The sequence below is a fragment of the Melopsittacus undulatus genome, chromosome 7 (genome assembly GCF_012275295.1).
Source record: "Melopsittacus undulatus isolate bMelUnd1 chromosome 7, bMelUnd1.mat.Z, whole genome shotgun sequence".
In the NCBI taxonomy this organism is placed as follows: Eukaryota; Metazoa; Chordata; class Aves; order Psittaciformes; family Psittaculidae; genus Melopsittacus; species Melopsittacus undulatus.
The window spans coordinates 561,407-613,028 of record NC_047533.1 but is presented as its reverse complement, the minus strand read 5'-3'; the positions used below and the strand labels follow the sequence as shown (position 1 = coordinate 613,028).

Here is a 51,622-nt window from a genome sequence, read left to right as displayed (position 1 = left end):
CGCCGCTCCGGACCGGCCTTCAGGGGGGACACCGAGGCCCTCAGGGGAGGACGGAGGGCGCATGCGCACTGACAGCCCCCGGTACTGACGGGTGTGGGCACAGGGCAGTAAGCTGGCTTCAGGGGTGGTGTGTGCGCATGCGCACTGACACCCCCCGGTATGGGCACAGGGCAGTAAGCTGGCTTCAGGGGTGGTGTGTGCGCATGCGCACTGACACCCCTCGGTACGGATGGGTGTGGGCACAGAGCCGTAGGCTGGCTTCAGGGGTGGTGAGTGAGCATGCGCACTGACACCCCCGGTACTAACCGGTGTGGGCACAGGGCAGTAAACTGGCTTCAGGGGTTGTGTGTGCGCATGCGCACTGACACCCCCCCACCCCCCCCACCCCCTCCGGTACGGACGGGTGTGGGCACGGGGCAGTAAGCTGGCTTCAGGGGTGGTGTTTGCGCATGCGCACTGACACCCCCACGGGTACGGGCACAGGGCAGTAAGCTGGCTTCAGGGGTGGTGAGTGCGCATGCGCACTGACACCCCCCGGTACGGACGGGTGTGGGCACAGGGCAGTAAACTGGCTTCAAGGGTGGTGTGTGCGCATGCGTACTAACACCCCCCGGTACGGACGGGTGTAGGTACAGGGCAGTAAACTGGCTTCAGGGGTGGTGTGTGCGCATGCGCACTGACAACCCCACCGGTACTGACGGGTGTGGGCACAGGGCAGTAAGCTGGCTTCAGGGGTGGTGGGTGCGCATGCGCACTGACACCCCTCGGTACGGACGGGTGTGGGCACAGGGCAGTAAGCTGGCTTCAGGGGTGGTGGGTGCGCATGCGTACTAACACCCCCCGGTACGGACGAGTGTGGGCACATGGCAGTAAACTGGCTTCGGGGGTGGTGTGTGCGCATGCGCACTGACACCCCCGTTGCGGACGGGTGTGGGCACAGGGCAATAAGCTGGCTTCAGGCGCGTTGTGCGCATGCGCAAAGGGGCTGCCCCAAGGCACGGTGTGAGGGCGCAGCCATGATGGCGGCTGGCTGAGGTAGGGGTGGAGGTGGTTTCCGTTGGGGTGCTGTATTACCTCCGTTGTACCCTCTGTTTCTCTTATCACTGCGTTATCCTGCTTATTGTTGTCTCATTATTGCCTGGGGTCTGTCACGGGCTTGTGCTGTGTGTTACAGAGCCACGGGATGGCTTGGGTTGAAGGGAGCTTAAAACACCTCCATTCCCAACCACTGCCATGGGACCCCTTCCACTGGAGCAGCTGCTCCAACCCCTGTGTCCAACCTGGCCTTGAGCACTGCCAGGGATGGGGCAGCCACAACTGCTCTGGGCACCCTCAGCACCGTTCACCTCAGAGCAGTGCCAATGGCTCCACTTCATGTGTGTTCACCCTTCACCCCCAGCTAAAGGTATGGCTCTCTCTGCTCAGCTCCTTCCTGGGATATCCTGGCTTGGGCCGGGAGCCTGGGGCAGCTCCCGGTTTATCCACTGGAAACCAGCATGGGATGGGAGTGCTGTGAGGCTCTGACACTGGGAGGGTGCTTAAGAGCAGCAGGGTTAATACTGGTACCTGAGACAGGCTGAGGGCCCTTCAAGCTCATCCAGTCCAACCATTAACCCACCCCTGCCCCATGGCACTGAGAGCAGCATCCTCAGCTCTGTCCAACCCCTGCAGGGCCGGTGCCTGCAGCCCTGCCCTGGGCAGCCTGTTCCAATGCCTGAGCACCCTGTGGGGCAGGAATTGTTCCTCAGCTCCATCTAAACCTGCCCTGGTGCAGCTTGAGGCTGGTTCCTCTTGTCCCATCCCTTGTTCCTTGGGAGCAGAGCCCAGCCCCTCCTGGCTCCATCCTCCTGCAGGCACTTGGAGGAGCCATCAGGTCCCCCCTGAGCCTTCTCCATCTGAACCCGCAGCTCCCTCAGCCCTTCCCCATCTCTTGTGCTCCAGGCCCTGCTCCAGCTCCATTCCCTTCTATGGCCCCATCCAGCCCCTCAAGGTCTCTCTTGCAGTGAGGGGCCCAGAGCTGAGCACAGGATCCAGGTGCAGCCTCCCCAGTGCCCAGCACAGGGGCACAATCCTGCCCTGTCCCTGCTGCCGCACTGGTGCTGGTACAGACCAGGATACTGGAGGCTTCCTGCCTGCCTGGCCACAAGCTGCTCACATTCAGCTCCATCAATCCAGGTCTTCCTCCATGAAGAGGACCATGTTGCACCTCATCCCATGGATCCATCCTGCCCAGAGCCTCCAGCAGACCTTCACTGTGCCCAGCTCTTTGCCTGGCTGCTGGAACAGACCCAGTGGTGCTGGAAGCTCACAATGTGGCAGCCAACAGGAGCCCACTCAGCTGCCTGTTTCCCTCAGTGGGAGTGGGATGAGCAGCTCCCATCCACATGGATCTCTCCAGTTTGGAATGCACTGGATTGGTTTTGGGTCTGGAGATCCCCCATACACCCAACAGGTGACTCAGTGGTGCTGGGGCTCGGGGCTGACACAGGAACAAGTCACTGGTCCCTGTCTCCCAACCTGTTCTGGTTCCTCTGCAGCACATCACAGGGAGCTGGATGTTCCAGACCTGCTCAGCACCATCCAGCCCTTCAGACCACAGCATCCCATCACTCCCACCACGCACAGCAAGGGGAAGGAAGGAGATGGGATCATCCTGGAAGCTGGAGTTCCTAAGCCAATTCACAGCTCAATGACATGACCTGGGGCTGTTTTACCACTCTCAGCCTGAAGCTCTGCACTCACAAGGCACTTTGGAAAGGAAGGTGTGTTGGAAACTAAAGGATGGGATCAGCTTTTAGCATGGAATTCTGACAGCCTTAAATGTGGGTTTGGGAGCATCCCAAGCATGAGCTCTGCCTGGTGACTCTGGAAAGAAGCATTTGGATCAAAGCATTATAAAAGCAAGGAATTTGGGAGGTGCACAGGGATTGGAATAAGACTCTTGTTGTTCACAGGAGCTCGAGGCCCTTGGGATGCTGCACAGGCTCCGTAATCCAGCTCTTTATAGGGGTTTGCTGGTTCCTTGCCAGGCTCCCCATGTTCCTGACTCCTTTCCAAGCTGATGGAGGGTGCCCAGAGCTGAGCAATGGGACCTGCCCTTTGCAGGTCTCCAGTGCAGTGGCCCCAAGGCACGTTGCCAGGCTCATGGCAAGGCCTTGGATCCAGTTAATGGTAACACGAGCTGGATGACAAGGATGTAAAACTCCCTCCCGAATATGTGAACATGGATAAGGGATCTCAGAGTGGGAAAACAACAACGGATCCGGCTTTTCCTGAGGGTGCTGAGTAATCCCAAACTGTCGTTACCCCTTCAGCTCTGACATGTGCTGCTCCTGCTCTCAAAGTAAGCTCACAGAATGGTTTGGATTGGGACCTTAAAGCTCCTCCAGCTCCAACCCCTGCCATGGGCAGGGACCCCTTCCACTGGAGCAGCTGCTCCAAGCCCCTGTGTCCAACCTGGCCTTGAGCACTGCCAGGGATGGGGCAGCCACAGCTTCAACCCATTCCCATGTCCCACCACCCTCATAGGGAAGAACTTCCCTGTATCCCATCCAGCTCTTCCCTCTCGCAGCTGGAAGCCCAAGCTCCTCATCCCATCCCTGCATCCCTTGTCCCAAGCTCCTCATCCCATCCCTGCATCCCTTGTCCCAAGCTCCTCATCCCATCCCTACATCCCTTGTCCCAAGCCCCTCTCCAGGTTTCCTGCAGCCCCTTTAGGCACTGGAGCTGCTCTCAGGTCTCCCCTTCTCTTGTCCAGGCTGCCCCAGCCCAGCTCTCTCAGCCTGGCTCCAGAGCAGAGCTGCTCCAGCCCCTGCACCATCCCCATGACCTCCCTCCACCAGCCCCACATCCCAGGTGAGGGATGGGCAGCTCCGGAGCTGGGACACTGGGATCCAGGAGCACAGGACCCTGGTGCTGGCAGTGCCCCACACACTGACACCAGCCTTACAACCCACCGCAATTGATAGAACTGAGCTCCAGGGCCACATCCTGCCCAGGCCCCTGTCCCTGCCTCCCAGTGCCAGCCCTGAGTGGGGGGGGACGACACACAAATAGCACCACAGGCACATCAGTGTCCCCTTCAGGCCACCTGTACCCACAGTGCATGGGGTGAGAGGTGGTGCTGGGGGTCCCTTGGTGCAGGAGAGCTGTTTGGGACAAGAACAGATGGGTTTGGGTCTGGAGTGGGGTTTTCAGGGTTTGGAGTAGGAGGAAGACCAGGAAATCTCCAGGGTCTTCCTCTCACCATCAGGTTCTCCCCTCCCAGACCAAAGGGGTCCCAGGTTCCTAAAGGGACCCAGATGGGGCTTTCTGGGTGCTGCTTTGGGCACCAATACCCTAAAGAGCACAAATCCACCCAAACCAGCAGCGAGCTGATGGGCAGGAGGGAGGAAGGGATAAGGAGGAGCGTGTGGGGCAGGGCTGGCTAATGGGGCCGGATGGGATGGGACAGCCCATCCTGCTCCATACAGGACACCGTGTGTGACCTTCCCTGCTGGCAGCGGGGCAGGCGCTATGTGACAGCACTGGTGACATTCCTGCTTCCCTGACCTTGTGGGGCTGCCCTTGTCCAGTCCCATTACCCCCCTGTCCCAGAGCCCAGGATGGAGCTTGTCCCATCACCCAGGTCCTGTCAGACCCCAAAGTGACCCAGGAGTCCCTCAACAGCTCAGGTCCTCATCCTGCCCATGCATGGGAGCTCCAGGTCCATGGGGGGTCCCTGCACCCCCAAATCCAACACAGATGAGCAGGTCCAGGGGGGTCCAACACCCAATCCATGGGGCTGCTTGTGCTGGGATGGAGCCATGGGGACATCCCTGTGTCCTGGTGATCCCCAGACCCCTCCCCAGCATCTCCCACCCCCCACAGCTCACATGGGCACGACCCATGCCCTTGTTGCAAGGGGGGGGGATGCTCAGCACCCCCCTGGATCAGACCCTTTGGCCACGGGCTATTTATATCCTGGCTGGTGGCAGAGCCGGTCCCCAGCCATACAAGGAGCCATCTGCCACCCGGGGGGGGTCACTTGTCCCCATGGTGCCACATTACAGTGCATGGGAGCAGGGGGCCTGTCACCAGCACTCCCCTTACATCCCAAACAGGGCACTGGGGACATTCTGGGATGTCTGTCCCTTGATCCCTATGGATGAGGTTGGGAATTGGTGGTGGCTCCAGGCAGCAATGGGACCATGGGGGTGGTGGAACCAGGGCTGGGGTCCTAGAGCCCCCCCCTTTGCCCCCCCAGCACAGCAGGTTGTTCTTCACCCCATGGCATGTCCCCATCCCACAGGACACACCAGTGACGTGCCCAAGGCCATACAGGACACCGCTGGCCCCATCCCCAGACCCCAAAGTGGGGGTCTGAGCACCTAAACACCCCCCTCCCCACACTTATTGGGGGGCAAGCCAGAAGGTTGGGGGTCCTTGGCCCACGCAGCATCCCTTGGTGCACCCCAAACCTGCATCCCATAGGATGGAGCCTGCTTCCAGTGGCTTCTTACCCCCCCCCCCCCCCCCCACGGCATGGGGACCCCCCCAATGTACCATCACCCCCCATTGGAGGCTGTACTTGGGGTCACCCCCTTTCTGCCATGGGGGTCCCCCCCCGTTGACCCCCATTGGGCACTCACCGTCCGAGCGGGTCCAGGGGCAGGGAGCCGGGGGTGGGGCCCCGGGGGGGGCCCCGGCTGCGGGGCACGGAGCCCCCTCCTCTGCCTCCTGCCGGCATCGCCGCTGCGTGCCCCGGGGAGCGGGGAGGGGCCACGGGTAACGGGGGGGGGGGGGGGACGACGGGACCGGGGGGGACCCGGTTGGGGTTCTCCAACAGTGGGGGCGGGGCTGCCCCCGGTGCCCCCCCCGTACCCCGGTGTCCTCCGGTGCCAACCCCCAACCTCAAATGACCCCCCCGTTGCCCCCCCCATCCCCGGTGACCCCCCTCTCGGTGCCCCCCCGCCGCCTTTGACTCCTCCCCCCCCTCCCTCCCGGTTCCCCCCCCCCGCCTTTGACTCCCCCCTCCCTCCCGGTGCCCCCCCCCGCCTTTAACTCCCCACCCCTTCCCGGTGCCCCCCCCCCTCCCCCCCTTTAATTCCCCCCCCCCCTCCCCTCCCGGTTCCCCCCCCCCACCTTTGACTCCTCCCCCCCCCTCCCGGTCCCCCCCCCCGTACTTCACCCGCCCCGGAGCCACGCGCCCGCCACGTGACCGCGGGCGTCCCGGGATTCCCCGCCCACTCCGATGTGTTTACATCCACCCGCCCAATCAGCGCCTCTGTAGCAGCGCTCCCCACGCGGCGGGGCGGGGGTTTTGTGACGGCTCTTCCTATTGGCTGACGCTCCTGTCAATCACTGTGCGACAGAAGGGGGCGGGGCTATGTGGTTATTTACATGGCCTGCTGGCTCCGCCCACCCCGCTGAGGCCCCGCCTCTCTGACCCCACGTGGGCCACGCGTGAGTCCTACCAACCCCGCCCCTCGCTATGAACCAATCAGGATGCTCGGTGGCGGAGGCGGGTCTCCAATGAGAGGGCTGCATGAGTGGGCGGGGCTAAGCGCTTGATTGACAGCGTGCTGACGGAATCACCACGAGCTGTCTCCTCCTTTAGACCAATCACCTTTAGAAGAGCTCAGAGGGAGGCGGGGACTCGGGAAGCGTTTAACCAATGGGGTCGCCGGACCTTGGTAGGGCGGGGCGGGTGGGCGGGGCTTCACCACACTGGGCGGGCGCAGCGGTGGGAGCGGAGGGTGCGCGGCCCGGAGCGGCATCGGCCGGGCCCGGCCGCAGGTACCGGGGGGGGGGGGGGTGCAGGCCTCAAGTCGGGCCGGACCCCGGCAGCACCGGGCATGGGCCTCTTAGCACCGGGCATGGGCCGGGGGGTGCTCCGGGGGGTGCAGGCCTCAGGCCGGGCCGGGCTCCGGCAGCACCGGCCATGGGCTCCAGCAGCACCGGGCATGGGCCGGGGGGTGCTCCGGGGGGTGCAGGCCTCGGCTCACCGGGCCCCGCTGCCCCCCGGCCGGGTCTGTGGGGCCGGATACCCCCCGTGTGGGGAGGGATGCGGGCAGCGCAGCCATGGGGCGGGGGGAGATGGATCATCCCTAATCCCCTTGGACCCGCTCCCATAGGACACACAGCGGACAGGGTCGGTGTTCCCGGCCGGTGCCGTTGCTCCAGAGGGATTCCAGCGCCGGGGTCAGGCATCCCAACGTGCGGTGGTTGGAAGCCGGCTCATCCCATTTATCCCGGCCCCGTGGGTGCTGCGGAGGGTCGGGATGCGGCACACGGGTAGGATCCCCCTCCGGAGGGGTCGTTGTCCTGCCCTGGCCCCTTCCTGCCGCATTCCCAGGGGATGGATACGGCATTCCCATGGGATGGATGCGGCCGCAGCAGGTTCCCCATGGAGCAGCCGGCTCCTGGCTCCTGCCCTGGGGGTGTTCAGTTACGGGCTGGTTCCTCAGGTTTCAGCCCTGCGTGCAGGGACACGTCTGGGGCTGCCGCAGGAGCCTCCTGCACAGGTAGGGAAGGGCCCGATGGGGCGACAGCTCCATGGGACACGCGGTGGGGTCTGCTCCTTGTGTCCCCTTAGCTGGAGACACCGCAGGAAGGGGTGTCTTGTGTAGAGCTTTGCTTGTGTGAGTTGGGATCCCCGTGCACTGGGGTGGAAATACATGGGAAATACCCTTGGAAGTGGCTGTGCTTCCTTTGGAATCATCCCAGTATGGAATGGGTTGGATGGGATCTTAAAGATGATCCAGTTCCAACCCCTTCCACTGGAGCAGCTGCTCCAAGCCCCTGTGTCCATGGGGTGAAGCCTGGGATGTGTCCATAGGGAATGTGGGGCCTCAGTGCAGACAGAGGTGAAGCTGCTGCTCCTGGTCACTGCCCCTGCCTTGCCCTGGTGCTGAGCTGTGCTGTGACCCACACGCTGCAGGGAAGGGATGGGATCCAGACGGACCTGGACACGCTGTGGAGGTGGGAGCCCCATAGAGCTCAAGGGCAAGGTCCTGCCCCTGGGCTGGACAGGCTGGGGGAGCCCTGAGAGCAGCTCCAGTGCATCTCCAGCTGGAGAGGGGCTTGGGACAAGGGATGCAGGGATGGGATGAGGAGCTTGGGACAAGGGATGCAGGGATGGGATGAGGAGCTTGGGACAAGGGATGCAGGGATGGGATGAGGAGCTTGGGACAAGGGATGCAGGGATGGGATGAGGAGCTTGGGCTTCCAGCTGGGAGAGGGAAGAGCTGGATGGGATACAAGGAAGTTCCTCCCTATGAGGGTGATGGGACATGGGAATGGGTTGAAGCTGTGGCTGCCCCATCCCTGGCAGTGCTCAAGGCCAGGTTGGACACAGGGGCTTGGAGCAGCTGCTCCAGTGGAAGGGGTTGGGAATGGAGGAGCTTGTCCTGCTTCCAACTGGGATGGATCCGTAGGGAGATCCATATGGAGAGCTCCCCATCTGCTGCAGGCCAGGGAGCAGGAGGAGGGATGCCAAGAGCCAGCCTATGGTGACATAGGCCTGGAAGAGCTGCCCTCCTCCATGTGGAGGGCTGGAATTGGTGGGAGCACTGGGAGACTCCCAAAAGCTGCATCAGGGCTCCAGCTCCAGTGATAGGGATAATGGGAAGGAGAAGCTCTGGAGCAGGGGAGCTGGAGCGTGAGTGGCAGCCTGGTAGAAGGTTCCCCAGTGTGATCCAACTGGGAATGCTGGCAGGGAAAAGGAGCAGCTGGGATCGGGATTGCAGGGAGCTTATCTGCAAAGGGAGATGAGGGCATGGGAATGGCTGCAGGTGGGCAGAGGAGGAGGAGGTGGAAGTGGGGCTGAACCGGCCCAACCTGTGCAACACAGGAGGAGGATGTGTGAGAGCTGACACGGGAATCCCGGCATTCCCTTGGGAAATGAGGTCCCTTCTCCCATTGCTGCCTGCAGGAGCAGAGGGGTGGCCTCTTGTCCCCCTGATCCATCCCTCCCAGGCTCCGGCCTGGGGACCAGTTTGTGCTCCAGTTTCTCTGCTATGGGGAGTTTCTGCACTGGGAATGGTGGGGAAGGAACTGGGTTTCTCCTTAGGGATTCCCTAATGTGGGGGATGCTGAAGCCAAAGTGCTGTGGGGGGGAGGTTGAGTTCAACCCCATCCCTGATCCTGCTGGGAGCTGGGGGCAGGCAGGGAGGAGGAGAGCTGGGAAACGGCACGGAGAGGATCCCAAAGTGGTTTGGGATGAAGGGACCTTAAATCCCATCCATTCCCAACCCCTTCCACTGGAGCAGCTGCTCCAAGCCCCTGTGTCCAACCTGGCCTTGAGCACTGCCAGGGATGGGGCAGCCACAGCTTCTCCATCTCAGATCCTGCTGGATCCTCTGAATCCATGGATCCATCCCAGAACCTCTGCTGGGGTTTTGGCTCCGGGAGGATGCAGAGGTCCCGATGGGATAAGGGCAGGAATGCGGCTCCTGCCACACTTGGCATAGGGAAGGGATGCTCAGAGGGGTGAAGCCAGCCCAAAATGGGACCCATGGAATGTTTTCCCTTCAGGAATTCCTCAGCTGTATGAGGTTGGTCCATGAGGCTTCTGCCCTTGGTGCATCTCAAGGGTAAGGTCCTGCCCTTGGGATGGAGCAGCTCCAGTGCCTAAAGGGGCTGCAGGAAAGCTGGAGAGGGGCTTGGGATGAGGGATGGAGGGATGGGATAAGGGGAATGGCTTGAACCTACCCGAGGGGAGACTGAGATGGGATACAAGGAAGTTCATGGTGAAGGGGGAGGGTATTGGAAGGGAGTGTGGGAGCATGGGATAAGCAGGAGATGTTTGTGCAGAGCCTCCAGCTCCATGCAGCTCCTTGGGATTTCCATGCTCCAGAAGGGGATGAGCAGCTCCTTGGAGGCGCTTCCAGTGCTCTGGATGAGGAGTCGGAGCTCCCACTCCCCATCCCGAAGCTCCTTTGCCTTTGTTTTCATCATCTGCTCCATTTTCCAAGGGAAAAGAGGAGGAAATCCAAGAAGGCTTCGTTATAAGGCAGCAGATTCCTCAGTGCCTGTGAGCTGGAATGCTCTGAGCTCAACAGAATTCCCCTGGCTCCATGCATATTCCATGGAGCTGACTCAGAAATCCCGCCCAGGCCCAAGCATCCATGGAGCCAGGCTGGAAAACACACATGGGGAAGGAGCTGGGAGCTGTTTGGAAACCTCTGGCTCCAGCAGGAAGGTTGGGAATGGCTTAAGTTAACAGAGGAGGTTGGGATGCAAGGATAGGGAAAACCCAGTGAGCATCCCAGGGAAATGATGGGAATTAAGCCTCTCCCAGGAGTTACAGGAGCAGTTCCTGAGGGTCCAGCCATGGCTTTAGGAATACCGGGATACATCATGGACCTCTGAGAGTCTCCATGAGCTCCTAAAGGCTGGGATGGGAGCAGCATCCCACTGGAGCCTGAGTTTGTCTCTGCTGTATTAACTCCAGCCCAAAGGATGCTGGTGAACATCCCCATAGGGATGCAGGGGGCACTGCCCCAATGCTGGGATCAGGTTTGGTCCCTGCTGCACAGAGATGCTCCAGAGGAGGTCCATAGGGAGGATCCATAGGGAGGATCCATAGGGAAGCGGTTGGAGCTCAGCACCTCTTCCTCCCCATCAAAGGGGCTTCTCCTCAGGCCCCACAGCCATGGGGAGCTGTGGGAGCAGGGAAGGGTTGGGAAGCAGGAGCAGGATGCTCCTCATGGCTCCTCCTGCAGGACAGGTTCTTTGGGTGGAACAAAGCAGATCCCGATCCAGGGCTCAGATCCCAATCCAGGGCTCAGATCCCGATCCAGGGCTCAGTTCCCGATCCAGGGCTCAGATCCCGATCCAGGGCTCAGATCCCGATCCAGGGCTCAGCTCCCTGCTGATCCCAAAGGGAACACGGGAATGGTTTGGCTGGGAGAGGACCCTCACCCCATGCTCAGCTGTGCCCGTGTTCAGGTCCAGGTTGGACACAACCCATTCCATGATTCCTCTGAGCAAACCAGAGCACTTTTCCCCCTGGGAATTCCTGTTTTCCAGCCCCTCTCCTGCGGGATGCTCTCCAGTTCATCCCAGTGCTGGGTGCTGCTCAGCTCCAGGTAATCCTGCACCAGAGAGCTGTGGTCCATGCTGTGTCCAACCTGTCATCCAGGTTGTGTTGGCTTAGTCAGTGTTTGGCTATTCCATAGGTTATTCCTATGGAATATTATGGCTATTCCATAGGTTTTCCTATGGAATTCTCTCTCATTTCTCAGTCTATCCATCCTTCCCACTGTCTGCTCCTGGGAACCCTCCAGGAGCTGAGGTTTGGGATCCCATAGGGACTCTCTTGCTTCAAGCCGTGGTACTGTGGCTCTAAAGATCTCCTTTAGGAAAAGGCTACTTCCAGGCCACAAACCAAAGGGATTTTAGGGGAATTCCCTCTAAAACCCAAGGAATTATGGCAGAAATAAAGGGACATGAGCGATGTGCTGCCAGAACTGGAGTATTTTGGGGTAGGGAGCACTGTGGTGCTATAGGGTTGGCTGTGGCCTTTGGGTGTGCTTTGTGGTGGGATGCTGGGATGGGTTTGGGATGCTGGAGCCTTCCCAAGCTGTGCTCACAATTATCCCGGATGGATGAAACCCATGGAGAAGAAGGGAATAGCCTTGAAAACAGGAGCCTGGAAGCTGCTGGCTCTTGGGCTGCCCCCACCAGCATGGCCATGGGATGGGGACAGGGGCAAGCTCCTCACCCCCATGTTCTCCTCCCCACAGTCCATAATGATGAATGGGTCCGAGCTCAGCAGCCCGACGGGATCCAGCCCCAAATCCCAAGAGGAGCAAGCAGTGAACGGCCACGATGAGAAGGAGAACAACCCCTTTGCAGAGTACATGTGGATGGAGAACGAAGAAGACTTCAACAGACAGGTAAGAGCAGGAGGGTGATGCCAGCATTGCCAAGGCCACCACTGACCCATGGCACTGAGAGCCCCATCTATACAGTGTTGGATCAGCCCCTAAGGACATGGGATGGATGGAGCTGGAATAAACCCCTCCCTGTGCTTTTCCTCAGAGGGATGGGGATGGCTCCATCACCTGATGGGCTTTGCTATGCTCATCCAGAGCATCCTTTGGGATGTGCTCAGCTGGAGGGAGAGGAGCAGCCTCAACAGCAGCGCTTGGAGTGGGTCAGCACTGAGCTCCTGCAGTGGGTGCCCCTTGATCTGGGTGGAAGACTGGAATGGGGCAATCCAAGCTCAAACATCATAGAACCATGGAATCCCAGCCTGGTTGGGGTGGAAGGAGCTTAAATCCCATCCAGCTCCAAGGGACCCCTTCCACTGGAGCAGCTGCTCCAAGCCCCTGTGTCCAACCTGGCCTTGAGCACTGCCAGGGATGGGGCAGCCACAGCTTCTCTGGGCACCCTGTGCCAGCGCCTCAGCACCCTCCCAGGGAACAGCTTCTGCCTAAGAGCTTATCCCAGTCTCCTATGGGGCAGGTTCAAGCCATTCCCATTGCCCCCAGCCCCTTCCCATGGTGTGACTGGTGCCTCTCTCGGGCAGGTGGAGGAGGAGCTGCAGGAGCAGGAGTTCCTGGATCGCTGCTTCCAGGAGATGCTGGAGGAGGAGGACCAGGACTGGTTCATCCCATCCCGGGACCTGCCCCAGGGCATGGGGCAGCTGCAGCAGCAGCTGAACGGGCTCTCGGTCTGCGATGGGCACCACGGGTCAGAGGACATCCTGGTAAGGAGCATGAGGGATGTGCTGGGGGGTCAGTGATGGGCACAGGACCTGGGGGGGTCCCGAGGGGCAGTGGGGGGAGAGGGGCTTGGGGCAAGGGATGTAGGGACAGGCCAAGGGGAATGGCTTGAACCTGCCCCAGGGGAGGGTTGGATGGGATACAGGGAAGTGGGGGGACATTGGAAGGGGTTGAATGGAGGAGCTGTGGCTGCCCCATCCCTGGCAGTGCTCAAGGCCAGGTTGGACACAGGGGCTTGGAGCAGCTGCTCCAGTGGAAGGGGTCCCTGCCCATGGCAGGGGTTGGAACTGGATGGGATTTAAGGTCCCTTCAACCCAAACCAGGCTGGGATTCCATGGTAACAGACTGGTCCTGGAGCAAGCCCATCCCTGTGCCAAAGCAGGGAGAGACACACACCACATCCTCCTGTGTTTTCCCCATCAAATCCCACTCTGGGAGTAGATCCCTTGGAGCTGGCACTTGCTCAGCACCATCCCCAGGTGTGTGAGGACACAAGGGCCGAGTCACATCCATGGCACCATCCTCACCTCACCAGTTCCTATGGGATGATGCTGATGTGGGGGAGAGCAGCGTTTGAACCCTCAATGATCCCTCTCCATCTTCTCTTCCAGAGCAAAAGCAACTTGAATCCAGATGCCAAGGAGTTCGTGCCTGGTGTGAAGTACTGAGCAGCCTGGCAGGCTCTGGAAGGACTGTATCCCTGCTTTGGGAATGTGATGGGGATGGAGGGAGCGGAGCAGCCCCCGCTGGACTCTGCACCATGCGGAGCCGCTGCCACGTGGTGAATCTTCCTCTATGCTTCAAGTACCTTCTTCTTCCCCCCCAGGTTTCTTTTTGAACCCCTCCTTTTTATCATGTATCACCTTTTGGGGGCAGTTTTTGCTTCCCAGGACTCCTGCCCTTCGGCCTATCCTGGAGCCCAGCACTTCCCTCTGCTTCCCAAGCCCATTTCCATGTGCGCTCCCAACCCATCGCCTTGTTTGAGTAGGATCCATAGGGATCCCCCTGTACCCTCCCCAGGGGCCCTGCTGGCATTCCCTGCTCCCGGGACACGGGATTCCCAGGTGAGGTGGGAGTGTGAATCCCAAACACTGACTCCTGCACTGCCTCAGGGCCTGGGGGAGCTCTTTGGGATGAGCAGACCCATCCATGCATCCATGCATCCATCCCAAGGGAAGGCAGCTCCTGGAAAACACAGCTTCTCCTTAAGGATTCCTACCCTCAAGATCTGGAGCTTGTCCATGTACCTTGGAAGTGAATCCCAGGAAGACCAGAAGGGAGCAGGAGGGAGCTGGTGTGGAGCTGCTTCCCTGGGACAAGAGAGGCATCCTCTGGAAGCCGTCTTGGAATGGTTTGGGTTGGAAGGGATCTTAAAGCTCATCCCGTTTCCAGTCCCCCTCTTGGGCATCTCCATCCCCTTGGGCTTCAGCTCCTCAACCACCACCTGGATGCTCCTGGTTCTCCTTTGGGAATCCAGGCTCAGGATCCTGTATCCAGAGCTCCTGGAGAGGGGAGGGATAAGTTCTGGCTCCAGGCAGGAGCTGCTGCTCACCCCTGCAGTGCTCCCAGCATTCCCAGAGCCATTAATGGAGTGGGATTCAGGATTTGAGATGGAAGCTCATGGCCTCTCCACAGCCCTGGCCCCAGTTCAGCTCCATTGGCTCCTTCTGGGAGGGCCTGGGGTTACTGGACCATAACCAACAGCGAGCAGAGCTTTGAGCCACTGGAGCTCCGGCGCTCCATGGATATCCCAGCTCCAGCTGCTGATCCCAATCCCAGTCCTAATCCCTCCGGACCCAAGGAGCCTGGACCAATGGATGCCCTGCTCAAAGCCAGGGCTGTTTTGGGGTGAGCTCTCCCATTGCTGGTCCAAGGCTGTGCCTTCAGCATCCAGGATGGGACCTGCAGGGATGGGATGGATGCAGGGAAGTCAGCCCTTGGCTGGGCTCACTCCTGTACCAGTAGCACCAATTCCCCCCATCCTTCCTCTGGTTTCGGTCTGGTTTCCACTCAGCCCCCCCCGGATCTCCCCCCAGTGCTGTACATTTGGGAAAGGCCTTGTTAGAAATAAACCTGTTTGGGAAGGGAGCAGAGCATGGATTCTGCATGGATAATGGGAGCTCCCTGCTCAGCTCCATCGGATGGGGGGGGTCCAGCTGGTGAGGACAGCAGCAAGCACCTGGCCCCAATGGGAGTCTGTGCCTGGGGACCAAGGATGTGGAATGGAAGATGTGGAAGGCAGGGGAGATGGGACCTGGAGGGGCTTGGGACAAGGGGATGGCTTAAACCTGCCCAGGGGAGACTGAGCTGAGCTCTTAGGCAGAAGCTGTTCCCTGGGAGGGTGCTGAGGCGCTGGCACAGGGTGCCCAGAGCAGCTGTGGCTGCCCCAGTTGCTCCAGTGGAAGGGGTTGGGGCTGCCCCTCATCCCAATTCCATGTCCAATCCCAACAGCATCCTCCTCCCTCCTCCTCCTTCCATATGGATCCACTTGCCCCTGAGCATCACCCCAGCCACAGACCCACAGGCACCAAAACAGGAACCCCCATAGTCTGTTCCCCATCCTTCCTCTCCCAGCCCCACCTCGGGGTGTCCCATTCCCCCCCCCCCCCACTTCCCCATTTCCCATCCCATTTCCCTTTGGATATTGCAACCGTTTTATTACCCAGCCCCCCCGTTCCCTGCCCCCCCCGTCGGGGGGGGGTCACTGGAAGCTGTGGCTGTAGAACACATCCACGTTGGCACCGCAATCCAAGGGCAGCGCCGCTCCGATGCTGCGGGCCCCCAGCCGGGCCCCCCCCAGCGCCGATGAGCGCTTCAGCTTCAGGAGGCTGAACCGGGAGAAGCCGCGTCCCGCAGCGCCCCCCCGCGCCTGGGTGAGCACCTGCAGGAACCCTGGGGGGGGTACACGGGTTATGGGGGTACCAGCACCCACACCCCCCCCCAGCAACCCCACTCATCCTCCTGCATCCTGGGGGGGGGGCACACACGTTATGGGGCCACCAGCACCCACACCCCCCCCCCAGCACCCACTGAGCATCCCCACTCACCCTCCTGCATCCTGGGGGGGGGGCACCCACACCCCCATCCCAGCACCCTCTGAGCATCCCCACTCACCCTCCTGCATCCTGGGGGGGGCACACACGTTATGGGGGTACCAGCACCCACACCCACCCCCAGCACCCACTGAGCATCCCCATTCATCCTCCTGCATCCTGGGGGGAGCACACGGGTTATGGGGGCACCAGCACCCACACCCACCCCCCCAGCACCCACTGAGCATCCCCACTCACCCTCCTGCATCCTGGGGGGCACCAGCACCCACACCCCCCCCCCAGCACCCTCTGAGCATCCCCATTCATCCTCCTGCACCGTGGGGGGGGGAGGGGAGCACCCACACCCCCCCCCCCCCCCCAGCACCCTCTGAGCATTCCCATTCATCCTCCTGCATCCTGGGAGGGGGGCACACACGTTATGGGGGCACCAGCACCCACACCCCCCCCCCCCCAGCACCCTCTGAGCATCCCCACTCACCATCCTGGGGGGGGGGGCACACACGTTATGGGGTACCAGCACCCACACCCCCCCCAGCATCCCCACTCACCCTCCTGCATCCTGTCCCAGCTCTTCCATACGGAGCCCACGCAGATGATGGGCAGCCCCAGCTCCCCCTGGAACAGGCTCTTGGGGGGGGGGGTTATAGAGGTGAGAGGTGGCACTGGTCCCCCCCCAACCCCATTTCCACCCCATATCCATTTCCCCCCCATATCCAGGTCACCCCCATATCCAGGTGCCCCCCATCCCATTCTCACCGTGTGCACCTTGGGCAGCACCGCAGCCACGTGCCGGGCCAGCACCTCCCCAGCCTTATGGAAGAGGTGGCAGCAGAGGGGGTCCCCAGCCTGGGCACCTGGGGATGGGGTGATGGATGGGGGGTGATGGGGGTCAAGGGACCCCCCCATCTCCATTACCCCCCCCCTCGGGGTGTCCGTACCCTCCGCCAGCCTCTGGCAGAACCCTGCAAACTTGGCCTTCTGGAAGGAGCTGTAGAGATGGGGCAGGAGCCCTGTCCTGTCCTGGATCTGCAGGGGGGGTGAGGGGGGTACAGTGTGAAACACCCCCCCCCGACACCCCAAACACGGTGTGCAGAGAGGGACCCCCCCAGCACACAGCCCATTGCCACCAATGGACCCCTGTGACACAGCCAGGACCCCCCCAGACCCCAGCACAGAGCCTGGACCCCCCAGGACCCAGCCCATTGCCCCCCATAGACCCCTGTGACACAGCCAGGACCCCCCCAGACCCCAGCACAGAGCCTGCAGCCCCCCAGGACCCAGCCCATTGTCCCCCATGGACCCCTGTGACACAGCCAGGACCCCCCCAGACCCCAGCACAGAGCCTGCAGCCCCCCAGGACTCAGCCCATTGCCCCCCATGGACTCCTGTGACACAGCCAAGGACCCCCCCAGGACCCAGCCCATTGCCCCCCATAGACCCCTGTGATACAGTCAGGACCCCCCCAGACCCCAGCATAGAGCCTGGACCCCCCAGGACTCAGCCCATTGCCCCCCATGGACCCCTGCGACACAGCCAGGACCCCCCCAGACCCCAGCACAGAGCTTGAAGCCCCCCAAGTCCCACTCCCAGGACCCATCCCATTGCCCCCCCCATCGCCCCTGACCCCCAAGCCCCCATCACCCAGCTCGGAGCCCACCAGGACCCATGGGATGCAGCCCAAACCCCCCCCCCAGCACCTGGAAGTAGTCCAGCATGGCCTCCCGGACGTATCCCACGTCGTGGGGGGGCTCCTCCAGGTTGTCCATGCTGTCAAACACCACCTTGATCGCCCGGTGTGCGATCCAGAACGCTGTGGGGGGAGCCGGATGTGGCTGAGACCCCCCCATCATCATCATGATCACCATCATCATCATCACCATCATCACCATCACCATCACCATCACCATCATCACCATCACCATCACCATCATCATCATCATCATCATCATCACCATCATCACCATCACCATCATCATCATCACCATCATCACCATCACCATCATCATCATCATCATCATCAGCATCACCATCACCATCATCATCATCAGCAGCATCACCATCATCATCATCATCACCATCACCATCATCATCATCATCATCACCATCACCATCATCATCATCATCAGCATCACCATCATCACCATCATCATCATCACCATCATCATCACCATCATCATCACCATCATCACCATCACCATCATCATCATCATCATCATCACCATCATCATCCTAATCATCATCACCATCACCATCATCATCACCATCATCATCATCATCACCATCACCATCACCATCATCATCACCATCATCACCATCATCATCATCACCATCATCACCATCACCATCATCATCATCATCATCATCACCATCACCATCATCACCATCATCATCATCACCACCATCACCATCATCATCATCATCATCACCATCATCATCACCATCATCATCATCACCATAAACATCACCATAACCATCACCATCACCATCATAACCATCACGATCATCATCATCACCATCACCATCCCCAGCCTCACCTGAGCCTTCATCCCCCATCATGTGCCCCCAGCCGCCGCAGCCGGTCTCAGATCCATCGGGATTGATGAGTTTGCAGTTGGAGCCAGTGCCCGAGATGAGGACGATGCCACCTGCGAGGTCCAACCCATGGGGACCCCCCATGTCCGTGTGTCTGTCCCCCCCCATGTCCGTGTGTCCGTCCGTCCCCCATGTCCGTGTGTCCCCCCCCCCATGCCCATTGTCCCCTACCGCGGTCGGTGGCGGTGGCCATGGCCCCCACGGCATCGGTGGTGATGGAGAAGCTCCGGCTGAGGTGTGGGAAGCGCTGGTGCAGCTCCTCCAGCAGCTTCCTGATGGCAGCTTCCTGGTCCCCTCCGCTCAGGGACAGACCCTGTGGGGCAGACAGGGAACGGTCACTGGGATACGGACACCGGGATATGGGCACTGGGATACAGACACAGGGATATGGGCACCGGGACACAGACACCAGGTCATGGACACTAGGACATGGACACTGGACACGGGCACCAGGACACGGACACCGGGATACGGGCACCGGGATACGGGCACCGGACATGGGCACCGGGACATGGGCACCGGGACACGGACACCGGGACATGGGCACCAGGACACGGACACCGGGACATGGACACCGGGACACGGGCACCGGGATACGGGCACCAGGACACGGACACGGGACACGGACACCGGGACACGGACACCAGGGCACGGGCACCGGGACACGGACACCGGGATACGGGCACCGGGACACAGACACCGGACACGGGCACTGGACATGGACACCGGACACGGACACCGGGACACGGACACCGGGATATGGACACTGGGACACGGACACCTGGACAGGGGCACCGGGACACGGACACCAGGATACGGGCACCGGGACACAGACACCGGACACGGGCACTGGGATACGGACACTGGGATACGGACACCGGACACAGGCACCGGGACATGGGCACCGGGACACGGGCACTGGACACGGACACCGGACACGGACACCAGGATATGGGCACCGGGACACAGACACCAGGACACAGGCACCGGGACACGGGCACCGGACACGGACACCGGGATACGGGCACCGGACACAGACACCGGGTCACGGGCACCGGGACACGGACACCGGGACACGGGCACTGGACACGGACACCGGGATACGGGCACCGGACACAGGCACCGGGTCACGGGCACCGGGACACGGACACCGGGACATGGGCACCGGACACGGACACCGGACATGGGAACGGGGACACAGGCACCGGGACACAGGCACTGGACACGGGCACCGGGATACAGACACTGGGACACAGACACCAGGACACAGGCACCGGACACGGGCACCGGACATGGACACTGGGACACGGACACGGAACGGGAGCATCCTATGGAGGGCACTGGGCGCTCACCAGTGACAGGAGTGGGACACGGGGGTCGGCCCCAGCCTTGCTCTTGGCCTCGCTGACCATGCGCTCGATCCGCAGCAGGCACTGCTCCGAGCCGATGAGCTGGGCAGGGGTTGGGTTAGGGGTAGGGTTAGGTTAGGGTTAGGGGTTAGGGGTTAGGGTTAGGGTTATGGGTTAGGGTTAGGGTTATGGGTTAGGGTTAGGACCATAACACACTGAAACCCCCGCATCCTATCCCCAACCCCAAGCCATGCCCAAAGCTTACTGGAGACAGTGACCCGAGAGACCTGAATATCCCAATCCCAAACTCCATCCCCAAAGTCTCTCAGAACCAATGAACTGAGAGATAAAGGGAGTACACACTGAATTCCCCCCCACAATCCCAATCCCAAACTCCATTCGCAAAGCTTATTGGAGACAGGGGGGACACACTGAACCTCCCAGTCCCAATCCCAAACCCCATCCCTAGGTCTTATTGGAGACAATGACCTGAGAGGCACAGGGGGAACACACTGAACCCCCCAATCCCAATGCCAAACTCCATCCCCATCCCAAACTCAATCCCAATTCCAAACTCATCATTACACAGCCAATGAGCTGAGATAAAAGGAGCACACACTGAATCCCTCCCAATCCTAACCCCAAACTCCACCCCCAAAGCTCTCAGAGCCAATGAGCTGGGATACAAGAGGGGACACTGGACCCCCCCAACCCCAATCCCAAAGCATCACCCCCATCCATGAGCTGCTGGCTGCATCCCACCCTGGGGGCACCCAGGGGACCCCCCCACACAGTGTGTCCCCCCCCACTCACCCAGTGGTTGGTGCAGGGTCCCTCTGTCTCAGCCAGGATGCGGCCATCTCCGGACACCACCACCACAGTGGAGTGGGTGCCCCCCCTGCAGAGGGGGGCACGATGCCGGTATCACCCCTGCACCCCACATCCCGGGGGGGGGACACTGCTCAGCCCCATTGCCCTGATGGGCATCACCCCAGGGACCCCCTGCACCCCACATCCCGGGGGGGGCACCCTGCTGAGCCCCATTGCCCTGATGGGCATCACCACAGGGACCCCCTGCACCCCACATCCCGGGGGGGGGGGGACACTGCTGAGCCCCATTGCCCTGATGGGCATGACCCCAGGGACCCCCTGCACCCCACATCCCGGGGGGGGGGACACTGCTGAGCCCCATTGCCCTGATGGGCATCACCCCAGGGACCCCCTGCACCCCACATCCCAGGGGGGGGACACATCCCGATGGGGATGTGGGATCAGGATGGGGTCCCTGGGGGTGCTGGCACCAGGATGTGGTCCCTGGAGGGGCCCATGGATGAGGCGGGTGTGGGGCCAGAACTGGGGCAATGTGGGGGGGATGGTCCCTGTTGTGGGGGGGATCTCCTGACCCCCCCCCCATCCTGCCCCATTGAGCTCGGCCCCCCCCCCCCTGCACTGGCCATGAGGGGTCGGGACAGGGGGGGCAGAACCCGATGCCCCAGCCCTGGGGTCCCCCCAGGACCGGTTCCTGCCCCACCCTCCCAACAACCGGTACCGGGGCAGGCTCCAGCCCCGCTCCCAGGGCATGGGGTACCGGGTACGGGGGGTACCGGGTATGGGGGTACCGGATACGGGGGGTACCGGATACGGGGGGTACCGGGTACGGGGGGTACCGGATACGGGGGTACCGGTTGCGGGGGTACCGGGTACGGGGGGTACCGGGTACGGAGGTACCGGGTACGGGGGTACCGGATACGGGGGTACCGGATACGGGGGTACCGGGTACGGGGGTACCGGGTACTGAGGTACCGGGTACGGAGGTACCGGATACGGGGGTACCGGATACGGGGGGTACCGGGTACGGAGGTACCGGGTACGGGGGTACCGGATACGGGGGTACCGGATACGGGGGTACCGGGTACGGGGGTACCGGGTACTGAGGTACCGGGTACGGAGGTACCGGATACGGGGGTACCGGGTACAGGGGTACCGGATACGGAGGTACCGGGTACGGAGGTACCGGATACGGGGGTACCGGATACGGGGGGTACCGGGTACGGAGGTACCGGGTACGGGGGTACCGGATACGGGGGTACCGGATACGGGGGTACCGGGTACGGGGGTACCGGGTACTGAGGTACCGGGTACGGAGGTACCGGATACGGGGGTACCGGGTACAGGGGTACCGGATACGGGGGTACCGGGGTACAGGGGTACCGGGCACGGGGGTACCGGATACGGGGGTACCGGGTATGGGGGTACCGGGTACAGAGGTACCGGGTACAGGGGTACCGGATACGGGGGTACCGGGTACCGGGGTCCAGGGGGGCCCCGCCCGCGGCCCGGCCGCTCACCCCTCTACGCCGCCGAACAGCGCCGCCATCGCGGCCGGGACACGCCCCCTGCCGAGGCCACGCCCCTATAGGCCACGCCCCATCCCATCAGAGGACACGCTCATTGGAGGAGGTGTCTCTTAGGTCACGCCCCCTATCCGCTCTTGGCTCCGCCTCGCCCCGCCCTCCGCCCGCCCCGGGTCCTTGTGCCCACCCGCCAGCATCATCCCGTAGTCCCTGGGAGCCCCGGGATGGGATGGGAATAGAGATGGGATAGGGATGGGGATGGGAATGGAATGGGATAGGATGGGAATGGGGATGGAGATGAGGGTGGGGATGGGACGAGGACGGGGATGGGATGAGATGGGGATGGGATCGGAGGAGATGGGGATGGGATGGGATGGGATGAGACGAGATGGTGATGAGATGAGGATGGGGATGGCATGGGATGAGATGGGGATGAGATGAGATGGGGATAGGGATGGGGATGGGATGGGAATGGGATAGTGATGGGATTGGAGGAGATGGGGATGGGATGAGATGGGATGGCGATGAGATGCGACAGGGATGGGATGGGATGGGATAGGATGAGCATGGGGATGGGGATGGGATGGGATGAATATGGGGATGGGATGAGGATGAGGCCGAGGTCTGTGGTGGTCCAGGACCAGGCAGGGCACAGCCCAGGGGGGAGGCAGGGACCGACTTTCCCACTCCTGATCCCTCCCCGGGCACTGCGGGTGCTCTGCAGGGACAGGATGGGGCTGGGGGTGATGGGGGGGTCAGAGAGGAGAGGGAGGGGTGGGAATGTGGAGGTGTGGAGGGATAACGGGAGAGGGATGGAGGGAAGGGGGATGGAGACACAAAACAGGCGGGTGATGGACACAGGGGCAGGGAGGAAGGATGAGGTAGAAGGGAAGATGGATGGAGAGGATGGATGGATGGAGGAGACAGAAGGGAAGGTAGATGAAGAGGTCAATGGGATGAATGGATGGATGGATGGATAAGACCAAAGGGAAGGTGGATGAATAGGTCGATGGGGTGGATGGAGACTTATATGGCTGAGCAAATGGATGGATAGGGAAGGTGGAGGGGCAGATGAAGAAGGCAGAGATGCAGATGGATAAAGAGGATGGATGGATAAAGCAGAAGGGCAAAGGGATGGACAGGATGATGGGATAGCAGAGAGGATGCAGAGGTGGGGAGAGAGGTAGATGGATGATGGATGGAGGGATGATTGGATGGATGGGTGGATGGATGTACAGGTGGATGGATGGATGGATGGACAAACAGACAGATGGGTGGATGGATGGATGGATGGATAGGTGGATGGGTGGATGGATGGATGGATGGACAGACAGACAGATTGTCAGATGGATGGATGGGTGGATGATGGATGGACAAACATACAATGGAGGTGAGGGAAGACAGGGCAGGAAGGAGGAGGTGAGAAAGGACCATAACACAATGGGGTGACAGGACAGAGATGGGGAGAGGTATCCCATAGCTCCCATGGCAGCACAGACCAGGCCACCCCATGATCCCTGATGGTGACACCAATGGAGCCCCAGATCCCCTTACCCCCCTTCATCCCCTCCTCATGGGGCTCCCCTGTGCTCTGGGGCACAGGGGGCGATCTGAAGCTGGGGGTACCCTCTGCCCCATCAGACACCCCCCTTCCCACGGCTGGGGGTGCCCCATGGCCATGGGGAGCTGCCCCATTGGGATGGGGTCTGTGTCCACCCCAGCTCAGGGGAATGAGGATGCTCTGGGTCACCCGCATCCTTCACAGGGTGGGAGCCGGGGGGGGCTGCGTCTGGGACCCCCCAGCACCAGCACAGGGAGCAGTGGGGGCAGAGGGAGCCCCCATAGAGCCCTCATAGAGACCCCATAGACCCCAAACCGACCCATAGGGGAGAGGCAGGGGAAGGGTTAACCCTCGGGGGGGGGGGGGGGGGAGCAGCCCTCGAGCCCCTGTGCCCTCATTAAGCCCCATGGCACCAGCCTGTCTGGGGTCAGCACCAGGGCCGTGGGGCCCTGCTGTGTCCTATGGGATGGGATGGGATGGGATGGGATGGGAAGGGATGGGAGCAGGGATGCAGTGGGGTGATGCTGGGAGCATCCCAGCTGCATCCCAACACCCAGCTCAGGGGCTCCCATCCGCACCTTGGTGGTGGCTCCGTTGCCTTGGATCCAAGTGGGAAAAGCAATGGGATCGGCCGGACCAGAGCCCGGATGCATGGGAGGCGCTTGGGGTAAGACACAGTGATCCAGGAGCAATTCCCATCCGGAGCACTCGGGAATGGGGTGTGGGAGATGGGAATGCTCCCATTGGACACCCTGATCCCATTGGACACCAGTGGAGCATCCAGCCCTGGAGCTGCTGTGGGTCTTGGATGGGTGTGGGATGGAGAATGGATATGGAAGCATGGGAATATGGGATGATCCCGGCTTCCTGAGCCACCACCTGGAGCATCCCATGAGTGCTGGGATCACCCATTGCAGGACCCGGTGTGGGAGGCAGGGGAGGGATGACGTTCCCATTGGGAATGGTGTTATCCTGCTCTGCTTCCCATGGCACCACATGGAAGCACTGATCCTGGTGGGGGCTCTGGATCCATCCCACTGCCGGTTGTTGGGAATGGGAGCACCCGGCATGGAGGATGCTGGTGAGCAGTGGGATGGGGTCGGGAGCTGCAGGGGGGTTGGACCCTGCCCCATGGATGGGAGATGTTGGGATGGGGTTCGGGATGAGCTGGGAACTCCCATCCCGAGCTTCCATCCCCATTGCGGTGCGGTGCCATCCCAATGCCATTGGTACCCAGTGCAGTGGGACAGGGCACATGCCAGGACCTCATCCCTTTGTCCTTCCCGGTGCCCGGCTGCATCCCTCTGGATCCATAACCCCTCACCATTCCCAGAGAGTCCATCTGAGTGGTAGGTGCTGGGTCTGTGCTGCTGCGTGGTCCTGTGGAGTCCATTGTCTGTCTGTCCTTCCATGCATCCATCCATCCCTATATTTACCCCTCCATCCATCCAGCCAGCCATTCATCCCCCATTCATCCCTCCATTCATTCCTCCATCCATCCATCCATCCATGCATCTATCCCTATATTTATCCCTCCATCCATCCATGCATCCATGAATCCATCCATATCCTCCCCCCCTTCCCTCCATCCCTCCCTCCATCCCTCCCCCCTCCATCTCTCCACCCCCCATACTCAGCCTGGTCTGTCTCATGCTGCTCCCACCCTGATCCCTGTCCCCATTCCCATTGGAAAGGGATCGTTGGTGGAATTCCGCCCCCCAGCTCTGTCTCCTTCCAGGCAGTGCCTGCAGAGGGGATGTGGAGGTGGCACCGGGGCTATGGGGGGACATGGGGGGGCTGTGGTCCCCGGGACCTCCCCACCTCATCCCCATGCTGGTGGCGATGGCTTCCCCATCCCAGATCCAACCAGGACGAGAGGGATGGGGATGGGATGGGGATGGGATGGGATGGGGATGGGGATGGGGATGGGATGGGGATGGGGATGGGGATGGGGATGGGATGGGGATGGGGATGGGGATGGGGATGGGACGGGGATGGGGATGGGGATGGGGATGGGATGGGGATGGGATGGGGATGGGGATGGGGATGGGATGGGGATGGGGATGGGGATGGGATGGGGATGGGGACAGATCCTGGCTCCCCCAGGCTCGATCCCCTTCAGTACCCGGGTGCTGAGCACGTTCCCATCCCCATCCCAAACCCCCCCAGCTGCTTTGGCTGACTCAGCATTTCCCAGCCCCCCCCCCCCCATTCCCCCCTATTCCCCCCCGCATTCCCCCCTATTAACCCCCTCATTCCCCCCCTATTCCCCCCCCCCATTCCCCCCCTATTCCCCCCCATTCCCATTACCGGGGGGGGGGTCTCATTGCATTGACAGGGGCAGAGCCCATCCCCCAGTGCCGTTACCTCTGTGCAGGGATGGGGGGGTCCCCAGGACAGGCCCCCCCCCCCCTTTGTCACATCCCAGCCCCCCCTTTGGGTGCCTTTATCCTCCCCCCGTGCCCCTAGAACCCCATGGGCATCCCTTTAGCTCCCCTACCACCCTATAGAGACACACTGAGCTCCCCTAGAACCCCATAGGGATCCCTTTAGCTCCCCTACCACCCTATAGGGACACACTGAGCTCCCCTAGAACCCCATAGGGATCCCTTTAGCTCCCCTACCACCCTATAGAGACACACTGAGCTCCCCTACAACCCCATAGGGATCCCTTTAGCTCCTCTACGACATTATAGGGACACATTGTTCTCCCCTAGAACCCCATAGGGATCCCTTTAGCTCCTGTACCACCCTACAGGGACACATTGTTCTCCCCTAGAACCCCATAGGGATCCCTTTAGCTCCTCTACCACCCTATAGGCACACACTGTTCTCCCCTAGAAGCCCATAGGGATCCCTTTAGCTCCTCTACCACCCTATAGGGACACATTGGGCTCCCCTAGAACCCTATATGGGAGCTATGAGGAGCCTCTCTGGGGCATGGAAGTGGCCTCATCCCCTTCTGCTCCCTGCCCCCATTCCCTGCATCCCCCACTTCCCATCCCATCCCATGGGCACCGCTCGCAGCCGGGGCCCCATCCCGAGCACGCCTGACCGGAGCACGACCTGCACCGTCAGCGGGAATCAGCGCTGGGATGCGGAAGGAATGCGGCCCCTGATCCCGGGGGGGGATGGGATGGATGGGATGGGATGGGATGGGGATGGGGATGGGATGGGATGGGATGGGATGGGATGGGATGGGATGGATGGGATGGGATGGGATGGGATGGATGGGATGGGATGGATGGGATGGGATGGATGGGATGGGATGGGATGGATGGGATGGGATGGGATGGGATGGGAGGGATGGGATGGGATGGATGGGATGGGATGGGATGGATGGGATGGGATGGGATGGATGGGATGGGATGGGATGGGAGGGATGGGATGGGATGGGATGGGATGGGATGGATGGGATGGGATGGGATGGGATGGGAGGGATGGGATGGGATGGATGGGATGGGATGGGAGGGATGGGATGGGATGGGAGGGATGGGATGGGATGGGATGGGATGGATGGGATGGGATGGATGGGATGGGATGGATGGGATGGGATGGGATGGGAGGGATGGGATGGGATGGGATGGGATGGATGGGATGGAAGGGATGGGATGGGATGGGATGGATGGGATGGGATGGATGAATGGCATGGGATGGGATGGGTGGGATGGGGGTGGATGGGATGGATGGGATGGATGGGATGGGATGGGATGGATGGGATGGGATGGGGGGGGGAGGAGCCATACAGGGGTGAGATTCCACCTGGGGGGGAAGCGCATCAATGGGGATGTGTGGGGTGGGTTTGGGGGGGTTTCACATCCATGGGGATGCGCAGGGCTTAGGGGCGACATCTGTCTATGGGGGGGGTGGGATTTCGGGGGCAAAATCCCATTCGTGGGAGTGTGTGAGGTTTGGGGGCAAAATCCCATCCATAGGGATACAAGGAGTTTGAGGGCAGCCAGGAGGATGTGGGGATACGAGGGGCAAAATCCCATCCATGTGGATACAAGGGTTTGAGAGTGAGAGGTGGGAAAAATCCCATCTATGGGGAGGTACCTGGTTTGGGGTGCAGAAAATCCCATCCCTGGGGATGTATGGAGCTTGGGAGGGCACAAAATCCCATCCATGGGGATATTCAGGGTTGGGGGCACAAACCCCTACCCATGTAGATGCAGAGGGCTGAGGGGTGTCCATGGAGGGGACCCTTCCCTCTGATCCATAAGGATGCAGAGGGGCTGGTGGGGAGCAATAACCGGGATCCGCAGGGATGTGGGCAGGGGGTGGCTGGGAGTCGGGATGCTCCAGTCCACGTGAGCCGGGAGCGGGGAGGTGGAAAAGGAGATGGGAAAGGAGGTGGAAAAGGAGATGGAAAAGGAGATGGAAAAGGAGATGGAAAAGGAGATGGAAAAGGAGATGGAAAAGGAGATGGAAAATGAGGTGGAAAAGGAGGTGGAAAAGGAGATGGAAAAGGAGATGGAAAAGGAGATGGAAAAGGAGATGGAAAAGGAGATGGAAAATGAGGTGGAAAAGGAGGCGGGGGGCCCATGGGCCCTGCGGCACAAGGAGGGTACCAAAGCCATCACCAGCTGCATCCAGCACCCTCTGGTACCCAGCACGGAGGCAGCGCCCCAGTGAGCATCCCTCGAGGATGCAGGCGTCGGGATGGGGGCATCGGGGCACAGGGGACACCGGGATGGGGAGAGGGGTGATGGGGGTGCTGTGCTTTGGGGTACAAGGGTAAGGACCAGGCTTTGGGAGCTCAGGGTACTTGGGATGCTCAGGGCACTTGGGATGCTCAGGGTACATGGGATGCTCAGGGTGCTTGGGATGCTCAGGGTGCTTGGTCTACATGGGGCGCCTGGACACCCTGGGGTACTCTGGATGCTGGGGTGCTTGGGGTGCCCAGAATGCCTGAGACACTTGGGGTGCATGGTTAACCCAGGGATGCATGGATAGCCTGGAATGCTGGGGGTGTCCAGGATGCCTAGAGTGCCTGAGGAACTTGGGGTGCATGGGATGCTCAGGGTGCCCAGGGTGTACTGGGTACGTGGGGTGCATGGGGTAGTCGGGGTACTTGGGGTGCTCAGGGTGCCCACGGTGCCCAGGGGTACCAGGGGTGCTTGGGGTGCTCAGGATGCTTGGGATGCTTGGGGTACCCGGGATGCTCAGGGGTGCCCAGGATGCTTGGGATTCTCGGGGGGTACCTGAGGTTGGGGTACCCAGGGTGGTGGGGGTGCATGGGGTGTTTGGGGTACCTGGGATGCTCAGGGTGCTTGGGGTGCTCAGGATGCTTGGGGTACCCAGGGTGCTGGGGGTGCATGGGGTGTTTGGGGTACCTGGGATGCTCAGGGGATGCTGGGGTGCTCAGGGTGCCCGTGTTTCTTGGGGTGCTCGGCCCCTCGGCAGCATCAGGGGGTGCTGATGCTCACATTGGGGTGCTAAAGGCAAAGCAGCCCCCCCTTAACCTGCTCCTTGCTCCAGACGGAGCTTCTCTGGGATGGGGCAGGAGCCTCAACAGCAGCTTCCCAAAGGGGAGAGAAGGGATTCATATGGACAACGGGAATTGCAGGGGAGGGGGACACAGGGAGAAGGGAAGATCCCACCGACGGCAGGAGGATGGGGATGGGGCAGGAGGATGAGGATGGGGCAGGAGGATGGGGATGGGGCAGGAGGATGGAGCAGGAGGATGAGGATGGAGCAGGAGGATGAGGATGGGGCAGGAGGATGAGGATGGGGCAGGAGGATGAGGATGGGGCAGGAGGATGGGGGCCCCTCTGCAGCCTCAGGGCTGGATCGGGGGGGTCTCGGCTGCAGCCCCCCAGGGTCAGCACGGCCCTGCTCCATGGACACACATGGACATACATGAACATACATGGATACACATGGATATATATGGACATACATGGGCACACATGGATACACATGGACATAAATGGACACATATGGACATATATGGATATACACGGATAAACATGGGTCCCATGGACATACATGGACATACATGGGTACACATGGACACACGTGGACATACATGGATACACACGGTTATACATAGACACACATGAGCATACATGAATGTACATATGGACACATGTGGAAATACATGGATACATATGGATACACATGGACACGTATGGACACATATGGACATACATACACTTGGGGGTGTCCCATACAGTTTAGGGTCCCGTACCCTTTACGGGTTCCCTCTGTGTTTCCATACCCCCATTCCAGGCCCTCTCTGCCCTTTTAGGTCTCCCTCCACACCCCAAAACCCCCCAACCCCCCCGTCCCCTCCGATCCCTCCCCGCCAGCAGGGGGCGCTGTGGCGCCGAGCACCGGCCGCGCCGCTCCGCATCGGCTGCTCTCTATGGTTCCGGCGCCGCGTGTGCAGCGCCGCCGCCGGACCGGGAGCAGGAGCGGAGGCCCCGGTCCCGGTCCAGGCCTAGGCCCCATTCCCGTTCCCATTCCCATTCCCGTTCCCATTCCCGTTCCCATTCCCATTCCCGTTCCCATTCCCATTCCCATTCCAGCCTCGCCATGTGGTTCATGTACACCCTGAGCTGGTTGTCCCTGCTCATACAAGTGGCCTTCGTCACCCTGGCCATCGGTGAGGATGAGGGGGGGGGGCGGAAGTTGGGGTCTATGGGGTGGTTATGGGGTTGGGGTCCATGGGGTGGTTATGGGGTTGGGGTCCATGGGGTGGTTATGGGGTTGGAGTCCATGGGGTGGTTATGGGGTTGGGGTCCATGGGGTGGTTATGGGGTTGGGGTCCATGGGGTGGTTCAGGTGTTGGGGTCCATGGGGTGGTTATGGGGTTGGGGTCCATGGGGTGGTTCAGGGGTTGGGGTCCATGGGGTGGTTATGGGGTTGGGGTCCATGGGGTGGTTCATGGGTTGGGGTCCTTGGGGTGGTTATGGGGTTGGGGTCCATGGGGTGGTTCAGGGGTTGGGGTCCATGGGGTGGTTATGGGGTTGGGGGTCCATGGGGTGGTTATGGGGTTGGGGGTCCATGGGGTGGTTATGGGGTTGGGGGTCCATGGGGTGGTTATGGGGTTGGGGTCCATGGGGTGGTTCAAGGGTTGGGGGTCCATGGGGTGGTTCAGGGGTTGGGGTCCATGGGGTGGTTATGGGGTTGGGGTCCTTGGGGTGGTTCAGGGGTTGGGGCCCATGGGGTGGTTCAGGGGTTGGGGTCCCGTTGGGGCTATTGGTGCCCCTGGTATTGGGGTGCTTCGGGTGCTTCCGGGTACCCCAGGAAGTGGGGGCTCTGTGGGTGGGGGGAGCCGCTGCCTTTGGGGGTTCCCCTGGGTACCCCGAGGCCTCAGCCCCCCCTGTGTCCTGTGGCTGCATCAGAGCAGTGCAGGGCTGGGGTCACATCCCTGCTGTATCCCTGCCCCATCCCTTCCCCATCCCTGCTCATCCCTGCTCCCCCCACAGCGGCTGGGCTTTACTACCTGGCGGAGCTGATCGAGGAGTACACGGTTGTCACCAAGAGGATCATCAAGTACATGATCTGGGTAAGTCCCATGGTCACCCCACATTCACCCCCGTGTTCCTCCCTGTGTTCACCCTAATGTTCCCCCCATATTCACCCTGTGTTCCCCCCATATTCACCCTGTGTTGCCCCCATATTCACCCTATGTTCACCCCACTTTCTCCCCAGTTCTCCTCAGCTGTACTCGTGGGCCTCTACCTCTTCGAGCAGTTCCCTGGCTTCATGATAGGAGTGGGACTCTTCACCAACCTCGTCTACTTTGGGCTGCTGCAGACCTTCCCCTTCATTGTGCTCACCTCCTCCAACTTCATCCTGTCCTGTGGTGAGTGGGGCTGGCACCTCCCCATGGATGACACCGTCACATCCCCACGGGTGACACTGTCACCTCCCCATGGGTGACACCGTCACCTCCCCACGGGTGACACTGTCACCTCCCCATGGATGACACCATCACCTCCCCACGGGTGACACTGTCACCTCCCCACGGGTGTCACCATCACCTCCCCACGGGTGTCACCATCACCTCCCCATGGTTGACACTGTCACCTCCCCATGGTTGACACCATCACCCCATCCCCATCGGGCTCTGGGTGGCAGCAGAGTTTGCCTTTTGCTCCTGCAGCCTCTGTGGCTTCCACAAGGACTTTGAGCTTTGCACAGGGCTTTGCCATTGTGGTTTATGGTGGGGCTGGGCTGGAGGGGTGGAAACTGGGAGGGGTGGAAACTGGGCTTTCCCATTCCAGTTCTGCTCCAGCCCCATGGAGCAGCACTGTGGGAATGGGGTCCCAGGTTCCTCCCTGCAGAGCTGCTCTGGGTATTCAATGGCTAAGGAGCAGGAGGGGTTGAAGGCCACTAAGGACCTGTAGGTCTGTAGCCCAGGGTGTCTGCAGGCTGGGGGGCAGTGGATGTGGGGCCAGGAGGGTTCTGCCATCAGCAGGAGATGGTGCTGGAGGAGGAAAAGCCTTGAGGCAAATGCCTGTCAGGTTCTGGCATGTCCATGGGTTAATGTGGGAGCCTCATGGAGCTCAACCAGGTCCTGGCCCTGGGTCAGAGCATCCCAGTGCAAACCCAGGCTGGGATGGAGGAGCCCTGAGAGCAGCTCCAGTACCTAAAGGGGCTGCAGGGAACCTGGAGAGGGGCTTGGGACAAGGGATGCAGGGATGGGATGAGGAGCTTGGGACAAGGGATGCAGGGATGGGATGAGGAGCTTGGGACAAGGGATGCAGGGATGGGATGAGGAGCTTGGGACAAGGGATGCAGGGATGGGATGAGGAGCTTGGGACAAGGGATGCAGGGATGGGATGAGGAGCTTGGGCTTCCAGCTGGGAGAGGGAAGAGCTGGATGGGATACAAGGAATTTCCTCCCTATGAGGGTGGTGGGACATGGGAATGGGTTGAAGCTGTGGCTGCCCCATCCCTGGCAGTGCTCAAGGCCAGGTTGGACACAGGGGCTTGGAGCAGCTGCTCCAGTGGAAAGGGTTGGAGCTGGATGGGATTTAAGCTCCTTCATCCCAACCCATTCCATGCTTCCATGGCTGTGCAGTGCTCAGGGGCTGAGTCCACAGAGCCATGGCACAGACTGAGCCCAAGGAGCTCTGGGCAGGAGCCCCAGCAGCTCTGCCACTCAAACTGGTTTGTGGCTGCTCTCTGTGGGCCAAATGGTTTCATGCCCTGCGAGCTGCGTGTTCTCATGCAGGATCTGGGCATGGATCTGGACATGGATCTGGGCATGGATCTAGGCATGGATCTAGGCGTGGATCTGGGCATGGATCTAGGCATGGATCTAGGCGTGGATCTGGGCGTGGATCTGGGCATGGATCTAGGCATGGATCTAGGCATGGACCCTGCCTCCTGCCTGTGCTGGGGCTGCTGGGTTGGAGCTGGGCTCTTGTCTTGGGTCTAAGGCAAAAGCAGCTCCAATTCCTGCCTCCTAAGAGCTAAATGGTGTTCCCAGTGCTGGGGCCAGCACCTGCCTTTGTGCCCTGCCTGCCTTTTAGGGCTGGGGGGCTCTGGGCAGCATCAGCAATGGGCAGGGTGAGGGCAGCACCATGGATGGTGAGGTGATGCAGGTGATGGTGATGTGCACCATATGATGCATATGATATGCACCATGGATGGTGAGGTGATGCAGGTGATGGTGATGTGCACCATATGATGCAGATTATATGCACCATGGATGGTGAGGTGATGCAGGTGATGGTGATGTGCACCATATGATGCAGATGATATGCACCATGGATGGTGAGGTGATGCAGGTGATGGTGATGTGCACCATATGATGCAGATGATATGCACCATGGATGGTGAGGTGATGCAGGTGATGGTGATGTGCACCATATGATATGCACCATGGATGGTGAGGTGATGGAGGTGATGCAGGTGATGGTGATGTGCACCATATGATATGCACCATGGTGATGGAGGTGATGCACCATGAGGGCAGCAACAAGGGATGAGCAGGGATGGGGCTGGGGAAGTCTTTTAGCAGCAGGATGGGGGGCAAGGGGCTGAGCTCCCAACAGGAGCTGCTTCCTCCTCATCCTCCTCCTCCTCCTCCTCCTCCTTGCAGGGCTGGTTCTGTTCAATCACTACCTGGCGTTCCAGTTCTTCGCAGAGGAGTATTACCTGTTCTCTGAGGTGAGAGCCTGCAGCAGGGGGGCAGGCCCTGCTCTCCCTGCCCATGTGGGGCTGCTGGAGCATGGGAAGTGCCCCTGTGCTTGGGATGCTTCCCCCTCCGCATGGGAGCTGCAGCTTGGGTTCTAGGATGGGGCTTGGGGCTTCCTCAGGCACTGCAAGGCATGGAAAGCCCTGAGTGTAAGCACAGGCTGCCCTGTTGCTGCCCCATTGCTGCCCCATTACTGCCCCGTTGCTGCCCCATTGCTGCCCCGTTGCTGCCCCGTTCCTGTCCTCTTCCTGCCCTCTTCCTGCCCCCTTCCTGCCCTCTTCCTGCCCTCTTCCTGCCCTCTTCCTGCCCTCTTCCTGCCCTCTTCCTGCCCTCTTCCTGCCCCCTTCCTGCCCTCTTCCTGCCCTCTTCCTGCCCCCTTCCTGCCCCCTTCCTGCCCCCTTCCTGCCCTCTTCCTGCCCCCTTCCTGCCCCCTTCCTGCCCCCTTCCTGCCCTCTTCCTGCCCTCTTCCTGCCCCCTTCCTGCCCTCTTCCTGCCCTCTTCCTGCCCCCTTCCTGCCCCCTTCCTGCCCTCTTCCTGCCCTCTTCCTGTCCCCTTCCTGCCCCCTTCCTGCCCCCTTCCTGCCCCCTTCCTGCCCCCTTCCTGCCCTCTTCCTGCCCTCTTCCTGCCCTCTTCCTGCCCTGTTCCCATGTGCTACTCACAGGGACAATGAGATCATCTGAAATGTCTTTTGGCCACAAACCTCTTCCCTTCTGGAATTGCCACTCACTGTTTTCATCTCTGATGTGCTAATTCTGTCACCGTGTTCATGTGAAGGTCCAGCCTCACCAAAGGGGCTTGTCTGGCCCCAAAATAGCTGCTGCTTAGTTCAGCTTCTATAAACCAAAGAGAAAATCTCCCCAAACTCCCAAAACCCACATGTTTTCATATGGTTTAACCAGTGTGTGAGTGCACAAAGAGGCTGATGCAGCTGCTCTGCTCTCCCCAAACCCCAGTGGTCCAGGCCTTGCTCTTCCTTTTAGCCCCTGGAAGTGTGAAGGGGATTTCCCAGCTCAAAGCAGCACAACCAACATCCTGCTTCCTTAATCCTCTTTGGGAATGGTTGGGAGCAGTGGAGCTTTCCAGGACCAGGAGGCTTCTCCTGCATCCTTCCATGGATGCTCCTGGGTGCTGTTTATCCCCTTCCCAGCTCCACAGTGGGACACTCAGCACCTGAGCTTTGGGGGATGTTGAGCTGCACTTTTGCCCCTTCAGATCCCTTTATGTCCTGGGGGGGTTCAGGGAGACCCTTGGGGTATCCCATGGGCTGGGGCTGGAGTTGGGATGCGCTGCCTGTGCTGTGGCTCTGCTCTCACTGCCTGTGTCTGTGCCTGCAGGTTCTTGCCTACTTCACCTTCTGCCTCTGGTTAATCCCTTTTGCTTTCTTCGTGTCCTTGTCAGCTGGGGAGAACGTCCTGCCCTCCACAGTGCAGCCTGGAGGTGAGTGATGGGCTCAGCACCCCCCATTCCCATGGCATGGAGTGGGGACAGGCTGAGGGCTGAGTGAGCAGAGGGAAGGAGAGGTTCTCCCTGCTCCACATCCTGCATCTCCCCAGCCCTGGGGCCCTGGGGCTTTCTGGGGACTCTGCCTGCAGCTCAAAACAGAGCTCAGGGTTTGGGCTAATGGGATCAAACCAGTAACTTCCATGCTTTAAGGGCAGCCAAATGGGATCAGACCAGTAACTTCCATGCTTTAAATGCAGGTAGATGGGAGCAAACCAGTGACTTCCATGCTTTAAATGCAGGTAGATAGGAGTAAACCAGTAACTTCCATGCTTTAAGGGCAGCCAAATGAGATCAAATGAGCAACTTCCATGCTTTAAATGCAGGTAGATAGGAGTAAACCAGTAACTTCCCTGCTTTAAGGGCAGCCAAATGGGATCAAACCAGTAACTTCCATGTTTTAAGAGCAGCCAAATGGGATCAAACCAGTAACTTCCATGCTTTAAGGGCAGCCAAATGGGATCAAACCAGTAACTTCCATGCTTTAAGGGCAACCAAATGCGGTCAAACCAGTAACTTCCATGCTTTAAATGCAGGTAGATGGGAGCAAACCAATAACTTCCATGCTTTGAATGTAGGTAGATGGGATCAAACCAGCAACTTCCATGCTTTAAGGGCAGCTACATGGGATCAAACCAGTGACTTCCGTGCTTTAAAAGCAGGTAGATGGGAGCAAACCAGTAACTTCCATGCTTTAAATGCAGGTAGATGGGATCAAACCAGTAACTTTCATGCTTTAAGGGCAGCCAAATAGGATCAAACCAGTAACTTCCATGCTTTAAGGGCAGCCAAATGGGATCAAACCAGTAATTTCCATGCTTTAAATGCAGCCAAATGGGATCAAACCAGTAACTTCCATGCTTTAAATGCAGCCAAATGGGATCAAACCAGTAACTTCCATGCTTTAAATGCAGCCAAATGGAATCAAACCAGTAACTTCCATGCTTTAAATGCAGCCAAATGGGATCAAACCAGCAACTTCCATGCTTTAAGGGCAGCCAAATGGGATCAAACCAGTAACTTCCATACTTTAAAGGAAGCCAGATGGTTTCAAACGAGCATCTCCAGTGTTCTAAAGGCAGATGATGCATTTCAGGCCCTGAAACCACCCCCATCCCATGGTGTTGGCTGGGGTTTGACTTTGCTCCCCTTACCCCCCCAGACGACGTGGTCTCCAACTACTTCACCAAAGGGAAGAGGGGGAAGCGCTCTGGGATCCTCCTCATCTTCTCCTTCATCAAGGAGGCCATCCTGCCCAGCCGCCAGAAGATCTACTGAGCAGGGATGCTGCACTGACGGAGCAGCCTCGCTCCATCCCTCCTCCATGTATCCCAGTGGGATCTGCCTGGGAATCACCACTGGGAATGGGCACGGACTGCAGGTACCGGCTGCAGAGGGAGGGTTCCATCCAGCTCCAGGACTGTGTGCAAGGAGGATGCTTGGTTCCAGCTGAGCATAAGGAGGATGCTTGGTTCCAGCTGAGCACAAGGAGGGTCCAGGCTCTGCCCCTTGGCACTGCCCACCCTGGGAGACGTTGGCACCTCTGCAAGCAGGAGCTGGCCCATGGGGTAGTTTGGCACAGGACGTGCTTGGCTTTGGACTGAGGTTACCACAGAGCCATTCATTAAAGAGGGAATAAAGTGACCCACGTGTGCAGCTCCACACGGATTCCCACTGGGAAGCTGCCAGCTCTGGAGGATGCTGGTGTTCTCCCCCCCCCAATGCTCTGTGGCTGTGGGGAGGGGACCTGAAGCTCTCAACCTGATGGTTTGGGTGGGTTTGGTGTTGGAAACAGACACTTCTCTCCTCTCTGGCCTTGGGAATGTGTTTCATGGAGTGTGATGCTCTCCATGGGGAGATCCCACAGCTTCCCTTGGGTGTCATCTTCTGGCATTCCCGGTGCTGCTGCACTCCCCAGGCCTCCCCTTTCCAAAGGGGGGGAAGATGCAGATGATCCCATGGAGAAGGAGGTGAAGCTTCTGCTCTTTGTTCCTTATGAACCCCCCTTTTGCCATCGTTTCACCCCCAGCCTGCACCAGGATTGATGTCCCTGTGGTACCCAGGGCTCGGTGCTGCTCCACTGGGAAAGCTTGAGGGATTCCTTAGGAAATGGCCTCATTGTGGCTATGGCAGAGGTGAAGCAGAGCCCCCCTGGCTGCTGATGGGATGGGGGTTCTGTTGGAGAAGTGGGAGCAAAGCTTTTGCTTCCAAGTGGGAGCAAAGCAGAGCTCAAGGGCAGCTCCTGGACCAGCTGCTCCAAGGCCACACAATGGGGGTTATACTGGGAATGTGCCTGCACCAGCAATGGGATCACTGAGGGATGGGGTTGAGCATTCCTACACCTTGGGAATCCCTTCTCTGGGAGGGTGCTGAGGCGCTGGAACAGGTTGGGAATGTTCCATCCCTGGCAGTGTTCAAGCCAGGTTGGACACAGGGGCTTGGAGCAGCTGCTCCAGTGGAAGGGGTTGGAGCTGGATGGGATTTAAGGTCCTTCCTTAGACCATTCCATGCTTCCATGATCACACTGAAGCTGTAATGTGGTGTTCCCAGCCCGGGGGAGGCTGCAGGGATGCTCCTGGCTGTGTGTTCACAGTTTCCATCGCCTCAGGCACAGGCAGATGGAGAGGGGTGGGTGAGAACCCAGAGCTGCTGTTGGAGCAGGGAAGCCTCAGGATGGGGATGGTTCCCTCTGAGCATCCTGCAGGAATGATGGGAAACTCCTGGAGCAGGAGCCATGGAGAGCATGTCCTATGGGATGCAGAGCTCCAGGGCTCTGCTCAGCCGGTGTTGAGGATGCACATGGGGCAGATGAGCAGCTTCAATGTCCCACTCATGGAGTCTCTTTGACCCTTGTTGCCATGGACTTAGCCAGGAAGCCAGGATGGATCCCTGGGCTTTTCCAGCTGACAAATCCCATTTTCCCTGACTACAGCTTGTGCCCATGGGGTGTTGGAGCTGTTATGACCCCATTTCCTTGAGCCACATCCAGGTACATCCTATTCCCTGGATAATGGGAGGGAAACCTAAGGAATAGTTGAAGCTGGATGCCTATGAGTGTTCAATGGAGAGGATCAGGAAAGCCCCCCCAAGGCTGTGCTTGCAGGGCAGAAGGTGAGGCCATGGGGGCTGTGAGGACCACGCTCATCTCCTGCCTTAAGGTGAGAGCTTTGGGGCTGGGTTTGGTCAGAGCTCCCCATTCCTTCCCCTGATCCACAGGAACTCAGGGAAATGGGATGGGAAACATGGGAACCCTTTCGTTATTCCCAGGGCTGAGGCAGGGATGCTCCAGAACCCACATGTGAAGGGGGTTACTCCATTGCTGGAGCACTTACAAGGTGTGCATTAACATGGAGCTGCATCTGAAGGCTCCGGAGCAGCCTCATCCCCATCCCATGGGATCGGAGCCCATTGATTTCCATGTGCAGTGAGGGGAGAGGAATTCACTCGATCCCAAAGCGGCATCGGGAAAGGGCAGAGCCTGAGGAGTAACAGAGCTGGGGGTGACATTTCCAATGGTGCCAAACGGGGGGAGGCTGAGGGCATGGAAGCATGGAATGGGTTGGGATGAAGGGAGCTTAAATCCCATCCATTCCCAACCCCTTCCACTGGAGCAGCTGCTCCAAGCCCCTGTGTCCAACCTGGCCTTGAGCACTGCCAGGGATGGGGCAGCCACAGCTTCAACCCATTCCCATGTCCCATCACCCTCATATGGAAGAACTTCCTTGTATCCCATCCAGCTCTTCCCTCTCCCAGCTGGAAGCCCAAGCTCCTCATCCCATCCCTGCATCCCTTGTCCCAAGCTCCTCATCCCATCCCTGCATCCCTTGTCCCAAGCTCCTCATCCCATCCCTGCATCCCTTGTCCCAAGCTCCTCATCCCATCCCTGCATCCCTTGTCCCAAGCCCCTCTCCAGCTTTCCTGCAGCCCCTTTAGGCACTGGAGCTGCTCTGGGCTCTCCCCTTCTCTTGTCCATGCTCCCCATCCTGGCTCCCAGCAGGGATGCTCCAGCCCCAGCTCTCACTGGTGCTGGGTCCATGCAGGAGCAGCCTCAGCACCCCCATGCAGCTGCAGCAGGATGGGTTTCAGTTCCCCTGCGCCTGCCTTGTGGCCAGGGCAGGATGGGCCCTGCCTGGAGCTGGGTGCTCAGCCCCCAGCGTCACTGCTGCTGCTGCGGTTTCAGTTCCTGCAGTGGGTCCCGGCTGAGCTCTGGGGTGCTGAGCCCCACACCATGGCCATGGATGCGGATGGCACAGGGCAGCTCGCAGGTAAGGTCCTGTCCCTGTGCACAGGGATGTGGGGGGCACACACAGGGGCCATGGGGGGTGGTTCGGTCTGCGCCCCATGGCCATCACCGCAGCCTCTGGGCTCATGGGGGCTCTGCAAGGGGTGAAACTGGCACTGAACTGGGCTTGGGGAAGTTGGGGGGGGTTGCTCTGCTCAGCTCCGTTGTAAGGGGGTGAAGGACAAGGGGGTTGTAGTTAGGTGGACTGGCAGCTCTCATGTGTGATGTGCCTCTGTCCATCCATGCATGCATCCGTCATCCATCCACCCATCCCTCCATCCATCCCTCCATCCATCCATCCCTCCATCCATCCCTCCATCCCTCCATCCATCCCTCCCTCCATCCCTCCCTCCATCCATCCCTCCATCCATCCATCCATCCCTCCATCCATCCCTTCATCCATCCATCCATCCGTCCATCCACCAAAGGACAAGGGACCCCAGTCCGCCCATGGAGCATCCCAGTCCCCCCAGTGATGGTCCCACATGGATGTGCTCCTCAATGGGGCCTCACCCCAAACCCATTCACCCCAGTGGAGCTGGGGGCAGTCCCACTGCCCCCCAGTGTCCCCCCTCCACCAAGGCCATCAGGCCACCTCTCGCCCCCCCAAGCACTGGGATGCTCATGGCTGGCAGGGATTTGGCATCAGCAGCATCACCAGCACCCCGTGCATGGGGGCTCAGCACCTCCCCTCATGGAGCAGCATGAGGGCAGCAGGGGCTGATGCTGCTCCTGTGCTGGGACCCTGGTTCCTCTGCAGCCATCCTGGAGTGGGGCAGCAGCGAGGAGGAGGAGGAGGAGGAGGATGAAGAGGCAGCCGTGGTGCAGGTATCGCTTCCATAGGGATGCACTGGGGGTGCAGCCCCAGCTCTGTGCCAGGCGCTGGTGCTGTCACCGGTGTCGTGGGCCCAGTGGTCCCAGTGCAGCTGCATCCAATGGGATGACAGTGGAATGCTGTGCCAATGTGGTGCCAATGCAATGCGGTGCTAATGGAATGCCAATACAATGCCATGCTAATGTGATGCCATGCTAATGGAATGCCATCCCATTTTGGAATACCAAAACAATGCCAACACAACACCCCACCAACACAGTGCTGTGCTAATGCAAGTCCACGCCAAGGCAATTCCACACCAACACAGTGCTGTGCCAAAGCAATGCCAGGCTAACATAATGCCATGCCATTGGAATACCAACCCAAGCAAGTGCCATGCAACAGAATGCTGGGCCAGCTCGATGCCATGCTAACACAGTGCTGTGCCAATGCAATGCCATACCAATGGAATGCCATCCCAGCACACTGCTGTGCCAATGCAATGCCATGCTGATGGAATGCCATCCCAGCACAGTGCTGTACCAATTCAATGCCATGCCAATGGAATGCTATCCCAACACAGTGCTGTGCCATTGCAATGCCAGTGCCATCCTGTGCCAGTGCAATGCTATCCCACCGCGATGCTGTGCCAACACAAACACATCCCAAGGCACTTCCATGCCAATGGAATTCCAGGTGTGTGCTTCCCCCTGCAGCCCCCCCCCCCATGGGCAGGAGCCGGGTGAAGCTGAGCAGCGCCTGGCTGAGCTGGAGCAAGGTGAGCCCCATCCCACCAGTGCCACATCCTGGCTCGGTGCTGTGCCCGCAGCCCGAGCTGGTGCTGATGCAGCCAATGGGAGGGTGAAGTGGGGCTGTGGTGCTGAGCTGGTGCCTGCACCCATCCTACATCCATCCTGCATCCATCCTGCATCCATCCTGCACCCATCCTACATCCATCCTGCATCCATCCTGCACCCATCCTGCATCCATCCTGCACCCATCCTGCACCCATCCTGCACCCATCCTGCATCCATCCTGCATCCATCCTGCACCCATCCTGCATCCATCCTGCACCCATCCTGCACCCATCCTGCACCCATCCTTCATCCATCCTGCATCCATCCTGCATCCATCCTGCACCCATCCTGCACCCATCCTGCATCCATCCTGCATCCATCCTGCACCCATCCTGCATCCATCCTGCACCCATCCTGCACCCATCCTGCACCCATCCTTCATCCATCCTGCATCCATCCTGCATCCATCCTGCACCCATCCTGCACCCATCCTGCACCCATCCTGCATCCATCCTGCACCCATCCTGCATCCATCCTGCACCCATCCTGCATCCATCCTGCACCCATCCTGCACCCATCCTGCACCCATCCTGCATCCATCCTGCACCCATCCTGCACCCATCCTGCACCCATCCTGCACCCATCCTGCATCCATCCTGCACCCATCCTGCATCCATCCTGCACCCATCCTGCATCCATCCTGCACCCATCCTGCACCCATCCTGCACCCATCCTGCACCCATCCTGCATCCATCCTGCACCCATCCTGCACCCATCCTGCACCCATCCTGCACCCATCCTGCACCCATCCTGCATCCATCCTGCACCCATCCTGCACCCATCCTGCACCCATCCTGCATCCATCCTGCACCCATCCTGCACCCATCCTGCACCCATCCTGCACCCATCCTGCATCCATCCTGCACCCATCCTGCACCCATCCTGCACCCATCCTGCATCCATCCTGCACCCATCCTGCACCCATCCTGCACCCATCCTGCATCCATCCTGCATCCATCCTGCATCCATCCTGCACCCATCCTGCACCCATCCTGCATCCATCCTGCACCCATCCTGCATCCATCCTGCACCCGTCCTGCATCCATCCTGCATCCCTGCAGCATCCCAGGCGCTGCTGATGGAGCTCTCGGCGCTGGAGACTGAGTGTGAGATCGAGCGGATGTGCCGGGAGCAAGCTGAGGCCTATGCAGCACAGGTGGGGATGGGCACCAGCACCCCCAGGGTCACCCACAGCACCCAGGGCAGCATCCAGCACCCACAGCACCCGGAGCTGGAGCATCCCTGCTCTGGAGCCAGGCTGGGAGTGGGGCTGGGGCAGCCTGGACAGGAGAAGGGGAGACCTGAGAGCAGCTCCAGTGCCTAAAGGGGCTGCAGGAAAGCTGGAGAGGGGCTTGGGACAAGGGATGCAGGGATGGGATGAGGAGCTTGGGACAAGGGATGCAGGGATGGGATGAGGAGCTTGGGACAAGGGATGCAGGGATGGGATGAGGATCTTGGGCTTCCAGCTGGGAGAGGGAAGAGCTGGATGGGATACAAGGAAGTTCCCCCCTATGAGGGTGGTGGGACATGGGAATGGGTTGAAGCTGTGGCTGCCCCATCCCTGGCAGTGCTCAAGGCCAGGTTGGACACAGGGGCTTGGAGCAGCTGCTCCAGTGGAAGGGGTTGGAGCTGGATGGGATTTAAGCTCCTTCATCCCAACCCATTCCATGGTTCCATGATCCCTCCCCAGGTGAAGCAGGAGAACAAGCAGCTGAAGAGGCTCAGCCTGAACCCAGCAGCCCCTGAAGCTCTGCTTGAGGAGGTGCCCCCTGAGGAGGACCCTGACCCTGCCCAGTGCCATGGGCAGCAGCTGGAGGGTGAGCCAGGAGGATCCCATCCCATCTCATCCCATCCCCATCCCATCCCATCCCCATCCCATCCCCATCCCCATCCCATCCCCATCCCATCCCCATCCCCATCCCATCCCATCCCATCCCATCCCCATCCCATCCCCATCCCATCCCCATCCCCATCCCATCCCCATCCCATCCCCATCCCATCCCATCCCATCCCCATCCCCATCCCATCCCCATCCCCATCCCATCCCATTTCATCCCATCCCATCACATCCCCATCCCCATCTCATCCCCATCCCCATCCCACCCCCATCCCATCCCATCCCATTTCGTCACATCCCATCACATCCCCATCCCATTCCATTTCATCCCATCCCATCCCCATCCCATCCCCATCCCATCCCCATCTCATCCCATCCTCATCCTCATCCCATCCCCATCCCATCCCCATCCAATCCCATCCCATCCCCCGCTAGGAGCAGCCCAGCACCAGCCCCATCCCAGTGTTGCCCAAGCTCAGCTCAGCCTGACCCTGAGCTTTAGGTTGTTCCTGATCCTTGTTCCGGATAAACAGCAGAAAGTGAATCTGAAGCCAAAGGGAAAAGCTGAACTGAAAGTGCTGCTGCCCAACGTCCCACTTCCCCATCCCGTTTCCCATCCTGTTTTCCCATCCCATTTCCCTCTTCTGCCTGTGTCTCTATGTCAGTACCTGGAGATGCTCCTCAGGGATACCCCCTTCCAGCAAACCCTCCTATGGGATCATCCAAGCTCTTATCCCATGGGCAGACCATTGGGGGATGCTCAGGGCAGCTTCGGGCAGCAGAAGGATGCTGAGCACAGCCCATTACCAGTGCATGTCCTGGGTTCCCTGGGATGGGGATGAGCTGGGGGGGTCCCTATGGAATCCCATCCCCAGGAATGGGCTCTGTGCTCCCCATTCCCAGCCCTGCACAAGAAGATCTCGTGGCTGCTGGAGCAGCGCAAGGACCTCAGCATCCGGGTGCAGGAGCTGCAGGAGCAGGTACCCAACGGGACCCCAATGGCACCTCCCATCCCTTCCCCTGCTGTCCTGGGGGTGATCCCATAGTGGGAGCCATGGGATGCTCCCGGATCCTGTCCCATTGCAGCTGGAGCAGGGGCAGCAGGAGCAGCAGCGCCTGAGGGCAGCCCTGGGTACCAGCCAGCGGGCACTGAGGTCCTTCAAGAGAGGTGAGATGGGTGCTGAGCCCCACAGCTCCCAGTGCCACCCAGTGCAGGCAGGGAATGGTGCTGGGATGTGGGTGTCCCGGTGCTGTGGGGCTGTGGACCCACTGAGACCCCATTGTCTGCAGTGTCCCACATCATCACCCAGGACTACTGTGAGGCTGTGCAGCAGCTGGAGCTGGAGCAGGATCTGCGCCTGCATGCGGAAGCCTTCGCCCATGAGGTGCAGGCAGCGCCCGGCTCACCCATCCCATACCCATCCCATCCCCATCCCCATTCCATCCCATACCCATCTCATCCCATCCCCATCTCATCCCATCCCCATCCCCATCCCCATCTCATCTCATCCCCATTCCATCCCATGCTGGGGGGGGGGGGGGGGAAAGGCACCCATGGGGTGGGAGAGGAGGGGGGTAATGGGAGGGGGAGATGGGATATTGGGAAGCTGAGGGTGCTGAGGCGCTGGCACAGGGTGCCCAGAGAAGCTGTGGCTGCCCCATCCCTGGCAGTGCTCAAGGCCAGGTTGGACACAGGGGCTTGGAGCAGCTGCTCCAGTGGAAGGGGTTGGAGCTGGATGGGATTTAAGGTCTCTTCCACCCCAAACCTCTCTGATTCAGTGATGCAGACACCCCAATATTCAGGCACCACTGGGTTGGTACCAAGGGGATGGGGATGCTTGAGCTCATCCATTGAGGGATGCTTGGGCTCATCCATCGAGGGATGCTTGAGCTCATCCATCGAGGGATACTTGGGCTCATCCATTGAGGGATGCTTGGGCTCATCCATCGAGGGATACTTGGGCTCATCCATCAAGGGATGCTTGGGCTCATCCATCGAGGGATACTTGGGCTCATCCATCAAGGGATGCTTGGGCTCATCCATCGCAGCTCCCTGAGATCCAATGGGTTTCACTCCCAGCCTCCAGTGAAAGGGCAGCAAAGCCCATTCATAGATCATAGAATGGTTTGGGTTGGACAGGACCTTAAGATCATCCAGTTCCAACCCCTGCCATGGGCAGGGACACCTCACACTAAACCATGGCACCCAAGGCTTCATCCAACCTGGCCTTGAACACTGCCAGGGATGGAGCATTCACAACCTCCCTGGGCAACCCATTCCCTATAGCCAAGGGCATCGCAGCTGCCCCGGCCCCACTGACCCCACTGTGGCCATGGCAGATGCTGGTGCAGACGGAGGAGGCCAAGCGGCAGAGCTCCATCCTGCTGCAGGGCAGAGGGCACAGCACCCAGCTCCTCATGGCGATGCAGGATGTGGCCGACCTCACGCGGGCGCTGGAGGAGGCCAGGCTGGAGCAGCGGCAGCGGGTAAGGGGCAGTGCCAAGGGGTGACAATGGGGTGATATGGGGGTGATATGGGGGTGAAAATGGGGGTGACAAGGGGGTGACATGGGGGTGACAATGGAGGTGACATGGGGGTGATATGGGGGTGATATGGGGTGACAATGGGGGTGACATGGGGGTGACAATGGGGGTGACAATGGGGGTGACATGGGGGTGACATGGGGGTGACAGTGGGGGTGACACAGGGGGTGACATGGAGGTGACATGGGGTGACATGGGGGTGACATGGGGGGGTGATATGGGGTGACAATGGGGGTGACATGGGGGTGACATGGGGGTGATATGGGGGTGACATGGGGGTGACAATGGGGTGACATTGGGGTGACAATGGGGGTGATATGGGGTGACTTGGGGGTGACAACGGGGGTGACATGGGAGTGACACAGGGGGTGACAATGGGGGTGACATGAGGGTGACAATGGGGATGACAATGGGGGTGACATGGGGGTGACAGTGGGGGTGACAATGGGGGTGATATGGGGGTGACATGGGGGTGATATGGGGGTGACATGGGGTGACATGGGGGTGACATGGGGGTGACATGGGGGTGACATGGGGGTGACATGGGGGTAACAATGGGGATGACAATGGGGGTGACAGTGGGGGTGACAGTGAGGGTGATATGGGGGTGACATGGGGGTGACATGGGGGTAACAATGGGGATGACAATGGGGGTGACAGTGGGGGTGACAGTGAGGGTGATATGGGGGTGACATGGGGGTGACATGGGTGTGACATGGGGGTGACATGGGGGTGACAGTGGGGGTGACATGGGGGTGACAGTGGGGGTGACATGGGGGTGATATGGGAGTGACAATGGGGGTGACATGGGGGTGACAATGGGGGTGACATGGGGTGACAATGGGGTGACATGGGAATCACAATGGGGGTGACATGGGGGTGATATGGGGGTGACACGGGGGTGACAATGGGGATGGCATGGGGGTGACATGGGGGTCATATAGGGGTGATATGGGGGTGACATGGGGGTGACAATGGGGGTGACATGGGGGTGACAATGGGGGTGACAGTGGGGGTGACAATGGGGGTGACATGGGGGTGATAATGGGGCTGACAATGGGGTGACGTGGGGGTGACACAAGGGGTGACATTAGGGTGACATGGGGGTGACATGGGGGTGATAATGGGGGTGACACAGGGGGTGACATGGGGGTGACAATGGGGGTCAAAATGGGGGTGATATGGGGGTGACATGAGGGTGACACAGCAGTGACACAGGGATGGGTCACAGCGCTGATCTGGTGCTGGTGGAGGTTCCTCTGGGCACAGGAGCTGGATGTGACCATGATCAGACCCCCCCATGACCCCCATCCCATGCTGGTATCCAACATGGAGAGGTTCTTCCAGACCCTTCCATCACCATCTCCATGCCCATCCCACATGGATGTCCAATGTGCAGAGGCTCTCCCACACCTCTCCATCACCAATCCATGCCCATCCCACATGGATATCCAATGTGCAGAGGCTCTTCCAGACCCCTCCATCACCAATCCATGCCCATCCCACCGTGTTCCCAGCTCCGGTGTCCCCATCCCCACAGGAGCAGGAGCTGGGGAAGCGCCCGGCCCCACAGGAGCTGGATGAGGCCCGAGCAGCTCTGGCTGCAGCTGAGGAGGAGAAGCTGCAGCTGAGGATGAGGCTGCAGGAGGCTGAGCAGCGTCTGCAGGAGCTGCAGGAGGAAGGTGGGAGCAGGAGTCCCAGGGATGCTCATAGGGGTGCCCATAAGGATGCCCAAGGGATGCCCATAGGGATGGATGTCCATAAGGATACCCATAGGTGTGCCCATAGGGATGCCCAAGGGATGCCCATAGGGCTGCCCATAGGGATGGATGTCCATAGGGATACCCATAGATGTGCCCATAGGGATGCCCAAGGGATGCCCATAAGGATGCCCATAGGGATGGATATCCATAGGGATACCCATAGATGTGCCCATAGGGATGCCCATACAGGTGCCCAAGGGATGCCCATAGGGATGGATGTCCATAGGGATACCCATAGGTGTGCTCATAGGGATACCCAAGGGATGCCCATAAGGATGTCCAAGAGATGCCCATAGGGATGCCCATGCAGGTGCTCATAGGGTGCTCATACAGATGCCCAAGGAATGCCTATAGGAGTGCCCATCCCTCAGGACCACCCTGTTCTTTACGTTCATGCCCATAGGGATGTCCAAAGGATGCCCATAGGGATGCCCATATAGGTGCCCATAGGGGTGCTCATACGGGTGCCCAAGGGATGCCCATAGGAGTGCCCATAGGGATGTCCAAGGGATGCCCATAGGAATGTCTGTAGGAGTGCCCATAGGAGTACCCATAGGGATGCCCAAGGGGTGTCTCAGTCTCCGAGGGGCAGCAGCCCTCACTTCACCCCATTGCAGTGAGGCTGCTGCAGAAGAAGCTGGCCCAGGACCCACTGGTGCAGAGCCAGGCGCCCATGGTGCCTGCCCCACCTCCACCACCACCACCACTGCCACCCCCTGCACCCACTGTGCCCGTGGAGTAAGTGACACCAATGGACACCCCATGGGTGCCATGGGGCTTCCAGCCTGTCCCTGCTGCAGCAGATGAGTTGGGGTGGGAAACCCTCACCCCACAACCCTGGGCATCATCCCCTATGGGATGTGGATGTGGGTCCCTGGGCATCATCCCTATGGGATGTGGATGGGGGTCACTGGGCATCATCCCTATGGGATGTGGATGAGGGTCCCTGGGCATCGTCCCCATGGGATGTGGATGGGGGTCCCTGGGCATCATCCCCATGGGATGTGGATGGGGGTCACTGGGCACCATGGTTGGTGTTGGAGGGGGCCTGGTGCAGCTCGGATGGGCTCTGACCTCCCCTCTCCCTCCAGCCCACTCCTGGCCATCAGGCAGAGGAAGGGGCTGGTGAACCTGCAGCGCTGTAAGTCCCTGCCCCATTGCGTCCCTATGGGGGGGTCCTGGTGCCATTGAAGGGGTACCCTGTGAGCCCCTCATTCCCTAGCACCCCTGGTCCTGCCCAGCATGTGATGGGGATGAGCAGGATGATACCAACCCCGGCTCATGGGTGGGTTTGGGAGCAGGGACTGAGCCTCATCACAGGGTCTCAGTGTGGTGCTCCCTGCCCAGCCAAGCCAGAAGCTGAGGATGCCAAAGCTCGAGCCGTGCAGGAGATGATGGAGCGGATAAAGAACGGGGTGGTCCTGAGGCCCGCAAAGGACCGGGACCCCCTGGCACAGGTAGGGAAGCACCATGGGCTCCCCATCCCATGGGGTGATGCTTGGCATGGGCTTGGGCAGCACCAAGGCAGGATGAGGCCACATCTCCTCCTGCAGGGCAGCAAGCGGAGGAGCACGGCGCTGGAGCTGCAGAGCATCCTGGTGAGCATCCGCATCCATATCCCCAGCTCCAGCCATGGGCATCCCTGTATCCCGGTGTCTGGATGCGGCCCCACTGGGTGCTGTGGTCCACAGGGTGCCATGAGGAGGGCGAGCAGGAGGGCAGGAGCGCGGCAGAGCAGCCTCAAGGGTAAGGACCAGCAGCTCGAGGCCATCCTGCAGCGCCGGCGCCGTGCCATGGATGCGGATCCGGAGGGGCACAGGGATGCTGAGGATGCCCAATGCCTGGATCCTGGTATGGAGAAGGGTTGGGAAGGGGATAATGGGGGTGGATGAGCTCCGCATGCAGGGAGCATCCCAAGGGTCAGTTTGTGGGATCAGCGCTGTCAGGGTGGTGGGACATGGGAAGGGGTTGGATGGAGGAGCTGTGGCTGCCCCATCCCTGGCAGTGCTCAAGGCCAGGTTGGACACAGGGATTGGAGCAGCTGCTCCAGTGGAAGGGGTCCCTGCCCATGGATCTGGATGGGATTTAAGGTCCCTGCATCCCAAATGATCCCATGGTTCCATGGCTGGTGCAGAGGTGACACCAGCCCTGTCCCCTTACCCCATCCCATGCTCTCTGCTCCCTCATGACAAGCTCTGGTCCCCTCGGCTCTGCCTTTGCCCTCACCCCCATCTCCCATCTCCCTGCAGGGGATGAGGACCTCGGAGCGGCTCCATCCGGATGCTCCCATCCAGGACACAGGGACAGGGTCCCCTTCAGGCCCCGGGTCTCCAGTGGCCTCCCCAGGACCCGGCCAGGGGCAGTGGGGAACCAGGGTAGGGGAGGAGGCATCACCTTCCCTGGAGCCATGGCTGGGGGAGGAGATGGGTGAGGAGATGGGTGAGAGATGGGTGAGAGATGGGTGAGAGATGGGGGAGGAGATGGGGGAGAAATGGGTGAGAGATGGGTGAGAGATGGGTGAGAGATGGGTGAGGAGATGGGTGAGAGATGGGTGAGAGATGGGTGAGGGGATGGGTGAGATATGGGGGAGAGATGGGTGAGAGATGGGTGAGAGATGGGGGAGAGATGGGTGAGAGATGGGTGAGGAGATGGGGGAGAGATGGGTGAGAGATGGGGGAGAGATGGGTGAGAGATGGGTGAGAGATGGGGGAGAGATGGGTGAGAGATGGGGGAGAGATGGGTGAGAGATGGGTGAGAGATGGGGGAGAGATGGGTGAGAGATGGGTGAGAGATGGGTGAGAGATGGGTGAGGAGATGGGTGAGAGATGGGTGAGAGATGGGTGAGATATGGGTGAGAGATGGGTGAGAGATGGGTGAGAGATGGGGGAGAGATGGGTGAGAGATGGGTGAGAGATGGGTGAGAGATGGGTGAGAGATGGGTGAGAGATGGGTGAGAGATGGGTGAGGGGATGGGTGAGAGATGGGTGAGAGATGGGTGAGGAGATGGGTGAGAGATGGGGGAGAGATGGGTGAGAGATGGGTGAGAGATGGGTGAGAGATGGGTGAGAGATGGGTGAGAGATGGGTGAGGGGATGGGTGAGAGATGGGTGAGAGATGGGTGAGAGATGGGGGAGAGATGGGTGAGAGATGGGTGAGGAGATGGGTGAGAGATGGGTGAGATATGGGGGAGAGATGGGTGAGAGATGGGGGAGAGATGGGTGAGAGATGGGGGAGAGATGGGGGAGAGATGGGTGAGAGATGGGTGAGGGGATGGGTGAGAGATGGGTGAGAGATGGGTGAGAGATGGGTGAGAGATGGGGGAGAGATGGGTGAGAGATGGGGGAGAGATGGGGGAGAGATGGGGGAGAGATGGGGGAGAGATGGGTGAGAGATGGGTGAGGAGATGGGTGAGAGATGGGTGAGATATGGGGGAGAGATGGGTGAGAGATGGGGGAGAGATGGGTGAGAGATGGGGGAGAGATGGGGGAGAGATGGGGGAGAGATGGGGGAGAGATGGGTGAGGGGATGGGTGAGAGATGGGTGAGAGATGGGTGAGAGATGGGTGAGAGATGGGGGAGAGATGGGGGAGAGATGGGGGAGAGATGGGGGAGAGATGGGTGAGGGGATGGGTGAGAGATGGGGGAGAGATGGGTGAGAGATGGGTGAGAGATGGGTGAGAGATGGGTGAGGGGATGGGTGAGAGATGGGTGAGAGATGGGTGAGAGATGGGTGAGAGATGGGGGAGAGATGGGTGAGAGATGGGGGAGAGATGGGGGAGAGATGGGGGAGAGATGGGGGAGAGATGGGTGAGAGATGGGTGAGGAGATGGGTGAGAGATGGGTGAGATATGGGGGAGAGATGGGTGAGAGATGGGGGAGAGATGGGTGAGAGATGGGGGAGAGATGGGGGAGAGATGGGGGAGAGATGGGGGAGAGATGGGTGAGAGATGGGTGAGAGATGGGGGAGAGATGGGTGAGAGATGGGTGAGGGGATGGGTGAGAGATGGGTGAGGAGATGGGTGAGAGATGGGTGAGAGATGGGTGAGAGATGGGTGAGAGATGGGTGAGAGATGGGTGAGATATGGGGGAGAGATGGGTGAGAGATGGGTGAGAGATGGGTGAGAGATGGGTGAGAGATGGGTGAGAGATGGGTGAGGAGATGGGTGAGAGATGGGTGAGGAGATGGGTGAGGAGATGGGTGAGAGATGGGGGAGAGATGGGTGAGGAGATGGGTGAGGGGATGGG

General features: G+C 60.1%; 4 protein-coding genes across 5 annotated transcripts; 3 read left to right on the top strand and 1 right to left on the bottom strand.

The window, feature by feature from the left end:
• The first annotated feature begins 6,719 nt into the window (after window positions 1-6,719).
• Window positions 6,720-13,588, top strand: PAIP2B (poly(A) binding protein interacting protein 2B). Its single transcript, XM_034065040.1, has 4 exons — window positions 6,720-6,777; window positions 11,730-11,882; window positions 12,518-12,697; window positions 13,325-13,588. The coding sequence occupies exons 2-4, from the start codon at window positions 11,736-11,738 to the stop codon at window positions 13,379-13,381; spliced, it is 384 nt and encodes a 127-aa protein (XP_033920931.1). The 5' UTR covers window positions 6,720-6,777; window positions 11,730-11,735; the 3' UTR covers window positions 13,382-13,588.
• A 1,800-nt stretch (window positions 13,589-15,388) lies between these two features.
• On the bottom strand, window positions 15,389-22,106 carry NAGK (N-acetylglucosamine kinase). 2 transcript variants are annotated; one of them, XM_034064821.1, is made up of 10 exons: window positions 22,056-22,106; window positions 20,521-20,605; window positions 19,711-19,809; window positions 18,530-18,671; window positions 18,301-18,411; window positions 17,464-17,576; window positions 16,705-16,792; window positions 16,523-16,620; window positions 16,315-16,393; window positions 15,389-15,605 (listed from the first exon to the last, which is right to left on the bottom strand). In XM_034064821.1, exons 1-10 carry the CDS (start codon window positions 22,082-22,084, stop codon window positions 15,415-15,417), a joined length of 1,035 nt encoding a protein of 344 aa, XP_033920712.1. In that variant the 5' UTR covers window positions 22,085-22,106; the 3' UTR covers window positions 15,389-15,414. The 2 variants fall into 2 exon arrangements, with proteins under 2 accessions (XP_033920712.1, XP_033920713.1); XM_034064822.1 differs by lacking the exon at window positions 22,056-22,106 and adding an exon at window positions 22,016-22,035.
• Window positions 22,107-29,988: 7,882 nt separating this feature from the next.
• TEX261 (testis expressed 261) lies at window positions 29,989-36,949 on the top strand. The gene is made up of 6 exons (XM_034064835.1): window positions 29,989-30,232; window positions 31,059-31,138; window positions 31,285-31,438; window positions 33,686-33,753; window positions 35,116-35,218; window positions 36,444-36,949. Exons 1-6 carry the CDS (start codon window positions 30,163-30,165, stop codon window positions 36,557-36,559), a joined length of 591 nt encoding a protein of 196 aa, XP_033920726.1. The 5' UTR covers window positions 29,989-30,162; the 3' UTR covers window positions 36,560-36,949.
• A 2,560-nt stretch (window positions 36,950-39,509) lies between these two features.
• On the top strand, window positions 39,510-49,809 carry LOC117436498 (shootin-1-like). The gene is made up of 16 exons (XM_034064776.1): window positions 39,510-39,546; window positions 40,324-40,391; window positions 41,074-41,155; window positions 42,296-42,390; window positions 42,925-43,051; window positions 43,975-44,051; window positions 44,158-44,239; window positions 44,362-44,456; window positions 45,412-45,558; window positions 47,156-47,297; window positions 47,996-48,116; window positions 48,470-48,519; window positions 48,726-48,835; window positions 48,932-48,976; window positions 49,070-49,229; window positions 49,628-49,809. The coding sequence occupies exons 1-16, from the start codon at window positions 39,510-39,512 to the stop codon at window positions 49,807-49,809; spliced, it is 1,620 nt and encodes a 539-aa protein (XP_033920667.1).
• Window positions 49,810-51,622: the final 1,813 nt, after the last annotated feature.

Bases quoted from the DNA above. Each gene is read 5' to 3' on its own strand.
- PAIP2B (XM_034065040.1), top strand. From the start codon at position 11,736: ATGATGAATGGGTCCGAGCTCAGCAGCCCGACGGGATCCAGCCCCAAA. The intron at 11,883-12,517 runs GTAAGAGCAGGA...TCTCTCGGGCAG, and splicing joins AAGAAGACTTCAACAGACAG to GTGGAGGAGGAGCTGCAGGA. The intron at 12,698-13,324 runs GTAAGGAGCATG...CTTCTCTTCCAG, and splicing joins ACGGGTCAGAGGACATCCTG to AGCAAAAGCAACTTGAATCC.
- NAGK (XM_034064821.1), bottom strand. From the start codon at position 22,084: ATGGCGGCGCTGTTCGGCGGCGTAGAGGG. The intron at 19,810-20,520 runs GTGAGTGGGGGG...ACCCCTGCCCAG, and splicing joins GACCCTGCACCAACCACTGG to CTCATCGGCTCGGAGCAGTG. The intron at 16,394-16,522 runs GTGAGAATGGGA...CCCCCCCCCAAG, and splicing joins TGCTGCCCAAGGTGCACACG to AGCCTGTTCCAGGGGGAGCT.
- TEX261 (XM_034064835.1), top strand. From the start codon at position 30,163: ATGTGGTTCATGTACACCCTGAGCTGGTTGTCCCTGCTCATACAAGTG. The intron at 33,754-35,115 runs GTGAGAGCCTGC...CTGTGCCTGCAG, and splicing joins AGTATTACCTGTTCTCTGAG to GTTCTTGCCTACTTCACCTT. The intron at 35,219-36,443 runs GTGAGTGATGGG...TTACCCCCCCAG, and splicing joins CTCCACAGTGCAGCCTGGAG to ACGACGTGGTCTCCAACTAC.
- LOC117436498 (XM_034064776.1), top strand. From the start codon at position 39,510: ATGGCCATGGATGCGGATGGCACAGGGCAGCTCGCAG. The intron at 47,298-47,995 runs GTGGGAGCAGGA...ACCCCATTGCAG, and splicing joins GCAGGAGCTGCAGGAGGAAG to TGAGGCTGCTGCAGAAGAAG. The intron at 48,836-48,931 runs GTAGGGAAGCAC...CTCCTCCTGCAG, and splicing joins ACCGGGACCCCCTGGCACAG to GGCAGCAAGCGGAGGAGCAC.